General features: G+C 45.0%; 3 protein-coding genes across 5 annotated transcripts; 2 read left to right on the top strand and 1 right to left on the bottom strand.

Moving 5' to 3' along the window:
* Nucleotides 1-11,823: 11,823 nt before the first annotated feature.
* LOC139544929 (C-X-C motif chemokine 13-like) lies at nt 11,824-13,106 on the top strand. The gene is made up of 4 exons (XM_071352138.1): nt 11,824-11,960; nt 12,165-12,300; nt 12,650-12,730; nt 12,815-13,106. The coding sequence occupies exons 1-4, from the start codon at nt 11,897-11,899 to the stop codon at nt 12,888-12,890; spliced, it is 357 nt and encodes a 118-aa protein (XP_071208239.1). The 5' UTR covers nt 11,824-11,896; the 3' UTR covers nt 12,891-13,106.
* Nucleotides 13,107-20,226: 7,120 nt separating this feature from the next.
* On the bottom strand, nt 20,227-35,804 carry cnot6l (CCR4-NOT transcription complex, subunit 6-like). Of its 3 annotated transcripts, none has more exons than XM_071352133.1 (12): nt 35,673-35,804; nt 34,358-34,479; nt 29,966-30,152; nt 29,626-29,711; nt 29,360-29,449; nt 28,909-28,977; nt 26,889-27,046; nt 25,982-26,136; nt 25,271-25,422; nt 24,371-24,598; nt 23,790-23,992; nt 20,227-21,111 (listed from the first exon to the last, which is right to left on the bottom strand). In XM_071352133.1, the coding sequence occupies exons 2-12, from the start codon at nt 34,467-34,469 to the stop codon at nt 20,899-20,901; spliced, it is 1,653 nt and encodes a 550-aa protein (XP_071208234.1). In that variant the 5' UTR covers nt 34,470-34,479; nt 35,673-35,804; the 3' UTR covers nt 20,227-20,898. The 3 variants fall into 3 exon arrangements, with proteins under 3 accessions (XP_071208234.1, XP_071208236.1, XP_071208235.1); XM_071352135.1 differs by having other exon boundaries at nt 35,583-35,715; XM_071352134.1 differs by lacking the exons at nt 34,358-34,479; nt 35,673-35,804 and adding an exon at nt 34,298-34,306.
* On the top strand, nt 35,750-55,178 carry LOC139544928 (large ribosomal subunit protein uL1m-like). The gene is made up of 6 exons (XM_071352137.1): nt 35,750-35,852; nt 43,722-43,810; nt 46,526-46,597; nt 46,760-46,868; nt 48,364-48,462; nt 55,009-55,178. The coding sequence occupies exons 1-6, from the start codon at nt 35,825-35,827 to the stop codon at nt 55,122-55,124; spliced, it is 513 nt and encodes a 170-aa protein (XP_071208238.1). The 5' UTR covers nt 35,750-35,824; the 3' UTR covers nt 55,125-55,178.
* Nucleotides 55,179-71,416: the final 16,238 nt, after the last annotated feature.

Genomic DNA, 71,416 nt, shown 5'->3' with positions numbered 1-71,416 from the left:
TAGCTAACATTAGGCTATAACCAACAATGCAAACGGCTTTCTGAGGTACAAATAATAATACTACACAGATCATACACATAACGTTAGCGTAGCGAGCCAGCAAGCTAACATTCACTTGCCAGCTAACAGTACGCTTTAACTTGCAATGAAAATTTGACAAAAATTTTGAAACGTAGAATGTCTGAAAATGTAGCTAGACTCTTACCCGTATACATGGATGAACGCTTCACGGCTGACAGGAACCCCGTTAACTAAGTAAAATACATCCTGTGTCATTTAAAAAACATTTTTTTTGTAGCAACAGCTTGTTTGGCTCATTATGTCACTCCGGTTCACACCGCAGAAAGTTGTCCATCACAACTTGTTCTCACTGATCTTTAACAATAGCGCCTGATAAATTCAGCAATGTTGTTGACAGCACTTTTGCAGTTCTTCGTGATATCTTAAAAAAAAAAAGCCACGTTAGAAAGTATTACCTACACATACTGAGCAGCTCATGTTATAGACAGAAGCCTGCTACATGGCAGACCAATCATCTCTCTGCATGTCCAGCCCATCCATTATCTCAGCCAATCATCTAACCAAACTAACTAACCATATATGTTTAGAAGGTGATGGAGCTTGTTTCTGCTGTGAACCATCACAACTGTATCTTTGGCTATATCTTTTATATCTATATCTTTGACCAATCCGAACTCATCTCTAGGCATGTCCAGCCCATCCAGACCCATCCTGTATTTTTCCCTAGCTAAGCCAACTAGGCCCGTAATTTAACAATTGTATTCGTATTCACAGATAGTTTGTTATTAGCACATAAAAGTTTACATGTTCCAGAAGGTACACTATATATACAAAAGTATGTGGACACCCCTTTAGTGGATTCGGCTATTTCAGCCACACCCGTTGCTGACAGGTGTATAAAATCGAGCACACATTCATGCAATCTCCATAGACAAACATTGGCAGTAGAATGGCCTTACTGAAGAGCTCAGGGACTTTCAACATGGCACCGTCATAGGTTGCCACCTTTCCAACCAGGTGCCCTGCTGGATCTTTCCCGTTTAGCTATAAGTGCTGTTATTGTGACATGGAAATGTCTAGGAGCAACAACGGCTCAGCCGCAAAGTGGTAGGCCATACAAAATCACAGTACGGGACCGCCGAATGCTGAAGCGCGTAGCCCGTAAAAATCGTCTGTCTTCGGTTGCAACACTCACTACCGAATTCCAAACTGCCTTTGGAAGCAACGTCAGCACAAGAACTGACGAGCATCATGAAAATGGGTTTTCATGGCCGAGCAGGCGCACACAACTGTTAACTGTAAAGTTTGGTGGGGGAGGAATAAGAGTCTGGTGCTATTTTTCATGGTTTGGACTAGGCCCCTTAGTTCCAGTGAAGGGAAATCTTAACGCTACAGCATACAATGGCATTCTAGAGGATTCTGCGCTTCCAACTTTGTGGAAACAGTGTGAGAAGGCCCTTTCCTGTTTCAGCATGACAACGCCCCCGTGCCCAAAGCGAGGTCCAAACAGAAATGGTGTCGAGATTGTTGTGGAAGAACTTGAACGGTTTGCACAGAGCCCTGATCTCAACTCCATCGAACACCTTTGGGATGAATTGGAACGCAGACTGCGAGCCAGGCCTCATCCCTCAACATCAGTGCCCAACCTCAATAATGTTCTTGTGGCTGAATGGAAGCAAGTCCCATAAGCAAACGTTCCAACATCTATTGGAAAGCCTTCCCAGAAGAGTGGAAGCTATTATAGCAGCAAAGCGGGGACCAAGTCCATATTAAAGCCCATGATTTTGGAATGATATGTTTGACGAGCAGGTGTCCACATACATTTGGTCACGTAGTATATTTCTGCCCAAAAAGGCATTTTGATTAAAAATGTGTACACATTTTTATTTAAATACCTCTCCTAGGAAGTAGTGACTTGCGACATACGTCTAGCTTCTTGAAACGGGTCACAAATATCCATACAAGCCAAACTTAATTCTTATGAGAAACATGTTGGGTTGTTTTTACAGCTTCTATTTCCTTCCAACTACTCAAAGTGATATCATTTGGACATTTTACACAGATAATCGTTCCTGTTTTTTTGTTGTTGTTGAGCTATTGCATTTTATCCCCGGTCCCTAAATGTCTTTGCTCCACGAAAAAAGCAGAGATGATGGAGAAAACATTACTGTTGCCAATTAGACTGAAGTCAGTTTATGACATTATTCTGGTGAGCAAGGGTTTATTTAGTCTTCTAGGCAGCATTTGAAAATTATTTAACCTTTATTTAACTAGGCAAGTCAATTAAGAACAAATTCTTATTTACAATGACGGCCTACCAAAAAGCAAAAGGCCTCTTGCGGGGACGGGGGCTGGGATCAAAAATATAAATATATAAATATAGGACAAAACACACATCACGACAAGAGAGACAACACAACACTACGTAAAGAGAGACCCAAGACAACAACGTAGCAAGGCAGCAACACATGACAACACAGCATGGTAGCAACACATGACAACAACATGGTAGCAGCACAACATGGTAGAAGCACAAAACATGGTAGAAACATTATTGGGCACAGACAACAGCACAAAGGGCAAGAAGGTAGTGTCACGCCCTGACCTTAGAGATCCTTTTTTGTCTCTATTTTGGTTTGGTCAGGGCGTGAGTTGGGGTGGGCATTCTATGTTTTTGTCTTCTAGGTTTCTATTTCTGTGTGTTTGGCCGGGTGTGGTTCTCAATCAGTTTCAGCTGTCTATCGTTGTCTCTGATTGAGAACCATACTTAGGTAGCCTTTTCCACCTGTGTTTTGTGGGTAGTTGTTTTCTGTTTTTGTGTCTGTACCAGACAGAACTGTTTCGCTTTCGTTCTCCTGTTTGTTGTTTTTGTTCGATTTGTTTTTTTGGATTAAATCATAAACACTTTAAACGCTGCACCTTGGTCCACTCTTCCTTCAGCCCACGAGAACCGTTACAGGTAGAGACGACGATACATCACACAAAGCAGCCACAGCTGTCAGTAAGACTGTCCATGATTGAGTCTTTGAATGAAGAGACTGAGATAAAACTGTCCAATTTGAGTGTTTGTTGCAGCTCGTTCCAGTCACTAGCTGCAGCGAACTGAAAAGAGGAGCAACCCAGGGATGTGTGTGCTTTGGAGACCTTTGAAACTTCATATGGCTGCAATCCCGGTAACGGGATCGATATGACAACAGCCAGTGAAAGTGCAGGGCGCCAAATTCAAAAAACAGAAATCTCATAATTAAAATTCCTCAGACATACATGTGTCTTATACCATTTTAAAGGTAATCTTGTTGTTAATCCCACCAAAGTGTCCGATTTCAAATATGCTTTTCAGCGAAAGCACTACAAACGATTATGTTAGTCTAGATTTAACTTTAGCCTGCAGCTTTGATATGTGCTGAGAGAAGGACAGTGTACCGTCCAGCCATACTCCCAAGTACTTGTATGAGGTGACTACCTCAAGTTCTAAACCCTCAGGGGTAGTAATCACACCGGTGGGCAGAGGGCCATTCTTCTTACCAAACCACATGACCTTTGTTTTGGAGGTGTTCAGAATAAGGTTAAGGGCAGAAAAAGCTTGTTGGACACTAAGAAAGCTTTGTGTGTACAAGGTTAACAAGGTTAAGGGTAGTGTACATACAGTGTACATACAGTGTAATGACTGAGGAGAAGCTGCATGTATGTAATTATAGACAAGTTGACTAACAAATTGCCTACTAAAATGTGGAAAATTATAAGCAGAAACATATCCAATTCAGGCAAAACAATACTGCACCCCCTGTTAAAAAACTATTTTCGCTGCACCCCCTGTTAAAAAAACTATTTTCGCTGCACCCCCTGTTAAAAAACTATTTTCGCCATATCTGACTAATGCCTTTTCTATATTAGTGGTTTAGGGTCAGGTGCGGGTCTCTTTATTACATATAGTAATGCAGTTGTGGATTAGTTATTAGCAATTGCAGGCGGGTACATTGCTCCGGAAGTAGCCTGCTGCACCCCCTGATAAATCACACATAAAAAATATCATTAATATAAGCAAAATAATGTGTGCACTAGGCCATTATTACTCCTGTATGAGCGGAGAAAAATACTCGTCAGCAGAGCGTGGCTGCATGTTGTTCCACCCATGTTATCACACCCATACTGTAAGTTTCATTATATTGGCTTATTTGCTACTCTGATTCAGAGAAGTTGGAAAGTCTTTTGGTAGATTGTGTAGTTTTGGTTCTGCAAAGCCAACAAAATAACCTGTATTAATGCTAATGATGGTACCAACGTAGTAGGTATCCTCTCCACTCAACTCAGTGTCAGTCTGAGGGGCATTAAACTATGGTAATGTGGTAATACTTCGACTTTTAGATGTTTGTATTGTTGTGAATTGTTAGATACTACTGCATTATTAGAGCTAGGAGGAACACAAGTATTTCGCTACACCCGCAATAACATCTGCTAAATAGGTGTATGTGACCAATAAAACTAGAAAACCCAAATAATAGCTTTATTAGTTGCTATAAGATTGTATTAGCCTTTATCTTATTATAAGGTTATAATATGTTGTCTCTCCATTGAGCAATAATAATAATTATGATAATAATAATAATCATCATTTTTAATAATAGCTGTTATTTAGCCAGGATTTATATAAAATAGCTGTTATTTAGTCAGGATTAATATAAATAGCTGCTATTTAGTCAGGATTTATATAGAATAGCTTTTATTTAGTCAGGATTAATATAAAATAAGCTGTTATGCAACATTTACGGGGCATTCACTGCCAATATAGAACTCTTTCAGTCAGTCTGCTAATAGAAAAGATTATCTGGCTTATTTAATGCTTGTTAGCATGTTTCTATTCCTCATTCTGGGTTCCTTGTGTCTGATCAAGTGAAATGAATCTAAATTTAACACGAGTGACATGAAGATATCAGCCTTGTGTGCCAAAATGATGGGAAGATTTGAGATGTACTGGATGTTACTCTAAGTTAATTAATAAAGGGAAAGGGGTAGGGGATGCCTAGTCAGTTGTCCAACTGAATGTATTCAACTGAAATGTGTCTTCCGCATTTAACCCTGAATCAGAAAAGTGCGGGGGGCTCCCATAATCGACATCCACGTCTTCGGCGCCCGGGGAACAGTGGGTTAACTACCTTTGCTCGTGGGCAGAAGGACAGATTTTTACCTTGTCAGCTCGGGGATTCGATCCAGCAACCTTCCGGTTACTGGCCCAACGCTCTAACCACTAGGCTACCTGCTGGTTACTGGCCCAACGCTCTAACCACTAGGCTTACATAGCAGTAAAATAGAGTATATATGAAACAGTAAGATAATGTTAAATCTTTACTACTGACTTTCTACTTGTTCACATAGGCTACATACAGTATGTTCATATTGGTAGGGGTAAAGCGACTGAAGAGGTCCTGGATGGCAGGGAGCTCGGCCCCAATGATGTACTAGGCCGTACACACTACCCTCTGTAGCGCCTTGCGGTCGGTCGGCTGCCAAGCAGTTGCCATACCAAGCGGTGATGGAGCTAGTCAAGATGCTCTCAATGTTGCAGCTGTATAACTTAAGGATCTGAGGGCCCTAGTCTACAGCACTAGACAAGTTACTGTCTCTGTAATAATCTTCAGGAACCGTATGTAACACTCTAATGCACCGCTCTCCATTCAGATGATAACTTAAGCATAATCAAATAATGCTTCCTGAAAGATGCACCTCATCTAGGCATATGGTGACAGGAAGCTGTTGGATGTTTTATCAGGATGCTCGGCAGTAAATAAAATGGGCATTAGTTCCCTGGTATCGTCCTGGTTTACAGTAAACTTTCAGCAGTGCATTGTGTAATTAACCCCTTTGCCTTGTGAAACAACCCCTTCCCCTTATTACCACATCCTAGTTGAACTCAGTGGAAAATGTATTGAGGTTGTCTTTGTGTAATCTAAGTAAGCAAGGCTTTAATCTCAGAACATATCTATTTAGATGGTCTAGTCTACATGATATACAGTGGGGCAAAAAAGTATTTAGTCAGCCACCAATTGTGCAAGTTCTCCCACTTAAAAAGATGAGAGAGGCCTGTAATTTTTCATCATAGGTACACTTCAACTATGACAGACAAAATGAGAATTTTTTTTCTCCAGAAAATCACATTGTAGGATTTTTAATGAATTTATTTGCAAATTATGGTGGAAAATAAGTATCTGGTCACCTACAAACAAGCAAGATTTCTGGCTCTCACAGACCTGTAACTTCTTCTTTAAGAGGCTCCTCTGTCCTCCACTCGTTACCTGTATTAATGGCACCTGTTTGAACTTGTTATCAGTATAAAAGACACCTGTCCACAACCTCAAACAGTCACACTCCAAACTCCACTATGGCCAAGACCAAAGAGCTGGCAAAGGACACCAGAAACAAAATTGTAGACCTGCACCAGGCTGGGAAGACTGAATCTGCAATAGGTAAGCAGCTTGGTTTGAAGAAATCAACTGTGGGAGCAATTATTAGGAAATGGAAGACATACAAGACCACTGATAATCTCCCTCGATCTGGGGCTCCACGCAAGATCTCACCCCGTGGGGTCAAAATGATCACAAGAACGGTGAGCAAAAATCCCAGAACCACACGGGGGGACCTAGTGAATGACCTGCAGAGAGCTGGGACCAAAGTAACAAAGCCTACCATCAGTAACACACTACGCCGCCAGGGACTCAAATCCTGCAGTGCCAGACGTGTCCCCCTGCTTAAGCCAGTACATGTCCAGGCCCGTCTGAAGTTTGCTAGAGAGCATTTGGATGATCCAGAAGAAGATTGGGAGAATGTCATATGGTCAGATGAAACTTGATGAAAGTTTTTTTTGGTAAAAACTCAACTCGTCGTGTTTGGAGGACAAAGAATGCTGAGTTGCATCCAAAGAACACCATACCTACTGTGAAGCATGGGGGTGGAAACATCATGCTTTGGGGCAAAACAGAACTGAATAACAAAACAACAAAGAAACAACTGAAACAGTTCTGTCTGGTGCAGAAACACAAAGACTGAAAACAACCACCCACAAAACCCAACAGAAAACAGGCTACCTAAATATGGTTCCCAATCACAGACAATGACTAACACCTGCCTCTGATTGAGAACCATATCAGGCCAAACAAGAAAACCAACACAGAAACACAAAACATAGATTACCCACCCAACTCACGCCCTGACCACGCTAAAACAAAGAAAATACAAAATAACTATGGTCAGGACGTGACAGAGCCCCCACCCCCCCACCCCCCCAAGGTGCGGACTCCGGCCGCAAAACCTGAACCTATAGGGGAGGGTCTGGGTGGGCATCTGTCCGTGGCGGCGGCTCTGGAACTGGACGTGGACCCCACACCACCATAGTCTTAGTCCGCTTCTGTGGCCTCCTAGGAACGGCAACCCTCGCCGCCGACCTAGGACTGGCAACCCTACTAAAGGGCCCCACTGGACTGAGGGGTGCCTCTGGACTGAGGGGCGCCTCTGGACTGAGGGGCAGCTCCGGACTGAGGGGCAGCTCCGGACTGAGGGGCGGCTCTGGCGGCTTCTGACTGGCGGACGGCTCTGGCGGCTCCTGCCTTGTGGGCGGCTCCTGATTGGCGGGCGGCTCTGGCGGCTCCTGACTGGCGGGCGGCTCTGGCGGCTCCTGACTGGCGGGCGGCTCTGGCGGCTCGCTCTGGCGGCCCCTGACTGGCGGGCGGCTCTGGCGGCCCCTGACTGGCGGGCGGCTCTGGCGGCTCCTGACTGACGGGCTGCTCTGACGGCTCAGGATAGACGGGCGGCTCTGACTGCGCTGGACAGACGGGCGGCTCAGGTGGCGCTGGACAGACGGGCGGCTCAGGCGGCGCTGGACAGACGGGCAGCTCAGGCGGCGCTGGACAGACGGGCGGCTCAGGCGGCACTGGACAGACGGGCGGCTCAGGCGGCGCTGGACAGACGGGCGGCTCAGGCGGCGCTGGACAGACGGGCGGCTCAGGCGGCGCTGGACAGACGCACGCACCTGTAGGGAGGAGACGGAGAGACAGCCTGGTGCGTGGGGCTGCCACAGGACCCACCAGGCTGGGGAGACCTACAGGAGGCCTGGTGTTAGGAGGAGGCACCTGAAGGACCGGAGCTCTGGTGCGCAGCCTTGGCACCACTCCCCCAGGCTGGATAACTACTCTAGCGCGGACCCTCCAGAGTGCAGGCACAGGTTGAACCGGGCTGTGGTTGAGCACTGGAGATCTAGTGCCTACTACGAGCACCTCTCCCTTAGGCTCCACTCCCACATTTGCCCGGCACGAGCAGAGCGCAGGCATAGGATGCACTGCACCCTCCCAGCGCCCTGGATACCCTGGACCGAAACGGCGTACCGGAGACCAGACACGCTGAGCAGGCACAATACGCCCCGGCTGGATGCCCACACTCGCATGACACTTTCGGGGGGCTGCCCTATAGCGCACCGGGCTATGGGCATGTACTGGCGACAACGTGCGCTTAACCGCATAACACGGTGCCTGACCAGTAACGCGCTGCTTATAATAAGCACGAGGAGTGAGCTCAGGTCTGCTACCTGGCTTAGCCACACTCCCCGTGTGCCTCCCCCAATTTTTTTGGGGGGCTGCCTCTCGTACCTGTCGCGCTGCCGTGCTACCTCCTCATATCTCCGCCGCTCAGCTTTCGCTGCCTCCAGCTCTGCTTTGGGGCGGCAATATTCCCCAGCCTTTGCCCAGGGTCCTTCTCCGTTTAAAATCTACTCCCATGTCCAGGAGTCCTGAGATCTCGGCCGCTGCTGCTGCTCGTTACCACGCTGCTTGGTCCTTTGTTGGTGGGTTGTTCTGTAACGGCTGTCATCGGTGGAAGAAGGTGAGGACCAAGGTGCAGCGTGGTAAGTGTTCATGATGTTTAATAATAAGCAAAATGGAACACTGAATAACAAAACAACAAAGAAACAACCGAAGCAGTTCTGTCTGGTGCAGACACACAAAGACTGAAAACAACCACCCACAAAACCCAACAGAAAACAGGCAACCTAAATATGGTTCCCATTCAGAGACAATGACTAACACCTGCCTCTGATTGAGAACCATATCAGGCCAAACAAGAAAACCAACACAGAAACATATAACATAGATTACCCACCCAACTCACGCCCTGACCACACTAAAACAAAGAAAATACAAAATAACTATGGTCAGAACGTGACATGGATGGATTAGTGTCTATCGATAGTCTGGAGATAATATGTCTGTTAATATGATACATACTGTCTGGAATTGTGTCTATCAGTGGAGGCTCCTCAGAGGAGGAAGGGGAGGACCGTCCTCCTCGGTGAGTTTCAGGGGGGGAATAGTGAAACATTAAAAAAGTTGTCTTTTTTAGATAAAACTATAATAAATATATCCACTTTACCAAATAATTGATTAAAAGACACTCTCTTGCAATGAAGGTATATTGCCACCTGGGCCCATCAGTGTAACTGCTAAACTGCTTACTAACTGTACAATTTACTGCATGATTGTAGTGGGTTTACTAACACGTTCATTCTATTAGCCATGTCAACTTGATGTTAGCTACTATGGTGTGTGTAGCATTTAGTGGTTATGATATAAAGGTTTGGCTTGGAGAGGTTTAATCACCTGGTCACAGACAGCTGATGTGTTGTGCACTGAAGTCCACAAGCGAAGGGAAAAGGTGAAAGGAGCAGACAGCAAGTCTGATGCAAGAAGGAATTATCAAACGATCAAAGGGATCATTCTGTTTATATGTGGCTGCATTGAAAGTGAACTGTGTTTGCGTGCAATCAGGGGTGTATTCATTCCTCCCATTCTGTTGAAAAACTTTTCATAAACGGAAGCAAACGGAATAAACATACCTGAATTTGTCCAATAAAAACTCTCGTTTGCAACTGTTGGACTAAGGATTATACCCTAGCTCAGCTAGATGCAAGATTGTGCATGGCGGTATTGAATGTGTCAATGTCTTTCACCTTGATTACTCAAATTTCACTCAAACTATGCACCTACAGTGCCTTCGGAACGTATTCAGACCTCTTGACTTCTTTCACATTTTCTTTTGGTTACGGCCTTATTCTAAAATTGATTAAATCGTTTTATTTATTCATCAATCTGCACATAATACCACATAATGACAAAGCAAAACCATGTTCTTAGATTTCTTTGCTAATTTATAAAAAAAGAAAAACTGAAATATCAAATTTACATTCAGACCCTGTACTCAGTACTTTATTGAAGCACTTTTGGCAGTGATTACAGCCTCGAGTCTTCTTGGGTACGACGCTAGAAGCTTGGCACACCTGTATTAAGGGAGTTTCTCCCATTCTTCTCTGCAGACCCTCTCAAGCTCTGTCAGGTTGGATGGGGAGCGTTGCTGCATAGCTATTTTCAGGTCTCTCCAGAGATGTTCTATCGGGTTCAAGTCCGGGCTCTGGCTGGGCCACTCAAGGACATTCATAGACTTGTCCCAAAGCCACTCCTGTGTTGTCCTGTTGGAAGGTGAACCTTCGCCCCAGTCTGAGGTCCTGAGCACTCTGGTGCAGGTTTTCATCAAGGATCTCTCTGTAATTTGTTCTGTTCATCTTTGCCTCGATCCTGACTAGTCTCCCAGTCCCTGCCGCTGAAAAACACCCCCACTGCATGATGCTGCCACCACTGTGCTTCACCGTAGGGCTGGTGCCAGGTTTCTTCCAGATGTGACGCTTGGCATTCAGGCCAAAGAGTTCAATCTTGGTTTCATCAGACCAGAGAATCTTGTTTCTCATGGTCTGAGAGTCCTTTAGGTGCCTTTTGGTGAACTCCAAGCGGGCTGTCATGTACCTTTTACTGAGGAGTGGCTTCCTTCTGGCCACTCTAACATAAAGGCTTGATTGGTGGAGTGCTCCGGAGATGGTTGTCCTTCTGGAAGGTTCTCCCATCTCCACAGAGGGACTCTAGAGCTCTGTCAGAGTGACCATCTGGTTCTTGGTCACCTCCCTGACTCTGCAAGGCCTTTGTGGAGCGATGGGTAACGATGCTTCGTGGGCGACCGTTGTTGATGTGTGCAGAGGGTCCCTGGTTCGCGCCCGGGTCGGGGGGGCGCCGTAAAGTTATACTGTTACACTTAAATGACGGTGTAACCTTTACAGCCCTGTTAAAGAAAGACTAATAATTTATGCATAAAACAGAAAGAGAATGAGATAAGAGAGGGAGAGGAGAGAGCAAGAAGGGGGGGGGGGAGAGGATATAACTATATCTCTCTTTGTTGCTCTCTGTATGACTCATTGTGTCTAGATGTTTGTGATACAGACAGCTTAGACAGCTTCGGTTTAGTTTCAGATGTTTCATTATAAAGTTACAGTAGAATTGAAGGTTAATGTAGGAAAGTAGTTACTACAAAAATCCGATTGTAATTGAAATGGTACTTTAATTACACTGCCAAAAATGCAAATCTTACCTAGATTTTTGATAAAATCACTGCAGATCTTAAAGCATTTTCTGCATGTGAAATCAAGTGTAATCAACCTTTAAAAAAAAATGGGTAAGCTAAATCAACTCAAAACAAGTACATTTAATTTAAGCATCTCAATACAAGATTACATATCTAGGTAACATTTTCATGCTTTGCAGTGTAAAAAAAAAGCTTACATCTGCAATATTAGGTACACCCACCAACACCGACTCAAATAGATCGATGTCGGTAAATCCAATGAATCAGTTATTTTTGTGATGAGGGATTCCCCAACACACTTCCTTATTTAATTATTTCCTTATTTGCGGCAATATAAACCCAGAATGCAAATGAATTCCATCACTCACTCTCAGAGCACTTCGATCTTGATCTTTAAACCTCAGCCGACCACAGCCAACCCAGACTCAAGATGCCCTTTAATCCACACTACTTGTTGGTCGTCCTGACTCTCTGCTGCTTTGCTGCTCTTCACGGTGAGATACAGTTCTGTTAATAAGCTGCTCAAATAGTTTGCAGTAAACATTTTTATTTTTATTGCAATAGAACCTAAAACGTAGCGTATGAATGTTTTTCATAACAAACTGTTCCCTTTAAAGTTAATCTATCAGTTGGTTTTAAGGATTTGACTTGACCTGCATTTACTTGACCTATTACGGTCTTCCTCTTCTTCCCTGCAGCGTTTCCAATGGGTGGCTTTGCTCCACGTGTGACATGTCGCTGCATCCGGACGTCCTCTGCCTTCATCTCTCCGATGCGGTTTCACAAGTTGGAGATCTTACCCGCAGGAGCCCACTGTAGTCGCATTGAGATCATGTGAGTCAACAGAATGTCACAAGTTTCAACATATTCTAATGAAACCATGGAGTCACTGGGCTTGGGTGAAGCACTAAACAGCAGTTTTCAAATGCATGTATGAAAAGTATGGGAGACAGGAAGTAGTGTAAGGAAAGAAAAAAAAAAAAAAAGTGTCACATTACTGTCTTACATCCAAACCCATTAGAAGTCCCTGAAGAGTTCAAGTCTCTCACTTCACACAACCTACAACAGGCTACAATAAATGCAATTTTCATGGCAAATCTCAGATATATATATATATATATATATATTTCTCTATGGTAGTTAGACTTCTCCTTGGCTGTAATATATCCTCTCCATTCATCAGCGTAACCAAGAAGGACAAGACCATCGTCTGTGTGAATCCAGAGGCAAGATGGATCAACAAGGTCATTTCCCTGTTAAAAAGGTAAATACAACACACGCACCAACACACACTTTTGTTTACTGTAACTTAAAAAAAACAAAAAACACAGACCATCTCTTTCAACAGTAACAAGGGAAGTGCAAGTGTCCCCATCTCAACCACTACGGACGGCATCAACATGATAGTGGAACAGCTACAGTAAATTGTAAACATCATCACATCAGTCAATCTGGAGCCAAATGGAATGAACACAATACACGTTTACGTAATACCAATGCATTAATTTGTAATATAGTAATACCAAATAATTTAGTTTCTCTGAAATTATCTCTGTACGTATGTGTTATTATTTAATGTCTTTATAATGTATTGTCTCTAACACAGAAAAATAAAGATGTACAAGACATACTTTTTAAAATGACAATTTTATTGCGTGAGGGGGGACAATTATACAATTGCTGATGAGCGTGTATATTTTATTTTTATGCGAACATTATTACCCCAAATAAGTCCATAAAACTAAACACTGTTTTCAGAGTAATACAAAAGTTAGCACCTCCACCTCCGATTGGTTGCCAGCAGGAGGTGGGACCTGGGTGGTCGTAGTTTACTCAACTTAAACCCTTTTCCTCTTTGGGGGAGCATAGGTCATTCTCAAACTTCCTGGTCATAGTTTAGGCCTTGTTTCTTGCCCAAACAGCGTCTACTTCCTTGTCCTTGATCACATGGTTATGTATGAACGTATTGACACGACCACATTGACCACAATCCCTCTGTCCATACTCTGTGTCAAATATGTTTTATGATTAGAGGTAAAAAAAAACATTGAAATCCAACAGTTTTAGGTAGGATGGAAGGCTGGGATGGATACATAGGGGTCAGAAACTCAGACAAACACATATTTAAAAAGTGCTTTCTTTTTAATCACACTAAAACGATGACCTAGCAATGGCATTCAGCTTTAAACCTGAATTAACATACTATAGATGCTAACATTTCTCTTCTAAAAGAAAAAGTGGCTTAGGTCTGAAAAGAACAAGTGATATTCACCAAAGTCTAGAGTTCACTATTCAAAAGATGTCTGCTAACAAAACCTCTAGCAATTTGATCACTCTGTGCCAAGTCTACCTAATTATGACCCGAATGAACGAATAAAAACTCAATTGAAATCAAATAAAAACCTTCCTACATTCAGAAAGCCACCGGAACGTGTGCAGCTGGGTAGCAGTTGTTTGAGCCTCCGGTCTAGCCGTAGATATGAAACCCTCTATGGGTCTAGAATGGTCTCCGAGGAGCTACCAGTGGTCACTCTCAATATGGCCGACACAAGCAACTGAATGATCGTTCCTACTAGTGACGCACGGGTTGACTCATAACCTGCAGTCCACCCGGTTATATCAGTGGGGTGGGGCGGTTTAGGGTCATGAACTATTGAGTGGATGAAGGGCGTGGACAGGCTTGAGAAAGAAGAAAATCTATAAATGTATAATTCTTGCTCAATTTATATGTATATGCTACACTGAGGCACTATCTGGCATTAGTGCATAAAGCCTAAACCTTAAGGCCAAAGCGGGCCAAATAGCCTACAGCCAATCACCAGATGTTTTTGGGAATGGGCAAAAAAAAGTTAATGTCGATCCAAGGAGGGAAGAAAAAAAGACAATGTCGGAGTTAAATTCAATAACAGAAGAGCTGCGAAATAAATAATTTAAAAAAGCAAAGTGAGGGCTAGAAATGTAATGTTTGGGAAATATTTTGGTGACGTGTTGAAGGAGGATGATAGCAGCGGCGGTGGCTACGTTATGTGTGATGATTGTGAGAAGCTATATCAAATTTGACAGTCACGTCAACGGAACTGTAGCCTAATGTTCAGATGGGTTGAATGGAAACTGACATCTGGACACTGACTGTCGGTCTATAATTCCTCACATGGGCCTTAATATGAACTCCTGTAGGGAAAAAACATATCTAGCAGTAGAATTATCAACCAAATGTATGCAACATTTTTTACTCTGGAACAACAGTGGAGAAATATTACTTATTTCAGCATCTTGACCGAATGTGAATGCTCATTTAGATACCATCTGTAGAGCTGCCATCTGTAGAGCTGCCATCTGTAGAGCTGCCATCTTTATCAGCGTCATAAAAATTTATAGTATTTCAACCACATAAAAATGTGCATCCAAGCAGAACTGAAATGTTATCAGAAACACGTTGGTTTGTTTTCACAGCTTTCTATTTCCTTTCAACCGGTCAAACTGATGTCATTTGGAAATTCTGCACAGAAAATGTTTCCCGTTTAATAATTATTTTTAAAATCTCCAGTTATTGCATTTTATCCCCGGTCCCTGAACGTCTTTGTTCCACGAAAGAAGCAGAGATGACAGAGAAAAGTTTACCGATGTCAACTACACTGAAGCGTTCGTTCTATTGATTTGATGACATTATTCTGGTGAGCAAGTATCTAATGATAGTTGACTAACAAATAGCCTACCAACATGTTGGAAATTGTATAAAATCAGGCAACAAAATCTTGCACCCACTGTCAAAAAACTACTCAAATCAGGAAAAGTAATTCCATACATTTAAAAAATAAATACTTCTCAAATAAATAGCTTCAGTTTATTGAGAAAAACACTGCAAATAGATGCCATTTTTTTCAATTATTGAATTGGAATTTCAGTTAACTTTGATGTGAATTGCAACAGAAGGGCAACCCGAGTGGTATGAAACGAGAGGGTTCTGGTGACACTGCGTGTCATCCCTGTACCTCATCTACGTTTAACTTCACTTTTCATATACCTTCTGAGGTTGGAGCAGGGGATGATAGAAGAGAAAAAGGATGGAAGGAGGGAGGGAGGGAGGGATGGAAATAGATGGATGGAGGGATGGATGGAGGGATGGAGAGATGGATGGAGGGATGGAGAGATGGATGAAGGGATGATGGAGAGATGGATGGAGGGATGATGGAGAGATGATGGGATGGATGGAGGGATGATGGAGAGATGGATGGAGGGATGATGGAGAGATGGATGGGGTGATGATGGGATGGATGGAGTGATGATGGAGATGGATGGAGTGATAATGGAGATGGATGGAGTGATGATGGAGATGGATGGAGGGATGATGGAGGTGGATGATGGAGGGAGAGGGATGGATGATGGGAAGGATGAAGGAATGGATGGATAGATGTTGGCGCATGGCTAGTCTGAGCTACTCAGACTGGGTTTAAAAACAGGCAGCCCATTCTGATCTTTTGACCAATTAAATGGCAAAAAAAATCTGATCTGATTGGTCAAAAGTTAGTGGCAAAAGATCAGATTTGGTCTGCCTGTGTAAACGCAAACATATTTTCCTAGGCAGTGCTGCTGTTGGAGAGATTGTATACTGTACAAACGAGGCACGTTGTTTTTGTTGTAGTAAGAAAATGGAGGTGTGCTCTACAAAACTAACTTTGATACAAATGTAAAGTACGAGTGGATGTGTTCATGAGAGAGAAAAAAAAGGCTGTGATATTAAATTAGATATGTGGAGGGGTGCATGGGGAAGGGTGCTGGAGAGGGGGGGGGGGGGGGGGGAATACAGCTGAAGTTTGGGGAAATGATTACGGTGTTTGGGAGTGGGAGTCCTTGTTCAACAACAAAAAGTCCTAGGGAAGACTAGGAGATCATCAGCTGAAAAAGGGACAAAAAAATTAGGATTTAGAAAGAGTCGACCATCATTTTGATCATTTAGATTGATTCCACATAAAACATTTCAGTCTTAATAAAACCCATTAACGACAATATCTTTTCAAAAGCTTGTAATTACTGTTCACACACAAAGTACCAATTTATAGACTGCATTTAGATCACAGACAAAAAATGCTCATAGTTTAAAAACAAGCTTCGAATTGAAGCATTGGTTCATAATATACTGCTGTCTGTTCTGTGTTGAGCTGTGGCACACTGACTGGGCATACAGATATAGTGCTGTCTGTTCTGTGTTGAGCTGTGGCACACTGACTGGGCATACAGATATACTGTTGTCTGTTCTGTGTTGAGCTGTGGCACACTGACTGGGCATACAGATATAGTGCTGTCTGTTCTGTGTTGAGCTGTGGCACACTGACTGGGCATACAGATCAGATTGACAAACTTTGGACTTGTGTCAAAATCTAAATAACCCTTCTAGTAAGAAAATTGTAGCCTGGCCCCAGATCTGTTTGCTTTGTCGCAAAAAACAAATGACCATAAGAGTTGGCAAGACAGAACAAACATCCACTACATGACCAAAAGTATGTGGACACCGCTGGTCCAATATCTCAATACAAAAATCATGGGTATTAATATGGAGTTGGTCCCCGCTTTGCTGCCGTAACAGCCTCCACTTGTATGGGAAGGCTTTCCTCTACATGTTGGAACATTGCTGCTGGGACTTGCTTCCATTCAGCCACAAGAGCATTAGTGAGGTCGGGCACTGATGTTGGGCGATTAGGCCTGGCTCGCAGTCGGCGTTCCAAATCATCCCAAAGCTGTTCATTGGGGTTGAGGTCTGGGCTCTGTGAAGGCCAGTCAAGTTCTTCCACACCGATCACAACAAATCATTTCTGTATGGATCTAGCTTTGTGCGCGGGGGCATTGTCATGCTGAAAACAGCAAAGGGCCTTTCCCAGACTGTTGCCACAAAGTTGGATGCACAGAATGGTCTAGAATGTCATTGTATGCTGTAGCGTTAAGATTTCGATTCACTGTAACTAAGGGGCCTGAACCATGAAACAGCCCAATACCATTATTCCTCCTCCACCAAACTTTACAGTTGGCCCTATGCATTAGGGAAGGTAGTGTACTCCTGGCATCAGGCAAACCCAGATTCGTCTGTCGGAATGCCAGATGGTGTAGCGTGATTCATCACTCTAGAGAACGCTTTTCCACTGCTCCAGAGTCCGCGCTTCAGCACTCGGCGGTCACGTTCTGTGAGCTTGTGTGGCCTATCACTTCACGGCTGAGCCGTTGTTGTTCCTAGACGTTTCCACTTCACATAACAGCACTTACAGTTGACTGGGGCAGCTCTGACAAGGCAGACATTTGACTAACTGACTTGTTGGAAAGGTGGCATCCTATGACGGTGCCACGTTGAAAGTCACTGAGCTCTTCAGTAAGGCCATTCTACTGCCAATGTTTGTCTATGGAGATTGCATGGCTGTGTGCTCGAATTTATATACCTGTCAGCAACAGTGTGGCTGAAACAGCCGAATCCGCGAATTTCAAGGGTTCCACATACTTTTGTATATATAGTGTATCGGAGACCAGGCTACGAAAATTGTACATTACCCCCAACGGATGTAACGCAGTTATGGTGATCAGACAGTCACCAAAGACGATAATATATGGTTGAATATACAACTGCCATAAAAATAGTCGTACCCCACTAAATGAAGATCTGGGGGAGTGGAGTATGGGCCCAGAAATGCCCCCCCGTTCTCACTCTCTCAGGCAGGCTGGTTTTACAGAAGTCATTGAAATTGGAGGCATAGCATGTTAGATAATCATGTGCAAATAAAGCAAAGCCAATGTTGTCATGGCATGTTATAACGTTATGTTATGTCGACTCAACGCAGCTTCAACCTGTACACACAGTACAGTGTTGCCAAGGCATGTTATAACGTTATGTTATGTCAACTCAACGCAGCTTCAACCTGCACACACAGTACAGTGTTGTCATGGTATTGTTGTATCCCCATTTGAGTTGCAAAAATTCTGCTAACTTTTCCAAAATCCACAGTTTTTCCAGAAATTCTGGTTGAAGGATTCCTGGATTTCCAGCTTATTCCCCTCTTTGATTCAGGGAATGTTCTAACAAGAATTTCTGGGAAAACTTTCTCAAAACTTGCGGGTTTTATCAACATATTTCAACTTTTAAATCCCCATAAATATATGGCTTCTTTCATTCAAATACCTCTGGGAAGAAACGCTAGGTTTGATCACTTTCACAACCCCTCAACTCTGTATCACTGTAGATAGTTATAGATATTACCAGGTACTTCTTAAGAAATGACATGGGAATTACTCAGTAATAACCTATTGCAGGGTGCTACCCCCAAACTCTGTCAGACAAACCTGTGTCAGCTATATAGCCTATAGCCTGTACTGAACATTAGTGTGTATGTGTAACATACACTATCCAAGTCATTGTTACGGACCTAGGGATTTGGTTTCGCTCGAACGCGGAGGACGCTACTCTAGAGTCTTGGTCATGAACAGAAGAGGTATTTATGAATGCGTAGTACATCCCTGGGTTACACCGCAGTAAGTAGCCATCAGATTGAGTTTGGCTTATGTCCCAAACGGCTCCCCATACCCTACACTCAGGCTGTGTTTACACAGGCAGCCCAATTCTGATATTATTTTTGCACTAATTGGTATTTTTTGACAAAAATCAGACCAGGTCTAAAAAAAAAAAATATGTAATGTGAAAATATCTGATGTGATTGGTCAAAAGACCAAATAGTGGAAAAAAAAGATCAGAGTTGAGCTGCCTATGTAATCACAGACATGATGCACTACTGTTGACCAGAAACATTTGGCCCAGGTCAACAGCAGTGCACTATGTAGGGAATAGGGCTCTGGTCTAAAGTAGTGCACTATATAGGGAATAGGGCTCTGGTCTATAGTAGTGCACTATATAGGGAATAGGGCTCTGGTCAAAAGTAGTGCACTATATTGGGAATAGGGTGTCACTTGAGACGTAAACTATTATTTTTACCTAACACAAACATGTCCAATGGTTTAGAAGCTATTGCTATATAGAATTGAGCTAAAAACCACTGCGGTTGTTGCGAGCCTTTCGATTAGAAATAGATTCAGCTCAGCATTGATCAATGACATGACCACTTCCTTATAATGACATCTGGCTTGGAAACACACCAATCCTTTCTCATGCCTCTTAACACATAGATAATGCAACACATGGTTTTGGGAGAATTCTTCGATTAATCTATCAATCAAACATTGATGGATTGATGAGGACTCTTGGCTATTGAGCCTCGGGGAAGTTGAGCTTAAGACTTATGACTTTAAAGGTGTTAAATGCACTGCAGTTTAAAAGCTAAAAGACCAAATCATAATGATTAACAAGATATGTTGGTCAAAGACACATCTAAAATGACTGCAATCCATAAGTTAATTTTGGTTTGGGTCAGGGGAACACACCACTCGCAAGCAACTCAAACGGGCGAGGGGAAAATCAGTGTGTAGTGTCAACATAAATGGCAACGTGAGGTGAAAGCAACGTACGTTGACACGGATGCTGGGTTTGAGTTAGTAGGGCTGGGATCCTGTTCCAACGATTGTTCCTATAGGTTTCCATAGAAGCCACATGAAGATGCCATTTCACATTTTGATTTCCATATTGAAATCTACATTTTATCTTCGACTGATATACTGACGTGATAAAGTGATAAAACCCACATCTGTCCTCTTACCATACTTTACTCTGAATAGAGCGAAACTGAAAAGTCCCACACCCCATCCTTTGTGATTTAGGAGAAGAACAAAACGTTTTGGGGTAACATTTATGTTGAAATGATAGGACTTAACATGATCATAAAATACAATTCAGTAGAACTTTGAATGTCATATTTGTAAAATATGTTAAAGTAGTTGTCTTGAGGATTGGGTACCTCAAAATCGAACGGAGAGAATTCAGATGTCGGCTGTCATTGTTACTGTAGAAGGTTATGTGACAAAAAGACGCCCCCCATCCAAACCAGGTTTAAGGCAAAAAACACTGACATCAGATCAGGATGACCTGAACTTGGGGCTCCCTCCCAATTGGAACCCTATTCTCCATATCGTGCACTACTTTAGACCAAGACCCACATAGGGATCTGGTCAAAAGTAGTGCACTATATAGGGAATAGGGTGCTATTTCGGACGCACTTTGGGGAGTTTCCAAGGAGAAGAGCAGCGGTATGTGATGTGACCAGAAAACAACACAAAACACAAATCCCAACCCTAATTTGGTATCAAGCCGTTCATGTGGACAAAGAAAGACAACAAACAAAACAAACAGAAATCCAATCAGTGTGCAAAATGGAGGTTAAAAGAGGAGCAGAAGGGGTGAATACTCCTTTGGGGGATGGCCTGTCTGGGTTTGTTTGTTCGGCAGAGATGGGGCGGGGCATTAGGGGTTCAAAGGTCAAGGGTCACGGGTGAGATGTTGGGGCCCCACTACCTGTGGACGGGCAGGTGCAGGCCGTTGAGGGAGGTGACGACGGGTGGGTGGAGCTCCAGCTGGGCGAGCAGAGAGAAGTGGTCAGAGGGGATGTGGGGGTGGGGACAGCCGGTGATGTTGTTGTCCGTTAACCACTGAGACTCCAGGGGACCGAGCAAGCCGGCTACAGACATGTGAGTCTTGGAGAAGAAGATGTAGTCGATCACGCCCTGCGGAAGGAGAGAGAGAGGGGAAGAGGGGGAGAAGGTGAGAGGGGGAAACAGAGAGAATGAAAGAGAGATTGTCTTTACTATTGTTACACGTAAAAAATATGAAACACACAGCCTCACTGCTGGTTAAGGGGTTCCTAGGCTTGTCTAACTGGGCCCAAACATGACCAACTTTGAGCACTCAACTGAAGACAGATCCTACTCCAGAGCAGCCCAGTTTAACCTTGAAGTCATATGTGTTGCTGGTGTATTAAGGTGTAACCTACCTTGAAGTCATAGGTATATAGTTGGTGTATTAAGGTGTGATGGGTTCTGAATTCTAAACTTGAACTATGAAATATCCTCATGGTACTGAGGGAGAGAGGGGAATGTAGGACATTTACACTGTCAGAACATGTCATTGTTAGACATCAGGTATCCTATGGAAAGGAGAAGGGACACAGTCTGGCTTCAGTTGTTGGGTTGTAATTTGAAATACTTGCTAGAGCAGAAGTGAATGGTTATCTGTAGGAGGAATGTATATGGTGGGGGTCAATTTAGGTTGGATATGGGGGCGTGGGAATGTTACTGCGTAAGGGAAAGGTAAATCACATGGTTGTGGTCACTGATGAGTGTGGATAGCTGTGAATTAGAGAGGAAATGGGGGCTGAGGTCAGGTCAGAGTAAGGCAGAAGGAACAACTTATTACTCACGTCACTAAACATCCTGCCTAGCAATAAAGACGTCATGTTTAGAGAAAAGAAGACTTCACCTAAAGTGGGGTATATACAGTTGAAGTTGGAAGTTTACATACACCTTAGCCAAGTACATTTAAACTTGAGTTTTTCACAATTCCTGACATTTAATCCTAGTAAAAATTCCCTGTCTTAGGTCAGTTAGGATCACCACTTTATTTAATCATTTACATTACATTTAAGTCATTTAGCAGACGCTCTTATCCAGAGCGACTTACAAATTGGAAAGTTCATACATATTCATCCTGGTCCCCCCGTGGGGAATGAACCCACAACCCTGGCGTTGCAAGCGCCATGCTCTACCAACTGAGCCACACGGGACCACAATCATGTGAAGTGTCAGAATAATAGTAGAGGGAATGATTTATTTCAGCTTTTATTTCTTTCATCACATTCCCAGTGGGTCAGAAGTTTACATTACACTCAATTAGTATTTGGTAGCATTGCCTTTAAATTGTTTAACTTGGGTCAAACGCTTCGGGTAGCCTTCCACAAGCTTCCCACAATAAGTTGGGTGAATTTTGGCCCATTCCTCCTGACAGAGCTGCTGTAACTGAGTCAGGTTTGTAGGCCTCCTTGCTCGCACACACTTTTTCAGTTCTGCCCACAAATTTTCTATAGGATTGAGGTCAGTACTTTGTGATGGCCACTCCAATACCTTGACTTTGTTGTCCTTAAGCCATTTTGCCACAACTTTGGAAGTATGCTTGGGGTCATTGTCCATTTGGAAGACCCATTTGCGACCAGGCTTTAACTTCTTGACTGAAGTCTTGAGATGTTTCTTCAATATATCCACATAAATTTTCCATCCTCATGATGCCATCTATTTTGTGAAGTGCACCAGTCCCTCCTGCAGCAAAGCACCCCCACAACATGATGTTGCCACCCCCGTGCTTCACGGTTGGGATGGTGTTCTTGCAGGCCTCCCCCTCTTTCCTCCTAACATAACGATGGTCATTTTGACCAAATAGTTCTATTTTTGTTTCATCAGACTAGAGGATATTTCTCCAAAAAGTACGATCTTTGTCCCCATGTGCTGTTGCAAACCATAGTCTGGCTTTTTTATGGCGGTTTTGGAGCAGTGGCTTCTTCCATGCTGAGCGACCTTTCAGGTTATGTTGATATAGGACTCGTTTACTGTGGATATAGATACTTTCGTACCTGTTTCCTCCTGCATCTTCACAAGGTCCTTTGCTGTTGTTCTGGGATTGATTTGCACTTTTCACACCAAAGTACGTTCATCTCTTGGAGACAGAACGCGTCTCCTTCCTGAGCGGTATGAAGGCTGCGTGGTCCCATGGTGTTTATACTTGCGTAATATTGTTTGAACAGATGAATGTGGTACCTTCAGGCATTTGGAAATCTCTCCCAAGGATGAACCAGAACAATTTTTTTTCTGAGGTCTTGTCAGATTTCTTTTGATTTTCCCATGATGTCAGGCAAAGAGGCACTGAGGCCTTGAAATACATCCACAGGTACACCTCCAAATGACTCATATTATGTCAATTAACCTATCAGAATATTCTAAAGCCATGACATCATTTTCTGGAATTTTCCAAGCTGTTTAAAGGCAAAGTCAACTTAGTGTATGTAAACGTCTGACTCACTGGAATTGTGATACAGTGAATTATAAGTGAAATAATCTGTTAGTAAACAATTGTTGCGAAAATGACTTGTGTCATGCACAAAGTAGATGTCCTAACCGATTTGCCAAAACTATAGTTTGTTAACAAGAAATTTGTGGAGTGGTTGAAAAACGAGTTTTAATGACTCCAACCTAAGTGTACGTAAACATCCGACTGTATACACACTTGTGCTGATGGGAATATGTCTTTGTCTGTTCACCTGTTTGACCCATTGGGTGAATAAAGTTTGTTGGAAGCTTTTCCTAGTAGTCCAATCGGTTTTACACGGTTCATTTAGTACCTAACAGGTGTAACCTACCTTAAAGTCATACGTATAGTTGGTGTAAGACATGAGGCTGCCCTGGTAGGCGCTCTTCAGCTGGAAGCTGTGTGTGATGCTGCCGTCAGAAGGGCCGTTCTTCCCCTGGCAGCTGAAGTTGCTGAGCGCTTCGTTGTAGCGTAGCTCTCTGAAGTCCTTATGGTTCTCTGCTACGCCGCCGTTACTCAGGTACTCCACTACACCTGGTGGGAGGGGGGACATTAAAACAGTTAATATGGTGTAGGTAGGGGGGACATTAAAACAGTTAATATGGTGTAGGTAGGGGGGACATTAAAACAGTTAATATGGTGTAGGTAGGGGGGACATTAAAACAGTATACCACCATTACTCAGGTACTCCACTACACCTATTGGGAGGGGGGACATGGAAACAGCTAATACTGGATGGGGAACGAAGGGTCATTGAAACAGTTAATACTGTATGGGGAACGAAGGGGCATTGAAACAGTTAACCTCTGTTTTCTAGTTTATTGGCGTACCTGAATAACAGATAATCTGGAACACAGATTTGCTTCAGTGAAAAGGGTTAGTTCTGAGCCAGGTCAAAGGTCAGATCCTTACCAGAGTCTGGCAGGGAGTTGAGGTCAGCACAGAGGACGATAGGGATGGAGGCGGGGTCGGAGGTCGGGGAGCCTGTTGCCACGGAGCTCAGAGCCCTCTCTGTGATGCTCTTCAGCTCAGACAGGAACATCATGGTCTGGATCAGCTTGACGTCACAGAACTCCGGGTCCCAGTGCATGTGGGCGTTAGCCACCAGAAGGAACTGTGTCGCCTGCAGAGGCTTCATGCCTGACAAACAGAAGACAAATACTTTATTGTCCATTTTCCTTTCAGTCCACAGAACAGTGGTAAGAGTTAGTTAACCACACCATGATCAAATAGGTTATATCAAGAACTTTTCAAGTATTTAACGGTATTTTCAGGTGACCTTGAAAGTTAAAAGTAGTGGACTTGTTTGCATTGTACCAGGCCAAACTAAATCAAACTAAAAAGATGTATCATGTAAACATTTAGGACTTTGGAGGAGCAGAGACTGCCATCTACTGGTAGAGTTAGGTACTGGTAAAAAACCATACACACATCTAAGGGAAAAACAAATGATGGGTGATCTCTAGGACAGGGAGAGAATACCGTTGAAGTTTCATTTTAGATTTTCATCATTTAGCAGATGCTGTTAAGAGCAAATTTATCAAGCAAGAATTTTGCTCGGACTGTCTGGAAGTGGTCTGATTGTGGAGGTGAAAACTAGCTTTTATTCGCACAGAGGTTTGGAAACTCTCTTTCTTATTGGTCTATGAACTAATTGACCACCTGGTGATGTCACCAGTCAGGCCAAAACTCCATCCCACCAAAACAGGAGGGAATTTCAGCCAGTCTTTTCAAACAGCTCTTACTCTAAAAGGTTATTATATTTTTGATTGATTGACTGATTGATGACTGACTGATTAACAGGTTCCTCACCACCAGAGAACATGTCCTTGTTGACCTCCAGCAGGACAGCGACCCCGATGTTGTCCTTGGTCATGACCCTGTTCAACATGACCTCTGAACCCTCAGAGTTTGCCATGGCAACCTGGTTGAATTCCACCGTGTGTTTCTGCACCAGAGTAAATCTGAAACATAACCAGACATGGGTTCAAATACTATTTAAATTATTTTAAATACTTTGAGCATTTGATTTAAGCCCGCCTGGAGTGAATTGATTTACCTTGCCTGAAGTGAATTGATTTACCTTGCCTGAAGTGAATTGATTTACCTTGCCTGAAGTGAATTGATTTACCTTGCCTGAAGTGAATTGATTTACCTTGCCTGGAGTGAATTGATTTACCTTGCCTGGAGTGAATTGATTTACCTTGCCTGAAGTGAATTGATTTACCTTGCCTGGAGTGAATTGATTTACCTTGCCTGGAGTGAATTGATTTACCTTGCCTGGAGTGAATTGATTTACCTTGCCTGGAGTGAATTGATTTACCTTGCCTGGAGTGAATTGTGGGCGGGGTTTGCACTTTTTTTTATAGGTTCCCATTGCAAGAGGCAAGTTCAATCAAGCACAGGTAAATTATTAGGAATTATTCACTTTTAGGCTGGGTATCTGTAAAGCACTTTGCTGTAAAGCACTGCTAACGTAAAATGGGCTTTATAAAATAAATGTAATTGATTAAATTGACTCACTTCTCAGTCTTGAAGAACACAGCACATCCGTCCACGTGCTTCCTCTCCTGTTCCGAGACCAGTTTGGCACGAGACTTTGGGCAGAAGTACCCGTCGTACCCATGGTCTTTTAGAGTCTCCAGGAAGAGGGCGTAGTACTGCTCCGTCTCCACCTCCTGAGGACACACGAACAAGACGACCGTCATGTTAGAATAGTTTTAGTGGATGTTTACTTTAAAAGGCCTGGGCCTGAATGGGTTCTGCTGAACACATCCAACACACTGGCTAAAACGACCTCTTGATGTGTGGAGGCTTGCTGGTTTTATTGTATACCGATTAACTGGTATAATCAGATACTCTTCCTGGGGTCCACAAACATGTCATCACACACTGATGTTATCAGACCCTACCTGTAGACTGACGACGTCAGATCCTACCTGTAGACTGACGACGTCAGACCCTACCTGTAGACGTCAGACCCTACCTGTAGACGTCAGACCCTACCTGTAGACTGACGACGTCAGACCCTACCTGTAGACTGACGACGTCAGACCCTACCTGTAGACTGACGACGTCAGACCCTACCTGTAGACGTCAGACCCTACCTGTAGACGTCAGACCCTACCTGTAGACGTCAGACCCTACCTGTAGACTGACGACGTCAGACCCTACCTGTAGACTGACGACGTCAGACCCTACCTGTAGACGTCAGACCCTACCTGTAGACTGACGACGTCAGACCCTACCTGTAGACGTCAGACCCTACCTGTAGACTGACGACGTCAGACCCTACCTGTAGACTGACGACGTCAGACCCTACCTGTAGACTGACGACGTCAGACCCTACCTGTAGACTGACGACGTCAGACCCTACCTGTAGACTGACGATGTCAGACCCTACCTGTAGACTAACGATGTCAGACCCTACCTGTAGACTGATGATGTCAGCGTCACAGTGTGTGATTTCCTCCATGATGCCCTTCTTCCTGTACTCCCAGTTGAGGGCCCAGGAGGGGCAGTAGCCGTACAGCTGACGGGTGGCGTACTTGTCACACAGCACGTTGTAACACATCACTGTGAACATGGCTGGGAGAGGGAGGCAGGGGGAATACACCATCAACAACTCAATGACATACACTACCAGTCAAAAGGTTGGACACACCTACTATTTCAAGGGATTTTCTTTATCTTTACTATTTTCTACATTGTAGAATAATAGTGAAGACATCAAAACTATGAAATAACACATATGGGAATCATGTAGTAACCCAAAAAAGTTTTAAACAAATCAAAATATATTTTACATTTTAGACACTTTAAAGTAGCCACCCTTTGCCTTGATGACAGCTTTGGTTATCATTCTCTCAACTAGCTTCACCTGAAATGCTTTTCCAACAGTCTTGAAGGAGTTCCCACATATGATGAGCACTTGTTGGCTGCTTTTCCTTCACTCCGCGGTCCAACTCATCAAAAAAACATCTAATTTGGGTTGAGGTCGGGTGATTGTGGAGGCCAGGTCATCTGATGCAGCACTCCATCACTCTCCTCCTTGGTCAAATAGCCCTTTCACAGACTGGAGGTGTGTTGGGTCATTGTCCTGTTGAAAAACAAATGATAGTCCCACTAAGCGCAAACCAGATGGGATGGCGTATCGCTGCAGAATGTTGTGGTAGCCATACGGGTAAAGTGTGCCTTGAATTCTAAATCAATCACTGACAGTGTCACCAGCAAAGCACCCCCACACCATCACACCTCCTCCTCCATGCTTCACGGTGGGAACCACACATGCAGAGATAATCCGTTCACCTACTCCGCGTCTCACAAAGACACGGTGGTTGGAACCAAATCTCAAATTTGGACTCATAAGACCAAAGGACAGATTTCCACCGGTCTAATGTCCACTGCCCGTGTTCCTTGGCCAAAGCAAGTGGTTCCTTTACAGCAATTCAACCATAAAGGCCTGATTCACACAGTCTCCTCTGAACAGTTGATGTTGAGATGTCTGTTACTTGAACTCTTTGAAGCATTTATTTGGGCTGCAATTTCTGAGGCTGGTAACTCTAATGAACTTATCCTTTGCAGCAGAGGTAACTCTGGGTCTTCTTTTCCTGTGGCGGTCCTCATGAGAGCCAGTTTCATCATAGCACTTGATGGTTTTAGCGACTGCACTTGAAGAAACGTTCAAAGTTCTTGAAATGTTCCGTATTGACTGACCTTCGTGTCTTAAAGTAATGATGGGCAGTCATTTATCTTTGCTTATTTGTGCTGTTCTTGCCATAATATGGACTTGGTATTTTACCAGATAGGGCCATTTTCTGTATACCACCCCTACCTTGTCACAACACAACTGATTGGCTCAAACGCATTAAGGAAAGAAATTCCACAAATAAACTTAACAAGTCACACCTGTTAATTGAAATGCATTTCAGGTGACTACCTCATGAAGCTGGTTAAGAGAATGCCAAGAGTGTGCAAAGCTGTCATCAAGGCAAAGGGTGGCTACTTTGAAGAATCTCAAATATAAAATGTATTTTGATTTGTTTAACACTTTTTTTGGTTACTACATGATTTCATATGTGTTATTTCATAGTTTTGATGTCTTCACTATTATTCTACGACGTAGAAAATAGAAAAAACATAAAGAAAAACACTGGAATGAGTTGGTGTGTTCTAACTTTTGACTGGTACTATATGTAGTAGTGCTATTAAGACTACTACTGCTGCTACTAGTACTACTACTAATAATACTTCTACTACTACTAATAATAATAATCAATATAATACTATTACTGCTCCTACTACAAATAATACTACTATTAATAATAAGAATTCTAATACTACTACTTCTACTGCGGCTACTAATAATAATAATAATAATACTTCCACTGCTGCTACTAATAAAGTTACTACAGTACCTGTAGCTACCACTGGGAGTTATCCCTAAGTACCTGTAGGGGTCATTGGGTCTCTCTCCTTCAAGGTGATCCAAGGTCTCTGGGGAAGCTGTTCTGGGTGCACTAAACAAAGAAAGGACCATAATAAAATAAAATAAATTAACTAATTAACTCATTGATTAATTAAAAAGGGAAACAGGCCTTTAATGATATTTGTTTCAGGAGAAGAAAATATGACATTTCAAGTGCTCAAGTCAGGTTTAGACTCAATATGTATCTTGTTTTGTTGTAACGTGAATCGGTCGACTCATTTACCTACTAGATTGTCAAGCATGTATAGTTTAACCATTAACCTGCTAGATTGTCAAGCATGTATAGTTTAACCATTTACCTGCTAGATTGTCAAGCATGTATAGTTTAACCATTAACCTGCTAGATTGTCAAGCATGTATAGTTTAACCATTTACCTGCTAGATTGTCAAGCATGTATAGTTTAACCATTTACCTGCTAGATTGTCAAGCATGTAGTTCAAGAGCTTTCTGGTTCCGTCTGATTCCTGGTACAGGTTGAGGATGTCTTGGGACAAAGGGTTACCTGCACAGAGAAACAATAAGCCTTCATAATAATAATAATCTAACACTGTGGTTACCTGCACACTTAACTGTTTGTGTCTATAAATGTTTAATTAATAACTAATTAAGTCATTATAAACCCTTTATAGGACTATAAAGGTAACCTTAAAGTAAAGCGTTTACCAAACTAAGACATACCTTTTAGCCCCAGGGTTTGTAACTGGAACAGCCGCCCGAGTTCGTAAGGTAGAACTCGCAAAAGATTGTTGTTTAAAAGCAACTCCCTAGGGGGGGGGGGGGGGGAGTGATAGGGAACACAGCGGGGAAGAAAGAAAGTCTGTAGAAAGCGGAAAACCTCCACCATCCTGGTGGTGTCTTACGCCACTTTGCAAATGCTTCTATAAAACAGAAACTTACAGTACAGTGAGTGGCATACATTTTTCAGTAAGTGTTTGTGATCCCAACCGGAACTGAACCCACAACCTTTAGAGTTGCCAGCACCACTTCCGAGAATACACAACCACACAGAAGCTCTTACCTGAGAGACACCATGTTTCCGAGTTCGGCGGGCAAGCTGCGGAGCTTGTTGGACGACAGGTTCAGGTAGGCCAGGTGTGGCAGCTTGGCGATGTCGGGCGGGATGCGACTCAGGTTGTTGTCGTTGATGTGTAGAGCCGTCAGGTGGGTGAGGGTCCACAGAGAACTGCTCAGACTTCTGACCCGACCTGGAGAGGTGACAGAGGAGAGACGGGTGAAATGGATGTACCACTTGTTAGCGCTAAATGCTACAGATAAGGCTTCCAATATTGCACTCTTCACTGTAGGGTAGGGCATTAGATCTTTGACTGTTCGAGTCCTCGTATAATTTTTTTTCAAGTACTTGAGTACTTTTTTAACAAAGGCTGTACTGGAAAAAATAGGTGCTCATTTAACTACATGCCAACAGTGAGCAACAATGCCTAATTTATCAAAAGAGATATCGAATTCTAATTGCTAAATTGCCTCATATACAGTGCCTTCGGAAAGCATTCAGACCCCCTTCAATATTACAGCTTTAATCTAAAATGGATTAAATAGTTTCCCCCCCCCCTCATCAATGTACACACAATAACAAAGCGAAAACAGGTTTTATTTATTTATTAAAAACAAAAAAACGTATTTACATAAGTATTCAGACCCTTTGCTATGAGACTCGAAATTGAGCCCAGGTGCATTATGTTTGCATTGATCATCCATGGGATGTGTCTACAACTTGAATGGTGTCCACCTGTGGTAAATTATATTGATTGGACATGATTTGGAAAGGCACACACCTGTCTATACAAGGTCCCACAGTTGGCAGTGCATGTCAGCACAAAAACTAAGCCATGATATCGAAAGAATTGTCTGTAGAGCTCCGAGACAGGGTTGTGTCGAAGCACAGATCTGGGGAAGGGAACTGTTTGGCCATAATGACCATTGTTATGTTTGGAGGAGAAAGGGGGATGCTTGCAAGCTGAAGAACACCATCCCAACCGTGAAGCACAGGGTGGCAGCATCATGTTGTGGGGGTGCTTTGCTGCAGGAGAGACTGGTGCACTTCACAAAATAGATGGCATCATGAAGAGGGAAAATTATGTGGATATATTGAAGCAACATCTCAAGACATCAGTCAGGAAGTTAAAGCTTGGTCGCAAAAGGGTCTTCCCAAATGGACAATGACTCCAAGCATACTTCAGAAGTTGTGGCAAAATGGCTAAAGGACATCAAGGTATTGGAGTGGCCATCACAAAGCCCTGACCTCAATTCTATAGAAAATGTACTGGCAGAACTGAAAAAAGCGTGTGCGAGCAAGGAGGCCTACAAACCTGACTCAGTTACACCAGCTCTGTCAGGAGGAATGGGCCAAAATGCACCCAACTTATTGTGGGAAGCTTAGGGAAGGCTACCCGGAACCTTTGACCCAAGTTAAACAATTTAAAAAGGCAATGCTACCAAATACTAATTGAGTGTGTAAACTTCTGACCCACTGGGAATGTGATGAAAGAAATAGAAGCTGAAATAAATAATTCTCTACTATTATTCTGACATTTCACATTCTTAAAATAAAGTGGTGATCCTAACTGACCTAAGACAGGGAATTTTTACTAGGATTAAATGTCAGGAATTGTGAAAAACTGAGTTTAAATGTATTTCAAATGTACTTCAAATGTATATTCTGGGTAGCCTCTGAGAATAACATTGACACTTACATGGACACGGTGACTGAGTTCATCAGGGAGTGTATAGGGGATGTTGTTCCTACGGTGACTATTAAAACCTACCCAAACCAGAAACTGTGGATAGATGGCAGAGTCGTGCAAAACTGAAAGCGCAAACCACCACGTTTAAACACGGCAAGGTGACTGGGAATATGATTGAATACAAACAGTGTGGTTATTCCCTCCGTAAGACAATCAAACAGGAAAAAAGTCAGTACAGAGACAAAGTGGAGTCGCAATTCAACAGATCAGACACGAGAAATGTATGTGGCAGGGCCTACCTGCAATCACAGAGGGAAAACTAGCCACGTCGCTGACATCCATGTCTTGCTTTCAAACAAGCTAAACACCTTCTTTGCCCTCTTTGAGGATAACATAGGGCCACCGACGCAGCCCGCTCCCAAGGACTGTGGGCTCTCCTTCTCCGTGATCGACGTGACTAAGACATTTAAGCGTGTTAACCCTTGCAAGGCTGCCGGCCCAGACGGCATCCCTAGCCGCGTCCTCAGAGCATGCGCAGACCAGCTGGCTGGAGTGTTTACGAACATATTCAATCTCTCCCTATCCCAGTCCGCTGTACCCACTTGCTTCAAGATGTCCACCATTGTTCCTGTTCCCAAGAAAGCAAAGGTAACTTAACTAAATGTCTATCGCCCCCTGGAACTCACTTCTGTCCTCATGAAGTGCGTTGAGATGTTAGTTAAGGATCATATCACCTCTATCTTACCTGATACTCTAGACCCACTTCAATTTGCTTACTATCCCAATAGATCCACAAACGATGCAATCACCATCGCACTGCCCTATCCCATCTGGACAAGATGAATACCTATGTCAGAATGCTGTTCATTGACTATAGCTCAGCCTTCAACACCATAGTACCCTCAAAGCTCATCATTAAGCTCTGGGTCCTAGGTCTGAACCACACCCTGTGCGACTGGGCAACCTGTGTACAAGTGTCACATGATCTGTCACATGATCTCAGTATATATACATACACCTGTTCTGAAAGGCCCCAGCGTCTGCAACACCACTAAGCAAGGGGCACGACCAAGCAAGCGGTACCATGAAGACCAAGGAGCTCTCCAAACAGGTTAGGGACAGAGTTGTGGAGAAGTACAGATCATGGTTGGGTTCTAAAAAAATATCAAAAAAATTGAACATCCCACAGAGCACCATTAAATCCATTATTAAAAAATTGAAAGAATATGGCACCACGACAAACCTGGCAAGAGAGGGCCGCCCACCAAAACTCACGGACCAGGCAAGAAGGGCATTAAATTAGAGGCAACAAAGTGACCAAAGATAACCCTGAAGGAGCTGCAAAGCGCCACAGTGGAGATTGGAGTACCTGTCCGTAGGACCACTTTAAGCCGTACACTCCACAGAGCTGAGTTTTACGGAAGAGTGGCAAGAAAAAAAAGCCATTGCTTAAAGACCAAAATAAGCAAACACGTTTGAAGTTCGCCAAAAGGCATGTGGGAGACTCCCCAAAGATATGGAAGAAAGTACTCTGGTCAGATGAGACCAAAATTTTGCTTTTTTGGCCATCAAGGAAAACGCTATGTCTGGCCAAACCCAACACCTCTCATCAACCCGAGAACACCAGCCCCGTGGGGATGTTTTCCCATCGGCAGGGACTGGGAAACTGGTCAGAATTGAAGGAATGATGGATGGCGCTAAATACAAGGAAATTCTTGTTTTAGTCTTTCAGAGATTTGAGACTGGGATGGAGGTTCACCTTCCAGCAGCACAATGACCCTAAGCATACTGCTAAAGCAACACTCGAGTGGTTTAAGGGGAAACATTTACATGTCTTGGAATGACCTAGTCAAAGCCCAGACCTCAGTCCAATTGAGAATCTGTGGTATGACTTAAAGATTGCTGTACACCAGCAGAATCCATCCAACTTGAAGGAGCTGGAGCAGTTATTCCTTGAAGAATGGGCAGAAATCCCAGTGGCTAGATGTGCCAAGCTTATTGAGACATACCCCAAGAGACTTGCAGCTGTAATTGCTGCAAAAGGTGGCTCTACAAAGTATTGACTTTGGGGGGGGTAAATAGTTATGCACACTCAAGTTCTCAGTTTTTTTAGTTTTATTTCTTGTTTGTTTCACAATAAAAAATGATTTTGCATCTTCAAAATGGTAGGCATGTTGTGTAAATCAAATGATACAAACCCCACCAAAAAAATCTATTTTAATTCCAGGTTGTTAAGGCAACAAAATAGGAAAAATGCCAAGGGGGTGAATACTTCTGCAAGCCACTGTATGTGTAGAAGGAGCGGTCAGAACGCAATTAAGTGAGTGAGACACACACAGAGGGGAAAGAGAATTTAGGGAGCAGAACCAAAGATTTTTTATAATAACTGTGTGATGCTTGGCTTTGTTTATTTTGTCCCGCAAAGGCACACGTACAAACGGAACTCTAGAGTCAAAGCAAATGAATGTTGTCTTCAAGACAACATTTCGACCAAATTGTTTATATTACCTCTGATTAAAGATGGAGTTCTGACGTCATTTCGAGTACTCATGCCCATCCATACTTCATAGGACAGATTTGCATTTTATTAGCTTTAAAAAAAAATGTCTTTCTCTCAGACTGACTGTCTGTCTGGCTAGTTGAATAACCTGATATCTCCAGCTAACTGACTGACTGGCCCGATATCGCTAACAGACTCACTGACTGACCTGATATCTCCAGCTCGGCCCAGTGCGACTTCTTCCCGTTGGCTAACTCCTCAGCTGACATGATGGTGTATAATCGGCGAGGATCCGGGGAATCATATTTTTCCTTTGGCATACCTGTTAATCTAAGGAACACACACACCAACAAGCCAGGTCAAATGCCTAGTAGACACACACCAACAAGCCAGAATATTACACAAGACATGTTGATTCACCAGGGTTTGAATTACACATGGTCTCCTGGGGTGCCTCCTGTCTGTAGGAGGTGTCCAACTTTAATATCTTTAATTGTGGGGGCATCCACATTGATATTTTAGTTATATTGTGCAGATGTCTCACTGAGAAAGCATTCTGGTGTCAGTGACATGGGAAAGGTATTGAAAGCTTGCAGCTACAGAGGAAGTAACACAAATACTTAGAATGTCAAAGTTGAAGTGTAGCTAGCAGGGAAGACGTTTGGAGCGGGTTTAGTAGTTACATAATCTGTTTATCTGTCTAAACACAAGTCGGCCACACGTCCTGTACCAGTGATACCACCACAGTATGAATAGGGATTCAATAGGGCTCGTTCCTTGGCTGGTGACCGGGTAAACACCAGGGCTGTCATCCGAGAATATCTTTTCGAGGTCCATTGACAGCTGCTTACACAGCTAATTTGTGTCTTTGATAATGACACAGTAACTACAACACTTTAGCAACCTAGCTACATTTCATTAACGTTACCTAGCTAATTTGCAATTCTTAAACTACCGATGATTGTAACGGCAGTGACAATTGTGTGTTGATTTGTTATCTGACAGTATAGCTAAATGTCAAAAGTAGCAACAGCTATGCAACTACACCGGGCCTGCTTTGCAAGAGAAGTTTACTTGACAGCTGTCAAAACCATTCACTGGCTGTCAAAACCATTCAATGGCATGCATGAGACGTTTGTACTTGAGCAACAGCACCTAATTATAAATACATCTTAGCAGTTTTAACAACTTGAACACACAACTGAACGTATTGTCCCATTACTTTCTAAAGTAAATATACCAAAGGCTGAAGCATGGGTCTTGAGTAATTTGACAGGCGGCCTGAGAGCACACCCTTTCCTGCGCTAGCAAGCTAGCTAGCTCTGGTACTTGGACCTTGGGAAGAGGTGAGGCAAAACGGACGGGAGAAATGCAGAGAGACATTCGGCGATACAAATTGTCACTGCAACTATTAACAATAAAACATGTATTACCTGCATTCGGGGGGTGGTAGAGAATATTTAGTGGCGATATTGTTAAAGACATGCAGACGGAGTTCTTGAACGTTCAGACCCTGAACGTACCGAACTCCGAAGTGGCAGAAGGAGGAACAACAAACATGGCTTCCGCTCGTACCGTCTGCCCCATCAGTGTGCCCCACCGGCAGCAAAGTTGCCTGCGTTGTTTCTAGACGTGACGAATTTAACGTAGGGCAAGTCACCGGTGCATTTTAAACATGGCAACCTGCACGATGTTTGAAGAAGGTCAGTTCTACAAACTATTTTATCTTAAATTCAATTGCAGTTCAAGATTTAGAATAAACTGCCCACATGATGATGCATAGCCAATGCATTTATGTTGCATACTGTAGTTCCTAGCAAACGTAGCTAGCTAGCAGCCTTTGCCAGTGCCACTCATGTAGCTAGCAAGCTAATGTTCTAACTACTGATGCTAACTAGTATTCAATAACTCAGCCTGGTCTCTTACACTAGAAGTAAGATAGGATACTTAAATGAGTGTGATATGTTACGTTTGGCATGGTTACATAAGACTGGTGGTTACTTAAGGCAAAAAACAAAAGTCGTGCGTATAACAAGAACGTCTAGCAACCTAAAGGTTGCGAGTTTACATCTCATCACAGACAATTTGAGCTAATTAGCAACTTTTCAACTCCTTTAAAAAATGTGTATTATTTAACTAGGCAAGTCAGTTAAGAACAAATTCTTATTTACAATGAAGGCCAAGCCCTAACCCGGACGACGCTGGGCCAATTGTGCGCTGCCAATTGCCTTAGACCGCTGCGCCACTCAGGAGCCCTTACTTACTACCAGGGTTACATGTCGGATTACAAAAAACATTAACTGTTATCCGTTACATTACCAGCAAAAATATTGTAATTAGATACTTTTGAAAAACTACATGATTTACTTCGAGGATTACTTTTAAAATACGAAAGGACGTTTGCGGATTTTATGTTTTTGACACCTCTTTGTTTTCCCAATGACATTCAAATCAGCATTGAAAAAAGACTACATTTTAAGTTTGTTGCACCTGAGCGATTCTGACCACCTGGATTCGGTCTTATGTATCAAAGTTTGAAATTGTATATATATTTTTTATTACATTCAATAAAAGTAGAGATACAAAGAGGTGTATCATACACATTGGGAAAGTAATTCTACTTTGAAAGTTAATAAACTTGGAACCTCACTTTTGAGAAAATGGCCTATGAATGTTTTGGTACCTACTGGAGAGCTCTCCTTTGTCTACACCCATTCAGCATTGTTCACACCCTCTTAAGCATTAGCCCCACCCATCTCTTTAAGGATTCATGTGATGCCATGTGCTAAACAGTGAGTAGTGTCGTAAAGATTAAGACTAAAAGTAGTAGCCTACAAGAAGGAAAAATTCCAGGTAAACAGAAAGTGTCCAGATAAAAAATATTTAATAAATATTAGATGACGCTTATCCACACACACTTGTCTAAATTGATGGGTCATGTGAAAGAAATGCTATAACCCCCAGCCACTTCTAGCTAAGTGGATGGGTCTCTACAGAAGGTGTAAACGGTACAGGTTGTGGAAAATAATATAAAGTATGTACAAGAACAATATCAATAACGATGTCCGTGCTAGATGAGGTAGTTGTATGGAAACAATCAGGGGTAAAGTGGCTGAGGAGCAGGATATAAAATATAAATTGTAGCAGCAACGCGTGTTAGGAGAAAGTCATTTGATTAGAGGCACTGCAGATAGTGCTGATGACGTGGAACTCGCCCCCAGTGATGAACTGATTTGTCCAAACCACGCATCAACAAAATATTCTATATTCCCAAATCAAAATCTATTTTTATTTGTCACATGTGCCCGAATACGACAGGTGTAGCATTTCACTGTAAGGTCTAACTTACAAGCCATTAACCAACTATGCAGTTTGACGAAAAATAAGTGTTAAGTAAAAAAAATTGATACATTTTTAGGGGAAAAGAGCAGCAGTAAAGGCTATATACAGGGGGTACTGGTACAGAGTCAATGTTCGGGGGCACCGTTTAGTTGAGGTAATTGAGGTAATATGTGCATGTAGGTAGAGTTAAAGTGACTATGCATAGACAATAAACAGAGAGTAGCAGAGGTGTAAAAGAGGGGGGGCAACGCAAATAGTCTTGGTAGCCATTTGATTAGCTGTTCAGGAGTCTCATTGCTTGGGGGTAGAAGCTGTAAGAAGTCTTGGACCTGGACTTGGCGCTCCGGTACCGCCTGCCGTGCGGTAGCAGAGAGAACAGTCTATGACTAAGGTGGCTGTAGTCTTTGACAATTTTTAGGGCCTTCCTCTGACACTGCTGGTATAGAGGTCCTGGGTGGCAGGAAGCCTGGCACCAGTGATGTACTGGGACGTACACACTAGAGGTCGACCGATTTAGGATTTTTCAACGCCGATACCGATTATTGGAGGAGCAAAAAAAACAGATACCGATTAATCGGCCGATTTTGTTTATTTGTAATAATGACAATTACAACAATACTGAATGAACACTTTTATTTTAACTTAATATAATACATCAATAAAATCAATTTAGCCTCCAATAAATAATGAAACATGTTCAATTTGGTTTAAATAATGCAAAAACAAAGTGTTGGAGAAGAGGGTAAAAGTGCAATATGTGCCATGTAAGAAAGCTAACGTTTAAGTTCCTTGCTCAGAACATGAGAACATATGAAAGCTGGTGGTTCCTTTTAACATGAGTCTTCAATATTCCCAGGTAAGAAGTTTTAGGTTGTAGTTATTTTTGGAATTATAGGACTATTTCTCTCTATACCATTTGTATTTCATTAACCTTTGACTATTGGATGTTCTTATAGGCACTTTAGTATTGCCAGTGTAACAGTATAGCTTCCTTCCCTCTCCTCGCTCCTACCTGGGCACGAACCAGGAACACAACGACAACAGCCACCCTCGAAGCAGCGTTACCCATGCAGAGCAAGGGGAATAACTACTCCAAGTCTCAGAGCGAGTAACGTTTGAAACGCTATTAGCGCGCACCCAGCTAACTAGCTAGCTATTTCACATCGGTTACACCAGCCTAATCTCGGGAGTTGATAGGCTTGAAGCACAGTGAAGAGCTTCTGGCAAAACGCAGGAAAGTGCAACGATTATATGCAACGCAGGACACGCTAGATAAACTAGTAATATCATCAACCATGTGTAGTTAACTAGTGATTATGATTGATTGATTGATTTGTTTTTTATAAGATAAGTTTAATGCTAGATAGCAACTTACCTTGGCTTCTACTGCATTCGCGTAACAGGCAGGCTCCTCATGGAGTGCAATGTAATCAGGTGGTTAGAGCATTGGACTAGTTAACTGTAAGGTTGCAAGATTGAATCGCCCGAGCTGACGAGGTAAAAATCTGTCGTGGGGCCCCTGAACGAGGCAGTTAACCCACCGTTCCTAGGCCATCATTGAAAATAAGAATGTGTTCTTAACTGACTTGCCTAGTTAAATAAAGATTAAATAAAGGTGTAAAAAAATTAAAGAATTGGCCAAATCGGTGTCCAAAAATACAGATTTCCGATTGTTATGAAAACTTGAAATCGGCCCTAATTAATCGGCCATTCCGATTTAATCGGTCGACCTCTAGTTTGGACCATGATAGTTTGTTGGTGATGTGGACACCAAGGAACTTGAAGCTCTCAACCTGCTCCTTAGTGCTCTTGGGCACAGGGACTATGGTGGTCTGCTTGATACATGTTGGTATTAAAGACTCAGTCAGGGACAGATTGAAAATGTCAGTGAAGACACTTGCCAGTTGGTCAGAGCAATCTCGGAGTACACGTCCTGGTAATCCGTCTGGTCCTGCGGCCTTGTGAATGTTGACCTGTTTAAAGGTCTTACTCACATCGGCTACGGAGAGCATGATCACACAGTCGTCTGGAACAGCTGATGCTCTCATGCATGTTTCAGTGTTACTTTCCTCGAAGCGAGCATAGAAGTAATTTAGCTCGTCTGGTAGGCTTGTGTCACTGGGCAGCTCGCAGCTGTGTTTCCCTTTGTAATAGTTTGTAAGCCTGCCACATCCGACGAGCGTCGGAGCCGGTGTAGTACGACGCATTCGGAGAGCCTGTTTCTGTCCTGCTCTTGACTTTGGTGCAGGGCATGTGATATCCTTATCCTCTTTGTCACAAAACTCCCTGATCTTCCCAGAAATATACGTTTGTCTAGCTGTGTCCAGTCCAGGTGGTGCTTGTACAGGCAGACCATCTATGGGAGGAAGGATGTCAGCGTTGTGCAACAGCTGAATCCTGGTCCCGACTGAGTCCAAATGCTCCTTGGCGACAACAACACCAGGCTCTGGAGAATCTAACCTGTAAAACAGGAAGTAACAAAAAAAATGTGAGATGAATAAAAGTAGTGCCGATCACGTTGGAGGTAAATTAAATAATCAAAATGTTGTGTTTATGCTTTACATACCAAGTGTTGTCATCGATTCCTTGTAAAGACGCCACACTGCTGCTTTTGTCACATGGGATGGCAGCAGCTTTCCACCAAAGTGATGTGTCCTGGGTGACGTCCTGGTAATACTATTGGATTATCCTCTGGGTGGCGTCATGGTAACACTATTGCATTATCCTCTGGGTGGCGTCATGGTAACACTATTGCATCATCCTCTGCGTAGTTGTTGATGAAGTTCACAACTCGCGCAGAACCATGTAAACACATGCACCAGCTCGGCAAGTGTGCGTGTGTTTTTAACTTGTCCGCATGCTTCAGGTGATGGAAATCTGAACGCTCTACCAGCGCTTTGAAAAGTTCTAGTTATTCTACTTTCCTGTGGATATATTGTCTCACATTCCTACCACCAAAAGGACCAACCGCACAGACAACCAGTACAGTACTTTAAAATATATATTTTTTCAACATTCTGGCTTGTAGAGGTCGTTAGAGGAAAGTTTCCGGATTCAAATGCTCATTTCTGCCTGACGTACAATTCAATGCAACGTCGGGTTTCCAGGCAATTCTCTAGCTATCTTTCTTGTTAACGAAGCTTACCTGTCCAGTAATGTTGGTCGGTGTGACAGTTACACAGGCAGCATAATTCGGATATTTTTTTCACTAATTGGTCTTTTGACCAATCCGATCTGTAAAAGATCTGATGTGATTGATCAAAAGACCAATTCGCGGGAAAAAACTTCAGAATTGATCTGCCTGTGTAAACGCAGCCTGTCTGACTCTTGGGCTGCATCCGATTATCCTTTTATATTGACCTGATACTGTAGTGGCCGCTCTAACGATGAAACTACATTCCTTAAAGAACGGAAGTCGGTCAGGAGGAGGCAAGATCAGGTGGGACCTCAACGTTTCCTGGATGTCATACTTAAATCACACTCGTAACAACCTAATTATTACACAACCTCTATTTAATCAAATAACCAACACGCAGCAAATAAACACCTCCTGCTGGAGAAGACCCATTTTTGTCCCAGTTTATCCCTCAAGTGATGGGGAAACAGTATCCTGAAGCATTGAGGCTTTCCAGACAGTTACCCTGCTTTATATGGTGGTTTTTCCACCAATTCAGTGCCTTTTGAGAAGTGTAACTTCTTAAAAACATGTTTTCCCATCTCAAAATGACTAGTAAGTGCCAAAATAAAGTAACAGGGTTGACTGTTCAATGCAAGCCTCACAAAAAGTTTTCACCATATTAAAGAGTTAAGTTGACGTAACAGGGTTGACCTTAACGTGAGGGACAGACGTACATGAATCACTGATCACATTAATTAAATAATAATCATTCATTACTTTTGAAAAGCAGAAAAATAACTAGGGCTTTACAATGTTTGTGAAAACCTGGAGACATTTTGGGGTTAAGTGTGATTTAAAATCTTTCTAGAAGTCAGAGGAACATGTCAAAATGCTGAATTTAGACACTTTAGCAAGTCTTTATTTATGTAAAATAATGTGATTTATTGAATTATCCATGTGGTCTATATTGAAGGGCTTTTACATTCGACCCCTGTGCTACACCGTTATGTATCTAGACTTAACCCCATCAATCACCATGGCCTGAGTTCTGTCACTTAGATAATTATGAAACCATGAACAGGTGTCAGAGCTCAGGCCTATCGAGGACAACTTATTCAATTAAATAGCTTGATCAACCATATGAAAAGCTTTTGACAGGTCCACAAACAAAGCAGCACATTGTAGTGTGTAAAGAATTGACAAGATCATGAACAACTAAAGTGGTTGCTATTATAGTGCTATGCCCAGGCTTAAAACCTGATTGGATGCCCAGGCTTAAAACCTGATTGGATGCCCAGGCTTAAAACCTGATTGGATGCCCAGGCTTAAAACCTGATTGGATGCCCAGGCTTAAAACCTGATTGGATGCCCAGGCTTAAAACCTGATTGGATGCCCAGGCTTAAAACCTGATTGGATGCCCAGGCTTAAAACCTGATTGGATGCCCAGGCCTAAACCCTGATTGGATGCCCAGGCTTAAAACCTGATTGGATGCCCAGGCTTAAAACCTGATTGGATGCCCAGGCTTAAAACCTGATTGGATGCCCAGGCCTAAACCCTGATTGGATGCCCAGGCCTAAACCCTGATTGGATGCCCAGGCCTAAACCCTGATTGGATGCCCAGGCCTAAACCCTGATTGGATGCCCAGGCCTAAACCCTGATTGGATGCCCAGGCTTAAAACCTGATTGGATGCCCAGGCTTAAAACCTGATTGGATGCCCAGGCTTAAAACCTGATTGGATGCGCAGGCCTAAAACCTGATTGGATGCCCAGGCCTAAACCCTGATTGGATGCCCAGGCCTAAACCCTGATTGGATGCCCAGGCCTAAACCCTGATTGGATGCCCAGGCCTAAAACCTGATTGGATGCCCAGGCCTAAAACCTGATTGGATGCCCAGGCCTAAACCCTGATTCGATGCCCAGGCCTAAACCCTGATTCGATGCCCAGGCTGATTGGTTTACATTCAAAATACTTTTCTCGGATTAAAAAAAATAAAAAAAAAGTACAAACTTGTACATTTAATAACGATTCAAGAATCTGAGCTCGACAAGGAATCCTTGAAATGGTGTGATAATGATGAAGATCTCTACTATCCCCGTCCTTATGGAGCGGCAGCACAACAGCTGATTTCCATACTTCTGTTATTTCAAAAAGAGAGCCTGCTGAAATAAAATGGTGATTAAATATATCAATGATGGCATTTTTTTTTCATAATGAGGCCAGGGTCTGAATTAATTTGTTGTGGCAGAGAGGAGGAAGTTTCAAAAATTTTAGCCGTGTTCCAATTACACAATGATTCCTCAGTTGCTTATTAAAAGCTTGCCAGTCCGGGCCTAAGCCTCTGTTCCTGGCCTTGTCCCAAGCATCATCTCTTTTATGAATGACTTCTGATCATTCCAGAGTGTACCAATGCATTCAATCTGTCTTTAACCCTTGTTTTTTTTAAAGGGAGCATGATTATCCATGTATTGAAGACCTCTTCAAAGTGGCTCAAAGCTAAATCACGTTCAGGGATAGATGGAATACCATCAAGGTCACTAAAATAATTCATCATGAACTTCAAATTCCAAAAAATGGATGTAGCATTCGCAGATGGTGTTGAAATACATAATGAATTGAGTGCAGTCATCTTGGTAAAACATGAACAGAGAGGAAACAATTTAGTAGTTGATTAAAGAAGACATTAGTTGCATCTCAAATGGCACCCTCAGAGCCTGGTTCCCCTCTAGGTTTCTTCCTAAGTTCCTGCCTTTCTAGGGAGTTTTTCCTAGCCACCGTGCTTCTGCATTGCTTGCTGTTTTAGGGTTTTATCCTGGGTTTCTGTATTGCACTTTGTGACATCAGCTGATGTAAAAAGGGCTTTATATTGACATTTTATTCATATCCACTGCGTTTGACCAGAGCCCAAAAGGTGAAAGGTCGTACACAATGGGGATAGCGATTCCATTTGAGATGCACACATTCTATTGTCATGGTGACCTAGGATGGTAAACGTTGTTTAGTGAAATCCAGATTCCTTCATCTGCTTGCCACATATTGTTTTTTTATGTAGGCTTTGATGTCGCAAGGCAGCACAGCAATATATTTACATGAATTAATCTTCTCTTCCAGAAAAAAGTGGATCCCTTTGTCAGCACAGTTTATTTACCATACTTTACCATAATTTACTAGAAGTCAACAAAGTTTCCGTTTATACAGAGGTAAGTTATCTGACTTAAACAGTAACTTTTATTCTTTGTCTTTTTTAATCTCCTGTGCTGTTTCCAACATCAATAGCTAATTTATTCATTTGATTTATGTTATGTTTTCCTTGATGGACCTTACCGAGTCCCTAAGTCATTTACATGTTAATCAGTCATTCTATTGAAATCCCTTGTTGATCTGGCAGTGATGTATACATGGAAATACAGTACATTTGGAAATGATTCAGACCTCTTGACTTTTTCCACATTTTGTTACGTTACAGACTTATTCTAAAATTAATTAAATCAACTTTTTCCCTCATCAATCTACACACAATACCCCATAATGACAAAGCGAAAACAGGCTTTTAGAAATATTTGCAAAATAAAAAAACGGAAATACCTTATTTACATAAGGAGAAAGGGGTGATACCTAGTCAGTTGTACAACTGAATGTCTTCAACTGAAATGTCTTCCACATTTAACCCTCTGAATCAGAGAGGTGCGGCGGGGCTGCCTTAATCAACATCCACGTCTTCAGCGCCCCGGGAACAGTGGGTTATCTGCCTTGCTCAGGGGCCGAACGAAAGATTTTTACCTTGTCAGCTCGGGGATTTGATCCAGTAACCTTTCGGTTACTGGCCCAACGCTCTAACCATTAGTATTCAGACCCTTTGCTATGAGACTTGAAATTGAGCTCAGGTGCATCCTGTTTCCATTGATCATTCTTGAAATGTTTCTTCAACTTGTTTGGAGTCCACCTGTGATAAATTAAATTTATTTAGTGTCGAGGCACAGATCTGGGGAAGGGTACCAACAAATGTATGCAGCATTGAAGGTCCCCAAGAACACAGTGGCCTCCATCATTCTGAAATGGAAGAAGTTTGGAACCACCAAGACTCTTCCTAGAGCTGGCTGCCCGGCCAAACTGAGCAATCGGGGAGAAGGGCCTTAGTCAGGGAGGTGACCAAGAACCCAAAGGTCACTGACAGAGCTCCAGAGTTCCTCTGTGGAGATGGGAGAACCTTCCAGAAGGACCACCATCTCTGCAGCACTCCACCAATCAGGCCTACATGGTAGAATGGTCAAGTCTCTGAATGTCCTTGAGTAGCCTCGCTAGAGCACGAACTTGAACCCGATCTAACATCTCTGGAGAGACCTGAAAATAGCTGTGCAGCGACGCTCCCCATCCAACCTGACAGCTTGAGAGGATCTGCAGAGAAGAATGGGAGAAACTCCCCAAATAGAGGTGTGCCAAGCTTGTAGCGCCATGCCCAATAAGACTTCCAGCTGTAATCGCTGCCAAAGGTGCTTCAACAAAGTACAGAGTAAAGGGTCTGAATACGTATGTAAATTTGATATTTCAGTTTTTTTTGTATTTATACGTTTTTCTCTTTGTCATTATGGGGTAGATTGAGGATTTTTTTCAAATGTATTTTTTATTTAAGAATAAGGCTGTAACGTAACAAAATATTAGTCAAGGGGTCTGAATACTGTCCGAACGCTCTGTATATAATCTGTATGTCACCTAGAACTGGCAGCGATGTACAGTACCAGTCAAACGTTTGGACAAACCTACTCATTCAAGGGTTTTTATCTTTATTTTACAATTATTTACATTGTAGAGAAGTAGTGACTAACTCATGAAGCTGGTTAAGTGTGTACAAAGCTGTCATCAAGGCAAAGGGTGGCTATTTGAAGAATCTCAAATATGAAATATATTTAGATTTTTTTTAATTTTTTTTACACTTATGGTAACTACATGATTCAATATGTGTTATTTCATAGTGTTGATGTCTACTATTATTCTACAATATAAAAAATCGTCCCTTGAATAAGTAGGTTTGTCCAAACCTTTGACTGGTACTGTATATTGGAAATATATAATCTGTATATCAACATCGTTGGCTGTGTTCAGCACAGAGGCTCTGTTTGTGCCCCAGTTGGCAAGAGAGTGGCACTAGCAACATCAAGGTCCCGGGGTTCAATTCCTGCAGGGATCAAACACATTACACTACAGTGAGTGAGTTTTGTACGTCGCTTTGGATAAAAGGTTCAGCCAAGTGGCATATATTATATTTGGCAAAGGGGGGACTTGGCAAAGGGGGGACTTGGCAAAGGGGGGACTTGGCAAAGGGGGGACTTGGCAAAGGGGGGACTTGGCAAAGGGGGGGACTTGGCAAAGGGGGGGACTTGGCAAGGGGGTGACTTGGCAAGGGGGTGACTTGGCAAAGGGGGGACTTGGCAAAGGGGGGACTTGGCAAAGGGGGGACTTGGCAAAGGGGGGACTTGGCAAAGGGGGGACTTGGCAAAGGGGGGACTTGGCAAAGGGGGGACTTGGCAAAGGGGGGACTTGGCAAGGGGGGGACTTGGCAAGGGGGGGACTTGGCAAGGGGGGGACTTGGCAAGGGGGGACTTGGCAAGGGGGGGGGACTTGGCAAGGGGGGGGGACTTGGCAAGGGGGTGACTTCTTAGTTCCAGTAAACACACCTACTGTACCACACCATAAGACTGGAGTTGATGGGACATGTAATTGGGAGTTACGTTCACGGCCCTATTCTGTTATTTTACCCCCAATAGGTCTTTTGGTCAATCAGATCAAATCTTTTGCCAATAGTTGGGCTAAAGATCAGAATTGGGCTGCCTGTGTAAATGCAGCCCATGTCAGGATATGTCCCATGGTGCTCTGCATTGTGTTCATACTGTAGTAAATATACATTTACTTCTCGTCAGAATCCTGGTCAAGCCAAAGTAGCCCAGGAGAACGGAGCAGCGGTTGTGGGAGGAGCCGACCTTGTGCAGAGAGTGAGTGTCACACATTTCTTTCTCTCTCTGAGGGAAATTCAATCTTTCCCCCTTCTGTTTCTGTCTCTCTCACCCCCCCCCTCCACCTCCACCCCCATCCACACACATCACTCACACACTTTTTGTTAATATTTCCTGTGTTCTCTGTTCTTTGTAATGTAGATCTTGGATTATGAAGTGGACTTCTACGTAGTGGTACTAGATATCATCTCCAAACTACTGCCTCTGAAGAACGAACTACGCAAAGAAGTTCCCCAAGAACAAGAGAGAGGTAGGCAACACTCCTGTTATCAATCAATCCAATTTACATCGTCCTTTTTACATTTTGTCAAAATGCTTTTGACACTCAAAAAACCCTAGGAACAAAACCTTGAGAGGAACCTGACTCTGAGAGGAGGCCCCCATGCGCTGTTTAAAGGAACATTCTAAAGGCTTCCCCCAAAAACCTTCCCAATTAAAGGTTGACTGCAAAGTAGGTCCGGGGGGACCAGGATGAATATGTATGAACTTTCCAATTTGTAAGTCGCTCTGGATAAGAGCGTCTGCTAAATGACTTAAATGTAAATGTACTTGGCAGAATGATTATCTTGATAATTTGTATCGATCATGGGGCATTTTAGTTTTTTTTTTAACTCTGCCATCACATGTAGCCTAGCTGGTACATTGTACAGTACAATAACACTGCTAGCCAAACACAGCAGTCTACTTGCTAGGTGTGCAATTGAATGGAAGGGCAACTACACCTGCCAAAGAATTGTTCCCAGACCTCCGAAGTGGTCTTGTGATTTGATTTTTCAGCTTAAAGCATCAAATTTGCGTCGTTTTTCTAATTTAAAAGTGTGATTTTTGAGAGGGAATTTGGGAAACTCGGAAACCGGGAGAGAAAAAAACCCGGGAAAATGAAATTTGCCGAAAGATAACTGATTTTATAGGGTCCTACAACTGTAGAGTGACCAAAACAATAACACCCTTTTTCAGAATGCACAAAGGTTTTATTTTCTCCCTCCAAACAATCAATGTAAATATGTAAAAATGTAATTATTTGTGTATGGAGGCTAGGTTATTATAGGCTACATACTTAGCCCGCAAATTACAGGTAACATTTAAATACTGCACGCATCATCCGCTTTCCCAGGCCAGTATTATTTTCATTGTAGGCCAGTAGTTTTCAGTTGGCACCGGCCCGGTGTGCTGCTGGCAAATTTACCTGACTGTCAAGCTCTGCAAGGGCATGCTAATTTAAAAGATGGCGAGTTTATTTATTAGCCTGGTTCTGGATGGAGTACAGGTACGGTATGGGACATGAGTCATACAAAAAATGTGTGCAACCAAATCATATGCTGGTGCCACCAACTGAATAAATTAGTAGTAGCAGTGCCACCAACTGAATAAATTAGTAGTAGCAGTGCCACCAACTGAATAAATTAGTAGTAGCAGTGCCACCAACTGAATAAATTAGTAGTAGCAGTGCCACCAACTGAATAAATTAGTAGTAGCAGTGCCACCAACTGAATAAATTAGTAGTAGCAGTGCCACCAACTGAATAAATTAGTAGTAGCAGTGCCACCAACTGAATAAATTAGTAGTAGCAGTGCCACCAACTGAATAAATTAGTAGTAGCAGTGCCACCAACTGAATAAATTAGTAGTAGCAGTGCCACCAACTGAATAAATTAGTAGTAGCAGTGCCACCAGTGGAAAAAGTTAGTTTAGGACCCTGGCTGGGAGAACTCATGACCTTACCATGTTTCTCTCTGGCTGTTTCAGGGTCGGTTGGAGTCGACATTCCCAAGATGCTGGAGTTGTTCCAGACCTGCCATGAGTATATAGTGGAGAAGGAACGCTGTCATCACCAGCGTAGGAACGGTAAGTATGAAGGAATACTGTCATCACCAGCGTAGGAACGGTAAGTATGAAGGAACGCTGTCATCACTAGAGTAGGAACGGTAAGTATGAAGGAACGCTGTCATCACTAGGGTAGGAACGGTAAGTATGAAGGAACGCTGTCATCACTAGGGTAGGAACGGTAAGTATGAAGGAACGCTGTCATCACTAGGGTAGGAACGGGTAAGTATGAAGGAACGCTGTCATCACTAGAGTAGGAACGGTAAGTATGAAGGAATACTGTCATCACTAGGGTAGGAACGGTAAGTATGAAGGAACGCTGTCATCACTAGGGTAGGAACGGTAAGTATGAAGGAACGCTGTCATCACTAGGGTAGGAACGGGTAAGTATGAAGGAACGCTGTCATCACTAGGGTAGGAACGGGTAAGTATGAAGGAACGCTGTCATCACTAGAGTAGGAACGGTAAGTATGAAGGCTTTACAGAACGACCTACAGTATAATCACCACAACGTTAAAGCATACTTGTAATCCTCACAAATGTCTGTCAGATTATCCAAGGTTAAGAGAATGATAGTGAAGACATCAGAACTATGAACTAAGGTGGTTGAGAGAATGCCAAGAGTGTGCAAAGCTGTCATCAAGGCAAACGGTGGCTATTTGAAGAATCTCAAATATTATCCAAGTACCGTCGAGCGCATCATTGTTAGTAACATGACATGTACCTATACTAGAGTTACTACGGTGTAATTTATGAATGAATTAATAGTAGCAATAGAACATAGTTGTAGGAGCCATTTTGGCCTGTTTATGAGTTGTGGAAATGTTCTTTGTCAAGGGTTATTTTTACTTGTTTTGTACACTAGAGGGCACTATATGTTGGGGTCATGGGTCTGTGTGTGTGTGTGTGTGTGTGGTGGTAGCACAGGTGACTAGGAAGGGTCAGCACAGGTGACTAGGAAGGGTCAGCACAGGTGAGAGGAGAGGACATACAGTTGTTACCGTATCACAGATACAGCTTATAGAAAGCATCTCTCTGCACCTTTTTTCTATAGGAATATGTGTTTGAGCTATTTATATTTTATATGTGCAATAAATGGGGTCTTCACTCAAAAAGAATAACGTTTGGAAAGCTGATTTTATTGTGGACGTGTTATGGAAAGCTCTCTCCTGTGCCAATGGCAGTCCATTAGGGAATCGCCAATACAATAGTCGTGCATAATTTACCATTTTTATGCCAGCAGTTATGGAGTTGGAGAAACTGTACGTAAGCAGGGCAAACCTGTTTCAGATTATTTCTGGTGTACGTCAATCGCAGCACGTTTCAGGACTAATTCAGCAGTTTTTACCTGATTTTAAGTAGAATACTATTGGCAATTTAATGTTGTAAGTTCCATTTTATATTCATAAAACATGAGTTGAAAATGATGCTGTCACTGCTTCCTGTTGACAAGAACTTTTGATAGACAGATGTCAAAACACAATTTTTTGAAATGTCCAAATCAATAATTAATATGCAGAAACAGTTTGTGATATATTGAAAACATAAACTGGAAATATTGTTTACGTCACTGGTCAGAGGACAACCTGTCCTAAAGACAGTCAGTTACATTTTGGAGTGATGTATTTTGATTTGGGGTTCGCCAAAACGGAAAGGGAAACGCAACACTTGTTTGTCCATCACTCGTATCCATATCCATTTTCAACAAACACAGACACATGCATTACAAACACATGGATTTTGTATTGTATATATGCGGTAGTAGAGTAGTGGCCTGAGGGCACACAATGTGAAATGTTATGTAATGTTTTTAAAATTGTATATAACTGCCTTAATTTTGCTGGACACCAGGAAGAGTAGCTACTGCCTTGGCAGGAACTGATGGGTATCCATAATAAACCCCAGGAAGAGTAGCTGCTGCCTTGGCAGGAACTAATGGGGATCCATAATAAACTCCAGGAAGAGTAGCTGCTGCCTTGGCAGGAACTAATGGGGATCCATAATAAACCCCAGGAAGAGTAGCCGCTGCCTTGGCAGGAACTAATGGGGATCCATAATAAACCCCAGGAAGAGTAGCTGTTGCCTTGGCAGGAACTAATGGGGATCCATAATAAACCCCAGGAAGAGTAGCTGCTGCCTTGGCAGGAACTAACGGGGATCCATAATAAACCCCAGGAAGAGTAGCTGCTGCCTTGGCAGGAACTAATGGGGATCCATAATAAACCCCAGGAAGAGTAGCTGCTGCCTTGGCAGGAACTAATGGGGATCCATAATAAACCCCAGGAAGAGTAGCCGCTGCCTTGGCAGGAACTAATGGGGATCCATAATAAACCCCAGGAAGAGTAGCTGCTGCCTTGGCAGGAACTAATGGGGATCCATAATAAACCCCAGGAAGAGTAGCTGCTGCCTTGGCAGGAACTAATGGGGATCCATAATAAACCCCAGGAAGAGTAGCTGCTGCCTTGGCAGGAACTAATGGGGATCCATAATAAACCCCAGGAAGAGTAGCTGCTGCCTTGGCAGGAACTAATGGGGATCCATAATAAACCCCAGGAAGAATAGCTGCTGTCTTGTCAGGAACTAATAGGGATACATAATAAATACATATGTTGAAATCAATAGAATGAGAGGGGGCGGAGTCACACAAGTTAGACTGGGAATAATATGTACTATGTAATAATATCACTGGTTCAGGACAACTTGTAGAAGACCGCCAGCTATATGCTGGATAGTTGCATTTTGTTTCAATGCAGAAAGGTAAACGCAACACAAGTTTATTTTAATTTTTAGCACTCATATCGATATCACGTTGAAATCAGAACATAGTTGTGAAAATGTGGGTTGTATTTATGACTAGTCTCCCTGTCCCTACCGCTGAAAAACATCCCCAAAGCATGATGCTGCCACCACCACGCTTCACCGTGGGGATGATGCCAGGTATCCTCCAGACGTGACCCTTGGTATTCAGGACAAAGAGTTCAATCTAGATTTCATCAGACCAGAGAATCTTGTTTCTCATGGTCTGAGAGTCTTTAGGTGCCTTTTGGCAAACTCCAAGCGGGCTGTCATGTGCCTTTTACTGAGGTGTGGCTTCCGTCTGGCCACTCTACCATAAAGGCCTGATCGGTGGAGTGCTGCAGAAATGGTTGTCCTTCTGGAAGGTTCTCCCATCTCCACAGAGGAACGTTATAGCTATGTCAGAGTGATCATAGTGTTCTTGGTCACCTCCCTTACCAAGGCCCTTCTCCCCAGATTGCTCAGTTTGGCCGGGCGGCCAGCTCTAGTAAGAGTCTTGTTGGTTCCAAACTTCTTCCATTTAAGAATGATGAGGCCACTGTGTTCTTGGAGACCTTCAATGCTGCAGAATATTTTTGGTACCCTTCCCCAGATCTGTGCCTCAACACAATCCTGTCTCTGAGCTCTACACACAATTCATTTGACCTCATGGCTTGGTTTTTTCTCTGACATGCACTGTCAACTGTGTGACCTTATATAGACAGGTGTGTGTGCCTTTCCAAATCATGTCCAATCAATTGAATTTACCACAGGTGGACTCTAAGTTGTAGAAACGATCAATGGAAACAGGATATACCGGAGCTCAATTTCGAGGCTCATAGCAAAAGGTCTGAATGCTTATGTAAATACGTTTATTTAAATTTTTTTTGCGTAAAAGAAACGTATGTTTTTTTCTTTGTCATTATGTGGTATTGTGATGTCGTTATGGGGTATTGTGATGTCGTTATGGGGTATTGTGATGTCGTTATGGGGTATTGTGATGTCATTATGGGGCATTGTGTGTAGATTGATGTGGGGAAAAAAATATTTGATCAATTTTAGAATAAGGCTGTAACGCAACAAAATGTGGGGAAAGTCAAGGGGTATGAATACTTTCCGAATGCACTGTATGTACTGTATTCAATGTATTATGTCTGAAATGAAAGTAAAGTCTTGACAGACTAAAGAAACTGTTCAACGTAGTTTTCCTTCCCACAGCTGGACATGCCCAAACAGCAGCTCATAGCCAACAGCCTGTTGTTGAGGATGTCTGTTACCACCAGCCCGCTAGCTTAGCTACGTACCATGATGATCAATTCATTTTATTCGACAAATACCAGGTTTTTGAAGTAAATTACATACTCTGTGTACAAAACATTAGGAACACCTGCTCTTCCCATGACAGACTGACCAGGTGAATGTTGATGAAAGCTATGATCCCTTATTGATGTCACTTGTTACATCCACTTCAAACAGTGTAGATGAAGGGGAGGAGACGGGTTAAAGAAGGATTTTTAAGCCTTGAAACAATTGAGACATGGATTGTGTCTGTGTGCCATTCAGAGAATTGGCAAGACAAAACAAAAAAGTGCCTTTGAACGGGGTATGGTAGTCGGTACCTGGCGCACCGGTTTGTGTCAAGAACTGCAACGCTGCTGGGTTTTTAACGCTCAACACTTCCGGTGTGTATCAAGAATGGGCCACCACCCAAAGGACATCCAGTCAACTTGACACAACCGTGTGAAACATTTGAGTCAACATGGGCCAGCATCCACGTGGAACACTTTCGACACCTTGTAGAGTCCATTCCCCTACGAATTGAGGCTGTTCTGAAGGCAAAAGGGAGGTGCAACTCAATAATAGGAAGGTAATTCTTAATGTTTTGTACGCTCGGTGTATATGACATGTATGTCACATTGGGCTTTAGAGGGTTAAAATACGTATACAGGAGCCTCGGTCATGTGAGTACAACAATACATACCTGGATACCCTCCTTGACAACGTGACCGTTCCAAGGCTCTCTGGGACTTATCTGGCAGTGAGACTTCAAGGCAGTGCTACATGCTATCATACGCTCCGTGATTTCTCCTTATAGTTATTGAACTACACATCCCACTCCATGATTCCTCATTAAAGTTATTGAACTACACATCCCACTCCATGATTCCTCATTATAGTTATTGAACTACACATCCCATGGACTTTAATACCAAACCTTCCAATGCAATATTGTGTGCTAGATAGGTGTGTAATTTTTGCCTACAAACAAAGCAAACCAATAGGCATTTGTGTGTATTATTTGACCAATGTTTCCTGACTGAGGTGCTGTATGTCAGAATGACCACACCTAGATAAGAGTTGAAGGGACTGGGCTGGGTGACGTGGGAGGATGGCAATTATGGTCTCCTGTTCAGACTGACGTTCTATTACACACCGGTAGTCGTTTTGAAGACTCTTAGTACACACACACACAGACACACTAGATATATCCAACCCACCTGGGGAAAATGGTGTGTGAGGCGATGTCCTCTTTAATTCTATGCCAAGGGATAACTATAGTAATGGCTCTATAGTACAAGGCCAGAACTCATACTAGTGCATTCGGAAAGTATTCAGACCCCTTGAAAATGGATCTCAGGTGCATCCTGTTTCCATTGATCGTCCTTGAGATGTTTCTACAACTTGATTGGAGTCCACCTGTGGTAAATTCAATTGATTGGACATGATTTGGAAAGGCACACACCTGTCTATATAAGGTCCCACAGTTGCCAGTGCATTTCAGAGCAAAAGGCAGGCAGGCAGGGGGAGAGAAAGAGGGAGAGGCAGGCAGGCAGGCATGGGGAGAGAGGCAGGCAGGCAGGGGGAGAGAGAGAGAGGCAGGCAGGGGGAGAGAGAGAGGCAGGCAGGCAGGCAGGGGGAGGGAGAGAGAGGCAGGCAGGCATAGGGAGAGGGAGAGAGGCAGGGAAGGGGAGAGGCAGGCAGGCAGGGAGAGAGAAAGAGAGAGAGAGGCAGGCAGGCAGAGAGAGAGGCAGGCAGGTAGAGGGAGAGAGAGGCAGGCAGGCAGGGGGAGAGAGAGAGGCAGGCAGGCAGGCAGAGGGAGAGAGAGGCAGGCAGGCAGAGGGAGAGAGAGGCAGGCAGGCAGGGGGAGAGAGAGAGGCAGGCAGGCAGGGGGAGAGAGAGAGAGGGAGAGGCAGGCAGGGGGAAAGAAAGAGAGGGAGAGGCAGGCAGGGGGAGAGAGGGAGAGGCAGGCAGAGGGAGAGAGAGGCAGGCAGGCAGGGGGAGAGAGAGAGAGGGAGAGGCAGGCAGGGGGAAAGAAAGAGAGGGAGAGGCAGGCAGGCAGGGGGAGAGAGGGAGAGGCAGGCAGGGAGAGAGAGAGGCAGGCAGGCATAGGGAGAGGGAGAGAGGCAGGCAGGCAGGTAACACAAATACCCTCAGGGAGAGTATTCTAGAATGTAACGGAAATTTTCTTGACAAGTGGTCTGAAAAGAAAACAGTAGATTTGTCATATTGCATCAGATGTGTGTCTGAGCAACTCTGTTCAGGTGTGTGCCTTCATCACCTGGCATCCTGCTACTCCTGTCCTAACGTCTATCCATGTGGAGTTCCGTACTTCACTATTTTCTGATGAATGTTGTGAGAGATGAAATGGAAAGAGAACGGTAAAGTGAGGCATAGGGGCCTGAACGGGGATTGAACCCCCGCCACCAGAGTTATTGTTCAGGGACGGCACCACTACTACTACACCCTGGCACCGTTTCAATGTCTCTGACACCTCTTCCCTCGTCTCCACAGGACATTTCATAGAGCGAGCGATCGGCAGCTGTCAGATGAGTGAAGACCTTCTCTTTAAGAGTGAAGAACTCGTACAGAAAGTGACAGTGAAAAAGGACGATTTAAGGTGCTTGTGATTTTATGTGTTAATGTGTATAATGTATTCAATAAAGTATGAAGATGTTATGGAATCACTGACTTGTCTTGTGAACATTGCATATTTGGAATTGACTGTTATTAAGTCGCTTTGAATAAGTCGCCTGGTGAATCCGACTGACCATGGTTAGAGAAATGGAGTGTGATTTCAAGAGAAAAGGATGGTCGACCGAGGCTACTGGTTAAAACTAGAATGTACATGTAACTGCTATTTAATACAATACTGAGTAGGCCAGAGAAATATCTAACTGTACACTGGACTATTCCACTCTACACCACCAGATGGCAGTAACAACATGTACAACAATTCGTATTGTATTCCCAAGAGTTAGAGGTTCAATTTAAACCTCCACTGTCTATCTGGATGTTATCACTTAGACGTTGTGTATATTCTGTACAGCTGGACCAAAGACTTCTCAATGTGTTCTGTAGTTGGAGGTACAGACAGACTTGCCTCAACCTGTTTCATACTGTAAATTATGGAGTCACGTTTCACCATTGGGAATAAACATGCAAATGAACAGGGGGGTAAATAATCAGGTGCAACATCAGGGGATCCACTATGACCGCATTGCAAACAATATAGCTTTTTAGGGTGATATATTTGGATAGTAGGCTATCCCAATCTAAATTGCTACCTTATTATTATTTTTTTTAAATGTTCATTGCACATAGCCAACTTCACTTGGCGGGAAAGCGGGGGAATTCACGCATGCGTGGGGCAGCAGCGGCAACTGTTGTTTTCTAAAGGCCAAGAGTCTGTCTGATGTCTCTTCTCAGCCGGGGACAAAAGCATTGCCATTGACTGAAGATCAGGTTGCTCCTGTGTGACCTAGAGGAATGTCAGCTCTTCTTAGAACGTGCTTACTGAATGGACCGTTTATTTAATTGTCAGTTCTTCCAAATTTGAGTATGTTTATAGGCCAGCAATAATGGATTGTTTTATAACACTATAATATACAATTGCTACTACAAACAGAACGCATTAAAATCTGGTAGCATATTGAGCCCGTTCAAACAGAACGCATTAAAATCTGGTAGCATATTGGGCATATTGAGCCCGTTCAAACAGAACGCATTAAAATCTGGTAGCATATTGAGCCCGTTCAAACAGAACGCATTAAAATCTGGTAGCATATTGAGCCCGTTCAAACAGAACGCATTAAAATCTGGTAGCATATTGGGCCCGTTCAAACAGAACGCATTAAAATCTGGTAGGATATTGAGCCCGTTCAAACAGAACGCATTAAAATCTGGTAGGATATTGGGCTCGTTCAAACTGTACCCATAACAATCTGGTAGCATATTGGGCTCGTTCAAACCGTACCCATAACAACCTGGTAGCATATTGGGCTCGTTCAAACCGTACCCATAACAACCTGGTAGCATATTGGGCTCGTTCAAACCGTACCCATAACAACCTGGTAGCATATTGGGCTCGTTCAAACGGAACTCATAACATTCTGGTAGCATATTGGCCCCGAAAAAATCTGGTAGCATATTGGCCCCAGAACGCATGTGGTAGCATATTGGGCCTGTTCAAGCATGATTAGAGGAATGAGAAAGATGTAAAATAGCTGTTGTTGCATAGCAAAGTCCTATCTTTTATTCATTGTGAGCAGACCGCACATCATACGTTTCTATCCCTAGACTGCATTCAATCGTCCGGGTGGAGTGCTGGGGGACGTCCTACGGGTTGGAGTGTGCTTGGAGAGAGAGAGAGAGGGAGAAGAAACGCTGCATAGCAGGGCACTTTATAGCGTCGCCTCAGTTCTTGCACAGCGCGACCATTGCAAGTGAGCGAGCGGATTTTAGTCTATAATTATACGGGTTGGAAACGGATTTTCATACGTCGTCACGCTGTACAGCTTTTAAATCTACGGTCGATGACACCTGCGTTTTTGTCTTGAAGTTTCGCCGATCGCGAACAGTTGGGACTGCATTCCTTCGCTCTGGAGTCCAGACCTGCAGCGTTTTTCAGAGTGAATGAGAGAGCTAGAGAGAGAGGGGGTCCCGGTTCCTACCTGCTGTCTTTACGTGTAACTTCTGAACTATTCTCCAGCCCAGTCAAACATTCTCTGGCTGGCTTTGCCCAGTGTTGTCGTTTATCTGAAACATCGGAAAATCAATAATGATATCTGAGAATCGATTAGTTTTGAACTAGAAAGATTCTGCATTTAAGTTCTGCCCCATTGGATTGAATGCCTTGTATGCGGTGACTATGGCTTTACAATGGATCCTCGTAGCCGCTTTGGCTGGAATTCTTCTCACCGCCACTTCAGAAGTACATGGTGGGTATTTTGTCTCTTATTCAATCACGTGAATTAACAATTTATTTATCGATTATGGAATGTCACACCTGTATAAAACGGTTAGGCTTGGATATTATTCATATATATTGCGAAAGGTTGCGTTGCAAACATAGGCAGTATATTTGACTGTGTTTAGGTTCGAAATATATTAACATCCTATCTGGTTTTATGGGAAACTTAGTTCTGATATTCTAAAACAGAAATACAACTCAAGACATTATGACTTTTAAGAATAGGCTATATGCACATATTTGGATCCACATGTTATTACAGGGGAATGCACGACTCTAATAATCACAATCAACCAGCTGGCTCCTTTCCTATCTTTCTCTGTGTGGAAAGAAATGTCCCATTTGTCTGATTTATGTTTCATGTCCAGACAAAATATAATCCCAACCAGCCAGGTAAATCTGTCAGCTGTAATCTGCCTCTAACTGAGATTGAATTGATCAAATGCCTCACAGTCACACACACACACACACACACACACACACACACACACACACACACACACACACACACACACACACACACACACACACACACACACACACACACACACACACACACACACACACACACACACACACATACATGTACTTGTTTACTGTAACCTAAATATAGTAATTACCCTAGGCTAAGGTTTTACCTCATCACAGTCAACTCCGATGGCATGGAAACATACATATTATATCACGGTTAAGTTAAATAAATGAGGAAGCTTTGTATTATACATCCTTATACGCCAACCTCCCCCTCCATGTGTAACAGTATAACTTTATACCGTCCCCTCGCCCCGACTCGGGCGCGAACCAGGGACCCTCTGCACACATCAACAACTGACACCCACGAAGCGTCGTTACACATGCATCTGACATTGAAATGTTGGGCCACAGTAAATCAAATCAAATGTTATTGGTCATATACACATATTTAGCAGATGTTATTGCTGGGTGTAACAAAATGCTTGTGTTTCTAGCTCCAACAGTGCAGTAATATCTAACAATTCACAACTATAAACACAATACACACAAACCTAAAAGTAAAATAATGGAATTAAGGAATATATCAATATTAGAATATATTTGTATGTAATAACACAAAAAAAATGTCCTGGGCTAGTAATGTAATAATGTTTTTTTTATTTTTAAATACTGCAAAGTTGTTTAGGAGCTAGAAGCAGAGCTACCCTATCTGTCTGTACCATCTTGCCATAAGAGTCTCTGCAGGAGTGTGAGGCAACGTTTCGCTGTGGATCTGGTGCTCTCTCTCATAGGGCAACTGCTGGACATACATTCACTGACGTGAGAAAACCCTGTGGGTATAACACCTTACTGACAGCCTGCAGGTATAATGGCTTATTATCTGTTATAAGCATCTATAAGGCTTTATGATGTCTTATAATACAATAATATCTAAAAAGATCTACAGAGATCATGCTCAGCTCTTAAAGTATATAAACCGCACAGGCCAAGAGGAAATATAATCATAGGCAGTATTAAAATTTAGTTAAAAAAAAGATATGTTTTGTCATTTACAAAATAGCCTCCAACACTCTACTCAGCAAATTGGATGCATTCTATCACAGTGCCATCCGTTTTGTCACCAAAGCCCCATATACTACCCACCACTGCGACCTGTATGCTCTCGTTGGCTGGCCCTCGCTTCATATTCGTCGCCAAACCCGCTGGCTCCAAGTCATCTATAAGTCTTTGCTAGGTAAAGCCCAGCTTATCTCAGCTCGCTGGTCACCATAGCAGCACCCACCCATAGCACGCGCTCCAGCAGGTATATCTCACTGGTCACCCCCAAAGCCAATTCCTCCTTTGGCCGCCTTTCCTTCCAGGTCTCTGCTGCCAATGACTGGAACGAACTGCAAAAATCACTGAAGCTGGAGACTCATATCTCCCTCACTAACTTTAAGCACCAGCTGTCAGAGCAGCTCACAGATCACTGCACCTGTACATAGCCCATCTGTAAATAGCCCATCCAACTACCTCATCCCCATACTGTTATTTATTTTATTTATTTTGCTCCTTTGCACCCCAGTATCTCTACTTTCACACTCATCTTCTGCACATCTATCACTCCAGTGTTTAATTGCTATATTGTAATTATATTTTCACTCTGGCCTATTTATTGCCTTACCTCCCCCATCCTACCTCATTTGCACACACTATATGTAGACTTTTTCTATAGTATTATTGACTGTATGTTTTATTATTCCATGTGTAACTCTGTTGTTGTTTGTGTCGCACTGCTTTGCTTTATCTTGGCCAGGTCGCAGTTGTAAATGAGAACTTGTTCTCAACTAGCCTACCTGGTTAAATAAAGGTGAAATAAATTGTTATATTTTTATAAAATGACCCAGTCAATCCTGAGTTTCCATTTGAATGATGTAGACAGCTGTCTCAGAGGACAGTGGTCTCAGAGGACAGTGGTCTCAGAGGACAGTTGTCTCAGGAGACAGTTGTCTCAGAGGACAGTGGTCTCAGGGGACAGTGGTCTCAGAGGACAGTGGTCTCAGGGGACAGTGATCTCAGAGGACAGTTGTCTCAGGGGACAGTGATCTCAGAGGACAGTGATCTCAGAGGACAGTTGTCTCAGGGGACAGTGATCTCAGAGGACAGTTGTCTCAGGGGACAGTGATCTCAGAGGACAGTGGTCTCAGAGGACAGTTGTCTCAGGAGACAGTTGTCTCAGAGGACAGTGGTCTCAGGGGACAGTGGTCTCAGAGGACAGTGGTCTCAGGGGACAGTGATCTCAGAGGACAGTTGTCTCAGGGGACAGTGATCTCAGAGGACAGTGGTCTCAGAGGACAGTGGTCTCAGAGGACAGTGGTCTCAGAGGACAGTTGTCTCAGGAGACAGTTGTCTCAGAGGACAGCTGTCTCAGAGGACAGTGGTCTCAGAGGACAGTGGTCTCAGAGGACAGTTGTCTCAGGAGACAGTTGTCTCAGAGGACAGTGGTCTCAGGGGACAGTGGTCTCAGAGGACAGTGGTCTCAGGGGACAGTGATCTCAGAGGACAGTTGTCTCAGGGGACAGTGGTCTCAGAGGACAGTGGTCTCAGGGGACAGTGATCTCAGAGGACAGTGGTCTCAGGGGACAGTTGTCTCAGGGGACAGTGATCTCAGAGGACAGTGGTCTCAGAGGACAGTGGTCTCAGGGGACAGTGGTCTCAGAGGACAGTGGTCTCAGAGGACAGTTGTCTCAGGGGACAGTGATCTCAGAGGACAGTGGTCTCAGAGGACAGTGGTCTCAGAGGACAGTGGTCTCAGAGGACAGTGGTCTCAGGGGACAGTGATCTCAGAGGACAGTGATCTCAGGGGGACAGTTGTCTCAGGGGACAGTGATCTCAGGGGACAGTGGTCTCAGAGGACAGTGGTCTCAGAGGACAGTGGTCTCAGAGGACAGTGGTCTCAGGGGACAGTGATCTCAGAGGACAGTGATCTCAGGGGGACAGTTGTCTCAGGGGACAGTGATCTCAGGGGACAGTGGTCTCAGAGGACAGTGATCTCAGGGGACAGTTGTCTCAGGGGACAGTTGTCTCAGGGGACAGTGGTCTCAGGGGACAGTGGTCTCAGGGGACAGTGGTCTCAGGGGACAGTGGTCTCAGGGGACAGTGATCTCAGAGGACAGTGATCTCAGGGGGACAGTTGTCTCAGGGGACAGTGATCTCAGGGGACAGTGGTCTCAGAGGACAGTGGTCTCAGAGGACAGTGGTCTCAGGGGACAGTTGTCTCAGGGGACAGTTGTCTCAGGGGACAGTGGTCTCAGGGGACAGTGGTCTCAGGGGGACAGTGGTCTCAGGGGACAGTGGTCTCAGAGGACAGTGGTCTCAGGGGACAGTTGTCTCAGGGGACAGTTGTCTCAGGGGACAGTGGTCTCAGGGGACAGTTGTCTCAGGGGACAGTGGTCTCAGAGGACAGTGGTCTCAGGGGACAGTTGTCTCAGGGGACAGTGGTCTCAGGGGACAGTGGTCTCAGGGGACAGTGATCTCAGGGGGACAGTGATCTCAGGGGGACAGTGGTCTCAGGGGACAGTTGTCTCAGGGGACAGTGGTCTCAGAGGGGACAGTGGTCTCAGAGGACAGTGGTCTCAGGGGGACAGTGGTCTCAGAGGACAGTGGTCTCAGGGGGACAGTTGTCTCAGGGGACAGTGATCTCAGGGGGACAGTTGTCTCAGAGGACAGTTGTCTCAGGGGGACAGTTGTCTCAGGGGACAGTGGTCTCAGGGGACAGTGGTCTCAGGGGACAGTGGTCTCAGAGGACAGTGGTCTCAGGGGACAGTGGTCTCAGAGGACAGTGGTCTCAGGGGACAGTGGTCTCAGAGGACAGTGGTCTCAGAGGACAGTTGTCTCAGGGGACAGTGGTCTCAGGGGACAGTGGTCTCAGGGGACAGTGGTCTCAGGGGACAGTTGTCTCAGGGGACAGTGGTCTCAGAGGACAGTGGTCTCAGGGGACAGTGATCTCAGAGGACAGTTGTCTCAGGGGACAGTTGTCTCAGGGGACAGTGATCTCAGAGGACAGTGGTCTCAGAGGACAGTGGTCTCAGGGGACAGTGGTCTCAGAGGACAGTGGTCTCAGAGGACAGTTGTCTCAGGGGACAGTGATCTCAGAGGACAGTGGTCTCAGAGGACAGTGGTCTCAGAGGACAGTGGTCTCAGAGGACAGTGGTCTCAGGGGACAGTGATCTCAGAGGACAGTGATCTCAGGGGGACAGTTGTCTCAGGGGACAGTGATCTCAGGGGACAGTGGTCTCAGAGGACAGTGGTCTCAGAGGACAGTGGTCTCAGAGGACAGTGGTCTCAGGGGACAGTGATCTCAGAGGACAGTGATCTCAGGGGGACAGTTGTCTCAGGGGACAGTGATCTCAGGGGACAGTGGTCTCAGAGGACAGTGATCTCAGGGGACAGTTGTCTCAGGGGACAGTTGTCTCAGGGGACAGTGGTCTCAGGGGACAGTGGTCTCAGGGGACAGTGGTCTCAGGGGACAGTGATCTCAGAGGACAGTGATCTCAGGGGGACAGTTGTCTCAGGGGACAGTGATCTCAGGGGACAGTGGTCTCAGAGGACAGTGGTCTCAGAGGACAGTGGTCTCAGGGGACAGTTGTCTCAGGGGACAGTTGTCTCAGGGGACAGTGGTCTCAGGGGACAGTGGTCTCAGGGGGACAGTGGTCTCAGGGGACAGTGGTCTCAGAGGACAGTGGTCTCAGGGGACAGTTGTCTCAGGGGACAGTTGTCTCAGGGGACAGTGGTCTCAGGGGACAGTTGTCTCAGGGGACAGTGGTCTCAGAGGACAGTGGTCTCAGGGGACAGTTGTCTCAGGGGACAGTGGTCTCAGGGGACAGTGGTCTCAGGGGACAGTGATCTCAGGGGGACAGTGATCTCAGGGGGACAGTGGTCTCAGGGGACAGTGGTCTCAGGGGACAGTGGTCTCAGAGGGGACAGTGTCCTCAGAGGACAGTGGTCTCAGGGGGACAGTGGTCTCAGAGGACAGTGGTCTCAGGGGGACAGTTGTCTCAGGGGACAGTGATCTCAGGGGGACAGTTGTCTCAGAGGACAGTTGTCTCAGGGGGACAGTTGTCTCAGGGGACAGTGGTCTCAGGGGACAGTGGTCTCAGGGGACAGTGGTCTCAGAGGACAGTGGTCTCAGGGGACAGTGGTCTCAGAGGACAGTGGTCTCAGGGGACAGTGGTCTCAGAGGACAGTGGTCTCAGAGGACAGTTGTCTCAGGGGACAGTGGTCTCAGGGGACAGTGGTCTCAGGGGACAGTGGTCTCAGGGGACAGTTGTCTCAGAGGACAGTGGTCTCAGGGGGACAGTGGTCTCAGGGGACAGTGGTCTCAGAGGACAGTGGTCTCAGGGGACAGTGGTCTCAGGGGACAGTGGTCTCAGAGGACAGTTGTCTCAGGGGACAGTGGTCTCAGGGGGACATTTGTCTCAGAGGACAGTGATCTCAGGGGACAGTGGTCTCAGGGGACAGTGGTCTCAGGGGGACAGTTGTCTCAGGGGACAGTGGTCTCAGGGGGACAGTGGTCTCAGGGGACAGTGGTCTCAGAGGACAGTGGTCTCAGGGGACAGTGGTCTCAGGGGACAGTGGTCTCAGAGGACAGTTGTCTCAGGGGACAGTGGTCTCAGGGGGACATTTGTCTCAGAGGACAGTGATCTCAGGGGACAGTGGTCTCAGGGGACAGTGGTCTCAGAGGGGACAGTGGTCTCAGAGGACAGTGGTCTCAGGGGGACAGTGGTCTCAGAGGACAGTGGTCTCAGGGGACAGTTGTCTCAGGGGACAGTTGTCTCAGGGGACAGTGGTCTCAGGGGACAGTTGTCTCAGGGGACAGTGGTCTCAGAGGACAGTGGTCTCAGGGGACAGTTGTCTCAGGGGACAGTGGTCTCAGGGGACAGTGGTCTCAGGGGACAGTGATCTCAGGGGGACAGTGATCTCAGGGGGACAGTGGTCTCAGGGGACAGTTGTCTCAGGGGACAGTGGTCTCAGAGGGGACAGTGGTCTCAGAGGACAGTGGTCTCAGGGGGACAGTGGTCTCAGAGGACAGTGGTCTCAGGGGGACAGTTGTCTCAGGGGACAGTGATCTCAGGGGGACAGTTGTCTCAGAGGACAGTGGTCTCAGGGGACAGTGGTCTCAGAGGACAGTGGTCTCAGGGGACAGTGGTCTCAGGGGACAGTGGTCTCAGAGGACAGTTGTCTCAGGGGACAGTGGTCTCAGGGGGACATTTGTCTCAGAGGACAGTGATCTCAGGGGACAGTGGTCTCAGGGGACAGTGGTCTCAGGGGGACAGTTGTCTCAGGGGACAGTGGTCTCAGGGGGACAGTTGTCTCAGAGGACAGTGGTCTCAGGGGACAGTGGTCTCAGGGGGACAGTGATCTCAGAGGACAGTGATCTCAGGGGGACAGTTGTCTCAGGGGACAGTGATCTCAGGGGGACAGTGGTCTCAGGGGACAGTGGTCTCAGGGGACAGTGGTCTCAAGGGACAGTGATCTCAGGGGGACAGTTGTCTCAGGGGACAGTGGTCTCAGGGGACAGTGGTCTCAAGGGAAAGTGATCTCAGGGGACAGTGGTCTCAAGGGACAGTGGTCTCAAGGGACAGTGGTCTCAGAGGACAGTGATCTCAAGGGACAGTGGTCTCAGGGGACAGTGGTCTCAGGGGACAGTGGTCTCAAGGGACAGTGATCTCAGGGGGACAGTTGTCTCAAGGGACAGTGATCTCAGGGGGACAGTGGTCTCAGGGGGACAGTGGTCTCAGGGGACAGTGGTCTCAGGGGACAGTGGTCTCAGGGGACAGTGGTCTCAGAGGACAGTGGTCTCAGGGGGACAGTGGTCTCAGAGGACAGTTTTCTCAGGGGACAGTGGTCTCAGGGGACAGTGGTCTCAGGGGACAGTGGTCTCAGAGGACAGTGATCTCAGGGGGACAGTGGTCTCAGGGGACAGTGATCTCAGAGGACAGTGGTCTCAGAGGACAGTGGTCTCAGAGGACAGTGGTCTCAGGGGGACAGTTGTCTCAGGGGACAGTGGTCTCAGGGGACAGTGGTCTCAGGGGACAGTGGTCTCAGAGGACAGTGGTCTCAGGGGACAGTGGTCTCAGGGGGACAGTTGTCTCAGGGGGACAGTTGTCTCAGGGGACAGTGGTCTCAGGGGACAGTGGTCTCAGGGGACAGTGGTCTCAGGGGGACAGTTGTCTCAGGGGACAGTGGTCTCAGAGGACAGTTGTCTCAGAGGACAGTGATCTCAGGGGACAGTGGTCTCAGAGGACAGTTGTCTCAGAGGACAGTGGTCTCAGGAGACAGTGGTCTCAGGGGACAGTGATCTCAGGGGACAGTGATCTCAGGGGACAGTTGTCTCAGGGGACAGTTGTCTCAGGGGACAGTGGTCTCAGGGGACAGTGATCTCAGGGGACAGTTGTCTCAGGGGACAGTTGTCTCAGGGGACAGTGGTCTCAGGGGGACAGTGGTCTCAGGGGACAGTGGTCTCAGAGGACAGTTGTCTCAGGGGACAGTGGTCTCAGGGGGACATTTGTCTCAGAGGACAGTGATCTCAGGGGACAGTGGTCTCAGGGGACAGTGGTCTCAGGGGGACAGTTGTCTCAGGGGACAGTGGTCTCAGGGGGACAGTTGTCTCAGAGGACAGTGGTCTCAGGGGACAGTGGTCTCAGGGGGACAGTGATCTCAGAGGACAGTGATCTCAGGGGGACAGTTGTCTCAGGGGACAGTGGTCTCAGGGGGACAGTTGTCTCAGAGGACAGTGGTCTCAGAGGACAGTGGTCTCAGGGGACAGTGGTCTCAAGGGAAAGTGATCTCAGGGGACAGTGGTCTCAAGGGACAGTGGTCTCAAGGGACAGTGGTCTCAGAGGACAGTGATCTCAAGGGACAGTGATCTCAGGGGACAGTGGTCTCAGGGGGACAGTGATCTCAAGGGAAAGTGATCTCAGGGGACAGTGGTCTCAAAGGACAGTGGTCTCAAGGGACAGTGGTCTCAGAGGACAGTGGTCTCAAGGGACAGTTGTCTCAGGGGACAGTGGTCTCAGGGGGACAGTGATCTCAGAGGACAGTGATCTCAGGGGGACAGTTGTCTCAGGGGACAGTGATCTCAGGGGGACAGTTGTCTCAAGGGACAGTGATCTCAGGGGGACAGTGGTCTCAGGGGACAGTAATCTCAGAGGACAGTGGTCTCAGAGGACAGTGGTCTCAGAGGACAGTGGTCTCAGGGGGACAGTGGTCTCAGGGGACAGTGGTCTCAGGGGACAGTGGTCTCAGAGGACAGTGGTCTCAGGGGACAGTGGTCTCAGGGGGACAGTTGTCTCAGGGGGACAGTTGTCTCAGGGGACAGTGGTCTCAGGGGACAGTGGTCTCAGGGGGACAGTTGTCTCAGGGGACAGTGGTCTCAGAGGACAGTTGTCTCAGAGGACAGTGATCTCAGGGGACAGTGGTCTCAGAGGACAGTTGTCTCAGAGGACAGTGGTCTCAGGGGGACAGTTGTCTCAGGGGACAGTGGTCTCAGAGGACAGTTGTCTCAGGGGGACAGTTGTCTCAGGGGACAGTGGTCTCAGAGGACAGTGGTCTCAGGGGGACAGTTGTCTCAGGGGACAGTGGTCTCAGAGGACAGTTGTCTCAGAGGACAGTGATCTCAGGGGACAGTGGTCTCAGAGGACAGTTGTCTCAGAGGACAGTGGTCTCAGGAGACAGTGGTCTCAGGGGACAGTGGTCTCAGAGGACAGTTGTCTCAGAGGACAGTGATCTCAGGGGACAGTGGTCTCAGAGGACAGTTGTCTCAGAGGACAGTGGTCTCAGGAGACAGTGGTCTCAGGGGACAGTGGTCTCAGAGGACAGTTGTCTCAGAGGACAGTGATCTCAGGGGACAGTGGTCTCAGGGGACAGTTGTCTCAGAGGACAGTGGTCTCAGGAGACAGTTGTCTCAGGGGACAGTTGTCTCAGGGGACAGTTGTCTCAGGGGACAGTGGTCTCAGGGGACAGTTGTCTCAGAGGACAGTGGTCTCAGAGGACAGTGGTCTCAGGAGACAGTTGTCTCAGGGGACAGTGGTCTCAGGGGACAGTTGTCTCAGGGGACAGTGGTCTCAGGGGACAGTGGTCTCAGGAGACAGTTGTCTCAGGGGACAGTGGTCTCAGGGGACAGTTGTCTCAGGGGACAGTGGTCTCAGAGGACAGTGATCTCAGGGGACAGTGGTCTCAGGGGACAGTGGTCTCAGGGGGACAGTGGTCTCAGGGGACAGTGGTCTCAGAGGACAGTGGTTTCAGGGGACAGTGGTCTCAGGGGACAGTGGTCTCAGAGGACAGTGGTTTCAGGGGACAGTGGTCTCAGAGGACAGTGGTCTCAGGGGACAGTGGTCTCAGAGGACAGTTGTCTCAGGGGACAGTGGTCTCAGAGGACAGTGGTCTCAGGGGACAGTTGTCTCAGAGGACAGTTGTCTCAGGGGACAGGGGTCTCAGAGGACAGTGGTCTCAGAGGACAGTTGTCTCAGGGGACAGTGGTCTCAGGGGACAGTGGTCTCAGAGGACAGTTGTCTCAGGGGACAGTGGTCTCAGAGGACAGTGGTCTCAGGGGACAGTGGTCTCAGGGGACAGTGGTCTCAGAGGACAGTGGTTTCAGGGGACAGTGATCTCAGGGGACAGTGGTCTCAGAGGACAGTGGTCTCAGGGGACAGTGGTTTCAGGGGACAGTGATCTCAGGGGACAGTGGTCTCAGAGGACAGTGATCTCAGGGGACAGTTGTCTCAGGGGACAGTTGTCTCAGGGGACAGTGGTCTCAGGGGACAGTGGTCTCAGGGGACAGTGGTCTCAGAGGACAGTGATCTCAGGGGACAGTTGTCTCAGGGGACAGTTGTCTCAGGGGACAGTGATCTCAGGGGACAGTGGTCTCAGAGGACAGTGGTCTCAGGGGACAGTGGTCTCAGGGGACAGTGGTCTCAGATGGCGCTGAGGTAGACAAAGTAGTCTAAAACATCTCCCGGACCTGAAGCCTTGGTTTTAGCTCAGTTGGCTAACTATCTTGTGGCACCCAGACCTGGGTTGGGCACCTGGTCGGTCACGTCACATGTACAGCAGACTACACCACAGTTGTTCACATCCATTTCACTTCTGTTGTGGTGTTTTTTTGGGTGTGAAGTCTGTTCAACTCTCAGGGTGACCCTTTCCCAGTACTAGATTCACCCAGACCTTTTGTCACCCCCCCCCCCCCCCCAAGCCCCAGATGTATTGAAACGTGTGCTCACTGCTAGTTAATTTTCTCTATGTTTAGACTTCCAATTGAGCAAAGGAGAATCATGGCCACTCCGTTGTTTAAATGTTCAGCTTCGTTATGTAATAGCTACAGGCTACTGTGCAAGTCTAGAGTAAGACCATGTACTGGTTCAGATGGACACACGTCTCACACACACATAAAATGTGTAGCTTTTTTTTACCTACTCTTACCTAGGTCGTGGTGTAATATTTATGTCGGTATAAGGCTTTAAGTGCATACTTCAAAAATATTGTATTGTACATTGAAATACCTTTTTGAACTCGCTCTTAACGCTGTTGTGTTCTCCCCTCTTCCTCCTCCTCCTCCTCGGCCTCTTCACCCACAGGAGCATGTCTCTATCAGGGATCTCTGTTCGCGGTAAGTGCACCTTTCAGCGTTCCTTCCTACCTTCTTCTTCCGCTGTCACATTTATTTACACAACTACTGTTCACTGAGTCTACAAAACATTAGGAACACCTGCTGTTTCCATAACATAGACGGACCAGGTGAATCCAGGTGAAAGCTATGATCCCTTATTGATGTCACTTGTTAAATCCACTTCAACCAGTGTAGAGGAAGGGGAGGAGGCAGGTTAAAGAAGGATTTTTAAGCCTTGAGACAATTATGACATGGATTGTGTATGTGTGCCATTCAGAGGGTGAAAGGGCAAGACTGAACAAACAAGTGCCTTTGAACGGGGTATAGTAGTAGGTACCAGGTGCATCTGTTTGTGTCAAGAACTGCAACGCTGCTGGGTTTTTCCACCCTCAACAGTTTCCCGTGTGTATCAAGAATGTTCCACCACCCAAAGGGACATCCAGCCAACTTGACACAACCGTGGGAAGCATTGAAATCAACATGGTTCGGCATCCCCGTCAAACGCTTTTCGACACCTTGTAGAGTCCATGCCCTGACGAAGGGCAAAAATGGGGGGTTGCAACTCAATATCAAGGTGTTCCTAATGTTTTGTACACTCAGTGTACCGTAACTTACGTAGGAACACACGATGAAGGTGGTGTTTCTGAAGCAGGGTTACAGTGAAGACGACCCGGGTCTTCACCCTATCACTGGAGATTGTTTCACTGATGTGTTTTCTGAGTAGTGCACTTCTTTTTACCAGGGGCCATAGGTGCTCTGGTCTAAAGTAGTGCACTATATAGGGAATAGGGTGCTATTTGAAGACGCACTCGGACATGTAGCTGAGTAGATGCTCCTCTTCAATAAGTCATTGCTGCTGATGACATTGTGAATAATAACAGGGAGGATGATATGACGACTAGATCCTGTTTGGCTGCGTCTCTATGGCACCCTATTCCCTACATAATACACTCATAGGGACTCTGGTCAACGGTAGTGCACTGCATAGGGAATATGGTGCCATTTTGGGACACAGGAGACTAGATCCTGTTGTCTTGGTAATGGTTGCTTGTCTCCGACTCGTACTTATGGAGAAAGCTATACGGATGTCTGTGAGGACTGTAGGAGAAGGTCGTCCACTTCTAAAGTTGAGAGAGAGAGAGAGAGAGAGTCTGGTATTATTTTATAAGGTTAGAACTCTGCAATATAAGCCTACAAACTAAGAGCCATGCTTTTCATTGTGTTCAATAACTCATTTAGAGATGGTTTGTATTGATTGGTTGCTCTTGCCTCTCTTTCACTCTGTATGTGCTTTGTCATTCTTGCTATTTATGTTGAATGTATTTGCATCTTATTCCCATGACTTGTATAAAGCATTTCAAACTCATTCAACTTTATGTTTTTGACCAAAACATCATTCATGTTCATGAATAGACCAAGGCTGGTCTAGGTCTGTCCAGGTGTGATCTGGGTCTGTCCAGGGCTGGTCTGCATCTGTCCAGGGCTGGTCTGGGTCTGTCCAGGGCTGGTCTGTCCAGGGCTGGTCTGGGTCTGTCCAGGGCTGGTCTGGGTCTGTCCAGGGCTGATCTGGGTCTTTCCAGGGCTGATCTGGGTCTGTCCAGGGCTGATCTGGGTCTGTCCAGGGCTGATCTGGGTCTTTCCAGGGCTGATCTGGGTCTTTCCAGGGCTGATCTGGGTCTGTCCAGGGCTGGTCTGCGTCTGTCCAAGGCTGGTCTGCGTCTGTCCAGGGCTGGGTCTGTCTTAGGATGGTCTAGGTCTGTCCAGGTGTGATCTGGGTCTGTCCAGGGCTGGTCTGGGTCTGTCCAAGGCTGGTCTGGGTCTGTCCAAGGCTGGTCTAGGTCTGTCCAGGTGTGATCTGGGTCTGTCCAGGGCTGGTCTGGGTCTGTCCAAGGCTGGTCTGGGTCTGTCCAGGTGTGATCTGGGTCTGTCCAGGGATGGTCTGGGTCTGTCCAAGGCTGGTCTGCGTCTGTCCAGGGCTGGTCTGGGTCTGTCCAAGGCTGGTCTGGTTCTGTCCAAGGCTGGTCTGGGTCTGTCCAAGGCTGGTCTGGGTCTGTCCAAGGCTGGTCTGGGTCTGTCCAAGGCTGGTCTGGGTCTGTCCAAGGCTGGTCTGGGTCTGTCCAAGAATGGTCTGGGTCTGTCCAAGGCTGGTATGGGTCTGTACATGGCTGGTCTGGGTCTGTCCAGGGCTGGTCTGGGTCTGTCCAAGGCTGGTCTGGGTCTGTCCAGGGCTGGTCTGTCCAGGGCTGGTCTGGGTCTGTCCAGGGCTGGTCTGTCCAGGGCTGGTCTGGGTCTGTCCAAGGCTGCTCTGTCCAGGGCTGGTCTGTCCAAGGCTGGTCTGCGTCTGTCCAGGGATGGTCTGGGTCTGTCCAAGGCTGGTCTGGGTCTGTCCAGGGCTGGTCTGGGTCTGTCCAAGGCTGGTCTGGGTCCGTCCAAGGCTGTTCTGGGTCTGTCCAAGGCTGGTCTGGGTCTGTCCAGGGCTGGTCTGGGTCTGTCCAAGGCTGTTCTGGGTCTGTCCAAGGCTGGTCTGGGTCTGTCCATAGATGTATAGGCTCTTTGTTTCAAGTTTCAGACCCCATCTAAGAAAGGAAAACCACTACTTCTTACTTGGCAGAGAAAGGCAGGAGCCCTGCTTGTGTGAGAAGTTAAGAGCAGGTGTAGAGAAGTTAATAAGAGCGTACAAAATAAAAAAAGTTTTTTTTTCTTTGCATTATCTTTTACAAGATCTAATGTGTTATATTCTCCTACATTCATTTCACATTCATTCACATTTCCACAAACTTCAAAGTGTTTCCTTTCAAATGGTGCCAAGAATATGCATATCCTTGCTTCAG

The sequence above is a fragment of the Salvelinus alpinus genome, chromosome 19 (genome assembly GCF_045679555.1).
Source record: "Salvelinus alpinus chromosome 19, SLU_Salpinus.1, whole genome shotgun sequence".
Lineage (NCBI taxonomy): Eukaryota > Metazoa > Chordata > Actinopteri > Salmoniformes > Salmonidae > Salvelinus > Salvelinus alpinus.
Note: the sequence above shows the minus strand (reverse complement) of the source record. Positions and strands in the feature narration are given on the sequence as shown.

Bases quoted from the DNA above. Each gene is read 5' to 3' on its own strand.
- LOC139544928 (XM_071352137.1), top strand. From the start codon at position 35,825: ATGGCAACCTGCACGATGTTTGAAGAAG. The intron at 43,811-46,525 runs GTAAGTTATCTG...ACTTCTCGTCAG, and splicing joins AAGTTTCCGTTTATACAGAG to AATCCTGGTCAAGCCAAAGT. The intron at 46,598-46,759 runs GTGAGTGTCACA...TTTGTAATGTAG, and splicing joins GAGCCGACCTTGTGCAGAGA to ATCTTGGATTATGAAGTGGA.
- cnot6l (XM_071352133.1), bottom strand. From the start codon at position 34,469: ATGCCAAAGGAAAAATATGATTCCCCGGATCCTCGCCGATTATACACC. The intron at 30,153-34,357 runs GTCAGTCAGTGA...TCACCTCTCCAG, and splicing joins GGCCGAGCTGGAGATATCAG to GTCGGGTCAGAAGTCTGAGC. The intron at 29,450-29,625 runs GTATGTCTTAGT...TTCTCTGTGCAG, and splicing joins ACAAACCCTGGGGCTAAAAG to GTAACCCTTTGTCCCAAGAC.
- LOC139544929 (XM_071352138.1), top strand. From the start codon at position 11,897: ATGCCCTTTAATCCACACTACTTGTTGGTCGTCCTGACTCTCTGCTGC. The intron at 11,961-12,164 runs GTGAGATACAGT...TCTTCCCTGCAG, and splicing joins CTGCTTTGCTGCTCTTCACG to CGTTTCCAATGGGTGGCTTT. The intron at 12,731-12,814 runs GTAAATACAACA...CTCTTTCAACAG, and splicing joins GTCATTTCCCTGTTAAAAAG to TAACAAGGGAAGTGCAAGTG.